This window comes from Dermacentor variabilis, chromosome 9, assembly GCF_050947875.1.
Source record: "Dermacentor variabilis isolate Ectoservices chromosome 9, ASM5094787v1, whole genome shotgun sequence".
Taxonomy (NCBI): Eukaryota; Metazoa; Arthropoda; class Arachnida; order Ixodida; family Ixodidae; genus Dermacentor; species Dermacentor variabilis.
In genome coordinates, this window is record NC_134576.1 from 73,237,595 (window position 1) to 73,309,683 (window position 72,089).

General features: G+C 45.1%; 1 pseudogene; it reads left to right on the forward strand.

Annotated features, from left to right (window-relative positions):
- The first annotated feature begins 5,847 nt into the window (after positions 1-5,847).
- Positions 5,848-27,624, forward strand: LOC142558405 (protein GVQW3-like; annotated as a pseudogene).
- The last annotated feature ends 44,465 nt before the right edge of the window (positions 27,625-72,089 follow it).

The following is a 72,089-nucleotide window of genomic DNA, read 5'->3' on the forward strand; positions in this document are numbered from 1 at the left end:
GTTTCGTCATAAAAAATATGGCTGCCACGGCGGGAACTACTATTGCAACTCTTCCAACTCAACGTAAGCCTAACAGTTAACCAACTAGTAGCAAAATGAGCAGGGTAGCTGAACATCAGCGAGTTGTCAGTTTAATAGCATATTTTAGGACGATAATAGAGAGAAGAAAGTACTTAGGAGAAAAAAATTGAGATTGCAAATTACCGCGCACATTTAAATGATTAAGCCTGTTGTGCGAGACATACGCCTCCCACCTCTTTTGTATTACTGCCATGAAGGAAAACAGCAAATTACGGAAACAATTAGCATCGGGCCTCAGAAGAGCAGTATAGGAAGCAAAGCGAATAGGTATCCACGGACGCTTACAGAATGCTATCATGAACGTTTACTGCATGTACCAGTACCGCTTGTCACTGCAGCAGAGGCTTTACTTATCTTTGCATTTGCTGCTCTCGTAAAGTGGCGGTATTTTATGTGAAGTCCGAGTAACAGTCAGACCCAGAATGGTATTGCCAATATAGTTGGCATCGCCATTGATGTATGAAATTGAATGCGTAGATGAGTGCGCCCGCACGGAGATGTAAATAAAATGAGAAGCTCACGGAAAACTGCGACAATAGAATGCAACTCTATCTGCGAAAACATTCTGCGAAATAAATATGGACTAGCACTGGACAATTTACAAAGAACTGAGTGAGTGTTCTTCGCTTTCCAAGTGGTGCGCTTTCATTTTTTGTCTCTGTCTCCAGTTTAGTGCACTCAACTTCCTTCACGCACACTCTGGCCGGGCCTTGTGGATCTTGAAACACACATCGAGTCTCGTATCACCAGTTCATCACGCACTACCGTCCACATGACTACTTGGTCAAGATCAAGTTACATCGGCCTCGTGATTTCTGGCTCAGCCGGAGTGCTCTGGCCGATGACGCAGACACAAGAAGTGGTCACCTGTATCGGCCGCGTGAGTAGACTCGGGGCCGTCCCGTTGATGTAGAAAACTCGTAGGCTCTCCCTCACTTCGATGCATCGGAAGTCACCCCCGTCTCGGCACAAACTATTCGGGCAATTGCACGTGACAGTCGGTATTACAGCGGGTATTCTCATCGGGTCGTAGTCGAGACGTCTTTCGAACGGGCAACTTGCTCTTGCTCCCAGATGCTCCGCTGTCGGCTCAGGCTCGCACGACTTCTCGAAGCGTTCTATGGCGGCCGCACGGGACCTGGGCACGGTGATAAGGACCAAGCAAATCACGACACTGACGTCCGCGAGGCTTCGAGGCAAAGGCAAAACCATGTTACTCTCAATGGAACTCTTCACCGTCTTCGCAAGATCCCACGTTTCTCTCGATGTTCAGCAGTTGCCCTTGCTGACCAGCGATGCCCTTGTGTCGGTTGCCGAACTTTGCACCAAGGTATGGGCAGATAGAGGCCTTACAATGGCTCTTCAATTATGTGCAATAATTTGTACGCACTCAGGGTGTGGATAATCGCTCCGAGGTTGGGGATACAAATAATCCCACGGGCAAGAAGCATTCCGCTTCTACTTCTGAATGAAAGTAAGGCTGCAGGTGTCCGGAACGCCGTGAAGTGCCTGCTTATATATGCAAGAAATCGATCTAGTCACAGAAGAGTTTAAGCAAATAGTTGCTTGAGAGGCGTACGCAACGTGACCTTTTCACGGTTCTTGTGGGGAACGCGCGGTATAGACGGTATTTCCCTGCTAATTGACTCACCCGTGAGCACCGCGCCCATGAAGCGATACCGATGTTGAATCGCTTCCAAGGGAAGAGATAGCGACAGGAACTTAAGATGGCCCTTTTTGAGTCGGTGGAGGCCGACTGATGTTAGACACGGAAATATATACAGGAAGGAGTGCTATTGTGAAATCCCACGACTGTGAATACCTAGAGTATCACAAGTCTCGGGTTTTCCACTTTCTTTTGTAGGGACAGCGCACTTTTCAGGGAGACCAGTGGCACTGTTTGGCTAATTTGTGCCGCTAATCACTTGATTTTTATTGTTTTGCATATTTTGGACGTTTTTGTCAGACCAATAATATGAATTTAAGTAAATATATTGCATGCGCATCCAACGCCTGACATTGCGACTTGTACTACGGAATTTATATACGGACTGCGTTAAATTTTTCTTGAATATTATTTATTTGAAAAGCGAATTTACAGTTATGATTACTCATGGTTTTTGACACTGGTATTTTTTCTATTCCTAAAAACGCAACTTTTGAAACCTTGAAACCTATCATGCGTCCGTACACGAATTGAAATCTGTAAAAAAGCAGAAAGCCGTATGCAAACTTCTACGGTTAAATTTGTTTGCAGAATTGCCACGTGTACTTTATCTTTCTCCGATGACCGTTTTTCACCGGCTAACAGGCTAAATGTTATCGCTCAGCGCAGGATGCGCCCGTATGTATCGGAATTTTCGCGAATGTTATCGGTGGTTCTATCCGTTGTCTGCGGGAGGGGGGGGAGGGATGTTGTCACCGATCTTTGTGTAGTCTGATTGCATGAGCGACGCTAATTGAGTAGCATTTTCTGGAAGACATGTGGGGTGGGCACCAGCGATTACTCTGGAACCTTGGTATAGAAGCCGACGCGCTTCACCCGCTGATCAGATTTTCGACGAGCGCCGTCTGTGTTCACCGGTATCGTTGTGCTTTGAGTGTAGCCCATTTTTATGGGCTACACTCATAGGTTCGCCCAATGAAGAGTTAGTTCAGCCCCCATTAGCAGTACCGCTACTGTGTTCGTGACCATCGCTACTACTTGACGACACAAAAAATTTATTAACGCTCTTAAATCCGCGGTGACGAGAAGTTCAGTACCAACGGGTACGAAGAAATATGAAAAGCGAGTTTGTCCCCGGATGGAAAGTAGAACTGTAGCAGTTTTTAAAGAAAAAAGCCTAATGGTGTCATAAATGACACAATAATAAAAGTAATGGTTATTATCAAAGTCAGTGTAAGCGAATGAGGTACATGTCAGTTGAACTAATGAAACAGAGAAGAAGATAATATTTTTCCTCACTTTTTTATACTAGCTGAAGGCAACGCAAAAAGAATCTGCGGCTTTGTGCACAACGCAGTCAAGCTCCGCTCTAAAGTGCAGATTTTCGACGAGCGCTGTCTGTGTTCACCGCTATCGCTGTGCCTTGAGTGTAGCCCGTTTCTATGGGCACCGATTCGTCAAATAAAGAGTTAGTTTCGCCATTTTCAGTTTTGCTAAAGTGTTCATGACGGTCACTACCACGTGACATCTGGTGTAGGTGCTTTGCGTTCATGCACCGGACGCCCCCAACAAGCCGTGGCCCGAGCCCTAACTCGGAAGACAACGCCAATGCCTCGAAGGACCAGCGAGATAGCCGTAGGCGGCAGGGACTGGCCTCGGAGCGCACACTTTTACCTGAGACAACCAGGAAGACTGTGGCCAAATCTACAGCCACAATGACAGCCACAGCGTTCCCGATCGTGCTTCAAAAACCCAAGCAACCGCCTGCCTTTCGTATGCACTACTCCGAAGATGCCGCAAGGATATGGTTTGAGAACCGGGAGTCCACACTTACATCGTTGGGCCTGTTCCGCAGTAGCTTCCTGAGTACCTTCACGAGCATCGCCCGGAAAGAAAGGGCCCAAGTTCTATTGGTAGTCCCAGTGCAGGTACCTAAGGAGAACGCTGTCATCTTTACAGACGAAAGGAGCCGTGATTCCGCCACGCCCACCTTCCTACCCCCACAGACTATCTCGACCCACCGGGCCACCAACGTTTGGTTGGAACTGAGAGAGCTCACAAGCTGAATCACCCGGACACCGGTTTCAAGACGGTAGGACCATTTTTTGGCAATTTACTGGACTTTGCAGCCTCCACGTGGCTCGGAAGAATTTGGCGAGAAACGCTCGCCGCTAAATTGGCACCCAGGCCCGCTCAGCGACAGCGATGCAGCCTGGAACCGACTCCCACTCCACGAAATATGCTAATTTTGAGCCATCGACGAGTAGAATAGCCCCGAATTTGCCAGAAGCGCAAGAGGTGGACGACGACTACCTCGGTGCCTCCGACACCGAGAATTCGGCGGACGGGAAGATCGAGGACTCCGCCATGGAGGAGCAGCAAGACACCCAAAAAGAAGACGAAGCAAATTGGGAATTGGCATGACCAAGCGCCAAAAGAAGCGACAGAGAAAGAATGGACGAAACGCCGCCAGCGCCGGGAATTCCCCGGTCGCTCAAGGTGACCTAGGAGGAATCCCCGGCCCTTCCGCAGACAGCCTGCGCGCCAGCTGCCGGCGCACTGAAGAAAGAGGGGAAAGGAACGGCGCGGCAGCCTAGGCAGAGGCTCCCCCGGCTCCCCAGGGACGATTTTAAGCTTATTTTGAGGCCGATGGGGACTGGTAGTCAATTCGCTCCAGCAATTTTTAGTGGCACGGGCCGCAGCCGCGGCATGCAGCAACAAGTTCGAGGGAAGAGACCTGATCACCAGGCTCCACACAGGTTCCAACATAATAATCGTGAGCACCCCGAGTGAAGAGGCCGCCCAGCTCGCGAGGTGTATCACTAGCCTCACGATCGAGGGAAGGTCATACGACCTGAACGCTTACGTGGCCGCACCGGAAGACACCCTACGTGGCATGATACGCGGAGTGGACCCCGTAGCGACAGCGGTGGAACTGAAAGCCGACTTGTGGACGCGCACGCAGGGTGCCACTATCCACAGCGCCCGAAGACTAGTCAAGACCAAGACGGCAGTGATCACCTTTGACGGACCCATCACACCAAAACACATCATCTACTGCGGAGCGGACTACAAGTGCTACCCGTACCGGCCCACAACACAAATCTGCTACGTTTGCTGTCAACAAGGTCACCGCTCCGACGTGTGCACCACACCGGACTTCAATGCTTGCAAACAGTGCGGCATGCAGAAACCGCCAAACGATCACCGGTGTACACCGGGATGCCTGATCTGCGGAGGCAACCGCGCTGCCGGATCGAGGGAGTGCCAAGACCGACTAAAGAAAGCCAGGGAGCTGTGAGGCAAGGCCAACGGTGGTAACGACGGCGGTGGACGCGAGAGCAGGCGCCGCATCCGGGACGACCGCGGGAAGAAGCCGTGGTGGTTCAGCTCGGAGGGGGAGACCTTGGGGAGCCGTTCGAGATTCCGGGCGTCGCGGAGCCGGTCACGGTCCTTCCCGCCCCTGCCGCCCCCGGTCATCAAGAGAGCGAGCCAGCAGCATCACCATCAGCAGCAGCAAAAGACGTAGAAAGAGCCTACCCGAAAGAGCGGCGGCGTCAAAGTGAGCTAGGGAGCCGAAAACCCCTCGTTTGCTCCACACTCGGGTGGGGTAGCTAACAAACAGAACAACAACACGAACAGCAACCGCGAACAACCTAGACAGGAGGACGCGGAGAAAATAGCGCTGAGATGCGAATTAGAGTTATCACGCGCTAGGCAGAAAGAGCTAGAACGCCAAATAGCAGAGCTAACGAAGGCAGTGCGAGACCTTAGGTCAAACAGCCCTCCGCAGCCACGAACTGTACAAATCCAAGCCCCATCCCATGCAGGCAACGATGATTTCGCCAAGTTTAAGGCAGACATTCAGCAAATGATGCAGCAGATGATGCAGCAACAGCAGCAACAAATGCAACAAGTACAATTACCAGTCACAGAGCTCCGGAGCAGCATCCGCAAGCAGAAATTTACCGAGAACATTAAAGAGAATGCCTACCACCACCCCGCGTTGGCACCCCTCGCCGACATATCCGCAAACAACTCCGAGGCTTAAACATGGCCAGTACAACTTTAAGCAAGCAAGAAACCTTAGATATATGGCAATGGAACTGCAGAGCCTACCGTAAGAAGCAGGGCCTCCTCCAACAACAGATTCACAGACAACAAACACCGCCCGACATCATAAGCGTTCAAGAGACGGGCACCACACCAACACCGGCAGAATACACGTGTTACGAGACTCAAGAGAAAGGAGGAACGGCAACCCTAGTCAGCAAGGCACTCAGTGCCATAAGCCACGACAGGATAGCCGACACCGACGTAGACCGCGTGATAGTAGAAATTATACCAAAGAAGACAAGAAAGAGGGGCAGTATGCTTATTTTAAATGCATACATACATCCGAAACAGAGGAAGGCAAAATTCTACGAGCTTTTCCACGGCGCATGCAAGCTAGCGAAAGACAACACGCTAATCATCCTAGGAGACTTCAACGCCCTTGGCAAAAGCTGGGGATACCAAACAGAAAACCCAAAAGGCAGAACGCTAGCGGAGGCAGCAGAGAACACCGACTGCAACCTCCTCACATACCCAGGCACTTCCACCATAATCGGAAACAGCGTTTGTACCGACACCTGCCCTGACCTGATGTTCGACCTGACGGAGCGGAACAAGCAGTTTGGGAGAAGCTGTTGGAGAACCTGGTTAGTGACCACTACATACTCAAGACGCAAGTAACCTTGGACAGGCTAAAGAGTCAGCTGGCATCGGCAAAAATTACCGACTGCAGCGCTTTTCGAGACGCATGCGATGGGAATCTCGTCGAGAACGGGATCCAATCGATAGAAGAGTGGGGAAACATGCTCAATGAAAAACAGCGCAAGTGCACCAAAGAAATCGCGCGAATGACGTAGGCGCCCGAGGTAGACGCCAGGCTGCTCAAGCTATGGGAAGCTAGACGCGGGCTCACCAAAAGGTTGAAGAAACAAAAATACAACAGGAAGCCTTAGCTTAAGATAGCAAAAGTCACAGCAAAAGGAGAGGAGTACGTGGCACAATTGGCAAGGCGAAATGGGCAGAAATTCAGCGACTCCCTCAACGGAACTTTGAGCACAGCGAGGACGTGGCATATCCTCAAGGCTCTCATAGATCCGACCAAGACCAAGGCAGAAAACAACAAAGCCATCTACCTGTTCATCCACCAGTTCGAGGGACCAGACTCGGAACTCCTGGAGAAGGTAGGCGTTAAGTGCTTCGGGGACAGAAACCCAGGAGCTTACGCAGAGCGCTGCCGGGGGAGAGAAAACGATAACCTGGGCAGACCCATCACGCGAGAAGGGGTCTATGCAGCTATTCGGAACACAACCAGAAACCGGCCGCGGGTGCAGACAAGATCAATAACGCACTCATCCGCAACCTCAGTGATGAGTTAGTCGCAGAATTAACCCACGTTCTCAACAAGCACTAGAAAGCGGAGACCGCCCCCGAGGAGTGGAAGCATACGGAGGTAGCCATGATTCCTAAACAGGGCAAGAAACTGCAAACTGAGAACCTCAGACCGATCTCGCTCCCATCGCGCCTGGGAAAACTATACAAGCGAGTGGTGACGCTGAGACTACAACAGTACATAGACGACAACGAACTGTATCCCCACAGCATGTTCGCCTTCAGAGAAAAATTATCGCCACAAGACGTACTGCTTCAAATCAAAGAAGAAGTACTCGGGAACGTCCCCAGGAGTGGGGAGTATATAATAATGACATTGGATATCGAGGGGCATTTGACATGTAAGCCATGAGGCTATCTTCACGGGATAGAAAAGCTCCTAGCCTTAGGACTACACAACACCTTCGAGGAATTGAGACAGGCGCAACTAATCTTCCACCTGAGCAGACTACAGCAGACCCCATCGGGCAGAGAGCTCCTGAAGAAACTAGGCTGCGCCGATCAACTTCAAGAGATACAGAGGACCGAAACAATTCCGGACGAGTATCGCAAGCCGCTAAATGTAGCACCGATACCCAGGAACATGGATCCCAACCTACACAAAGCAGGCAGAGAGGCGAGGGCTGAATACCAACAAAACACACTAGCACCCCAAGAAACGACGGTATACGTGCACGCAGTCACATACGCCAGAGCAGAGAGGCAGAGCAGGAGCAACGCAATAGCAACGGTGATTAATTAGAACCTACGCGAGATCACTAGCGCATCACCACAAGACTGTACGATAGTCGAGGCTGAAGAAGCGGCCAGCGCTCATGCGGCAACAGAGGGATATCGGTCTAAACTGTCTCTAACAATCCTTACAGACTTACAAACGGCGTTCCTCAACTACCTACGCGGCAGCATAGGGCACGAAGCGCTCCGCATACTCCGCTCCGGAGACTACATAACACAACGACAACCAAACGAAGAACCAAATAGGCATACGATAGTATGGATGCCTGGACACACGGGAGTGGCAGGGAACCAAGAGGTGGACAGGATAGCTCGAGGGTACGTTTATTACCGAGCATCCAACGCAGGCGACCTCGAGGGGACCGAACCTGTACACCAAGACTATTCCGCGATACTAAAATACTACAAGGGCTGCAGAAAGCGGTATCCACCACCCCACAACTCCCTTAGCAGAGAGGACTCTGTTGCGTGGAGGCAGCTACAAACGGGCTCGTACTCGAACCTAACCGCACTCTGCAAAATGTATCCTACACAATGCAATGACAAATGGCCCTGGTGCCACGAAACACCCTCGCTGTAACATAAAGTGCGCGTGCCAGAAGATAGACGTGGTACCCGTAATACCAAACCCGAGTGAGGAGCAATAGGAGGGAGTGCTCCCCAGTGATCGCCGAGCCGACCAAGAATGTCTGATTCGGCGAGCGCAACTTGAAGCATATCCAGCGGAGCCCTGAACTAAGGGCAACCGACCGTTGTGCAAGAAGATGGTCGAGGCCATCTGAAGACCGCAGAAGACCAGCGAATCTAGAGCTCAGTAAAGTTTTTCCATTACTCACACACTTGCCTACTAACGCGTGGTGTCAGCCAAGAACTCGCTGGTGTGATAAGAAGCCCACCGAAGTCCGTCTAAGAGTTTCTTCCCGAGACCACGAGCATCAAGAAAACACTGAAAATACGGAACCGACAATTCAAGCGCTGTACGATCACAACGAACTACCCAGGAAGTTGAACCACTGGGTGCCGACGACCTGCGCGAAACTATCAGAGTGGTCGTGCGAGAGGAGCTTCACAAGTTGTTCCCTTCATCACACCCTGAAATAGTTTAGATTGTCGACGTCGCATGCGAAGAGATCCAGCAGTCACTCGGAGACCCTCAATCGCCGCAGCCTCAGCCAGAAACGATGACGTACGCTGCTATATCCCGCCGCCCGGTCCCCCTTCGCGCCCTCGCCAGCGCCCGGTAATGCCGTAGTTTCACCGTGCGCCACCGCCACGGCTGGCACCCCAACCCTTCGCCCCGCACAGCATGCCAAGGCAGACTGGTGTTTGGCGCGCCTCCTCCCACCATCTGCTCTGCTACTGCTGCAGAGAAGCGGGCCACATCTACCTCCCATTCCCATACCACGCGATGGCGTTCCGGGTATGACGGCCACGTGACATCGCCGACTACATGACCGCAACTCAGTGGCGACCCCGACGTCCCTCGCGTTCGCCGTCACCAGTACGCTACCTCTCGTCGCAGCGCCGACCATACACTGGCCCAGCCGGGGTCCAGTCCGCAAGCCCCTATCCGGAAAACTAAAAGCAGCAACCGATGGAGGTGCGGTTGCTGCACGACCAAATGATGAAAATCCTCCACCGACAACGATGGCGCTTCAAGATGTATTTCGATAATGTATCAACAACACGCCGCCATCCCGAAAAAGCGAGATAGACAAGAATACGCCGCCGAAAGAGTTCCTGACGACACCACGTGCCAGCCATAAGTCAATGCGACGCATCATTGATCCAAGACCAAGCACTAACTGCAACGGAAGACAAAGAACCACCTACCTCGGCGTCCTTTCAGACAGCCGCGAAGTCACCACGCTTACAGGCATTGGAGCCGACTACGCCGTCATCAGTGGATTATTCGTCGCCAAGTTGGAGAAAGTGAAGTCTGCATGGGACGGCCCTCTAATTCGGACATCTGGAGAACACCTCATTAGGCCGACTGGAACCTCCACGGCAAGAATTAGAGTCCATGAATGGACCGGCCCTGTGATGTTTGTTGGGTGCCAACAGAGCTTGCGAGACGTAATGCTAGGCATGGACTTCGTGAACCAACACGGCGCAACCATAGACCTCAGGTCGAAGTCGATAACGCTGTTCAAAGTCGAAGCGATACTGATGAAAAGGCTTTCCAGTGAGCGTGCCTTGAGTGTACTTGCGGACTAAGTCAGCACCCCGCCTCTCTCCAGCACTGTCATTTCCGTCAGCAGCGAAACCGCCGCAAATGTAGAAGGCGTCATCCAGAGGGACCAACGTCTACTGCTGAACTTTGAAATTTGCGTAGCAAGAGGGATCACTCGAATGCACAAGAGAAAGCGAAAGCGATGCTGACAAAGTTCAGCCAGAAATTGACGTGCACCAACCAGGGCATACCGATCGAATACATAGATGAAATTGCGAAAACCAGCAATGTGTTTGTCCTCTCGGCTTCTTCTGCTGCTACCTCGATGACCATAGTTCCCGAACCAGACTTTTACGTAAATCCAAGCCTCACCATGAGTAAGCAGCAACACCTCAGCAGTCTTTTTCGAAGATACATAGGCTGCTTTTCGATGTCATCGAGGATTCGACAAGCACCAGTTGTAAAGCATCGCATAAGTACCGAAGAGTGCGCTCGACCACTCCGCCGGAGCCCTTACCGAGTTTTGAAGCGAGAACATGAAGCTATTAGGCAACAAGTGGACGAAATGGTGCGTGACGACATAATCCAGCCGTCGAAAAGCCCGTGGGCGTCTCCTGTAGTCTTGGTGAAGAAAAACGACGGTAACCTACGTTTCCGCGCCCATGTAATGAACACTGTTTCTTCGCCTGCCAGCGAAAGCTTTCCGTGCTGAATGCTGGTCGCATCGTCGGACGTTATGCACGCTGTCAAGAGCAGACGCATGCAGGCGGCTAAGTTAAAAAAAGGTAAATCACCGCCCAAGCACTCCGTACAGATGGTTAACGAGCGAAGCTGGAACGTGCGGTCCGGTGTTTATCACTGCGTTAATTCCAACGGTTCATTAAACGACTGCTTGGTATGTTGCCAGATGATCAGTACAAAGTTATTGCGTTCTTTCGGCTGCACGACTCTGTTCTTGTGCCCGGGCTGCAGCATCAGAATGGCAAGGTCGTTCTCGGTTCTGCTCGGGTCATTGCTGATCGAAACTGCCTGCTCCTCAGGAGTACGTATGACGCGTGGAGTACCCATCTCACAGCCGGAGAGAAATTGCTGCGCGCGCGCTCGGAGACGACGGAGAGCAACTACGTCACTACTGGCGCAGCCAATCGCGTACCACTGTTTCTCTCTTTATTTCGTCGCGCATGCCCATGAGGTTGCGCCGTAGGAGTTTGCGGCGTACCGGCGACAGACGGATGGACTGACGAATCGGCTGGCCATATGCAGCTTCGCAGTAAAATTACCTGGCAGTCGTCACTCGCTACTTTTGAACGAACACCTTACCCGCGGTGAAACGCAACTCACAAGCGCAACGCTACCAAAATGCAGACGAAGTTCAGCGAAACAACACAACGTTTGAAGGAGGCGTATAGTAGCAGGGGAACTTTACGAGCTGGCCTTTCTCTATCATACTACAAGAGGTGCATTGCATTGCGACTGATTACGGTGTGAACAACGTTTCTGTTTTGGGCGGGCGCTGAAAATCAGGCATTAGGTCGCAACTTCCGAGTGAAAGATTTCATTCCTCGCCAGATGTACAAAATTTATTAGAAAGTTCGTTTCCTATGAATATATATTCATGTTCCGGGTTGTTTTTATTACAAAATAACTATTTTTCTTTACCAAAGTTTGTTTTCTCCTAATGTATAGTTAATCACGGCCCCCGACTCTCCCCTGGCTTGGTTCTGTGACAATTGGCTCTGAATTGACTTTGGAGCGGCATCGCACGCGCATTGTGACTTCGCATAAGTGACATTAGGACATTATTTCCCTATCTGTCCTTAGAATCTCGCCGATCAATCGCACTTATTTGCCTCTTCCATAAAGTTGTTTGTAGCCATAATCAATTTACCCTTGCTCCTACACAGTAATTACTCGTAATTGAAAAAGTCATTCCAATCATGAAATTGGGTGACACAACTAATGCTGCTAACTATCACCCAATATCACTGACATGCATATCTTGCAAACATCTCGAACATATCATTGCATCTAACACGGTAACACATTTAGAAAGCAACGGCTTCGTTTTCTCAAAACAGCGTAGGTTTAGTAAGGCGTTATCATTTGACACACAACTTGAGTTTACTAACGAACTACTTCTGGGAATAGACGAAAGTCTTCAAATCGACTGTTTATTCCTTGGCTTCGCTAAAGCCTTCTTCCGCGTTCTACGTTGTCGTCTACTAGCAAAACAATCTTCTGTTCGCCTGGATTCCTTCACAATTTCTTTCTGATCCTTTCGTAAACAGCTCACTTCAATTAATAACTATTCGGCTTCCCTTAATGATATATCGTCTGGTGTACCTCCCGGCAGTGTAATAGGCGCATTAATGTTTGCGATCTATAATACCGACCTACCGTTAAATATCACCTCGGTAATGAGATTGTTCGCCGACGATTCCATTATTTGTCGTAAAATCTGCTCTGTTAACGACCATATTCAGGAAGATATCGACCGCATTACTACCTGGTGCTTATCATGGCAAATGTCCCTTAACACTGATAAATGCTGTATAATGATATTTAGCCGGAAACCATGTAATTCTCTCTATACTGATACATTTATTAACAGCCGAATCACCCTCTAGTAATCACATAAGCATTTCGGCCCACCTAGAAAAAAGATGCTGCTAAAGCTAAACGCACATTAGGTTATGTAAAATACAACCTGAGAGGCGTGCTGACTTCGACTCAGCAACCCGCCTTTCCAACGTTTGTTCGCCGTAAACATGAATTCGCAACTTCCATTTGGTCACCATATTAAGAATACCTAATACATTCCCTTGAAGGCGTACCAAATCGTGACGCTCGTTTTATTGCACGAGACTACAGCCGGAATGCCAGCATAACTAACATTAAGACATCATTGTTCCTTCCATCCATAGAATCTCGCAACATAATCGCACTTATTAGCCTCTTCCATAAAGTTGTATGTAGCCATAATCCATTTGAACTTGCTCTTACACAGCCGAATCGAACATTGTACCGATTGCATAATCGCCTCCGTCTCGAACGTCTCGGGAAGAACCGCCGCATTCAACTCATCAGCCTTGCCACGAGCAATCGTCTATGAGTATGGTCTTCAGGACATTATTCACATCCCTTACCCCGCTATCGTCGAAAAAAAGGTATGAAGCATTTAGTTTATAAGTGTTTACTTCTTGTTCCATTTTCAAGATTGTTTATTTATTTAGTATTGTATAACGATGTTCAAATACCCGTGTTCAAAATGCTCCAGTTCGCACCCAAATTGTAAACCCACTCACATAATACTCCAGTTGAAGCGCGTGAGATACCTGAATAGAAAATAAACCTGACCTGACCAGCACGTTTGCGTACTTGATTTTGAAATGGCTCTATACAAACTGCCAATTTTTTTTTTGTCCGAGAACATTGCTTCTGTGCCGCACCTTACAAAACCTTCCTCCAGAAAATAAACGCAGGGAGTTACATGCCAACGTATGTGTCCAGTGAACCAAGGGGTGAAGTTTTCTGTGTCAGCAATTGCTATTGTGCTGCCAAAAAATAAATAAATATGACGATGGCTGCCGCCAAGAAGCATCTCCCTGATTCTCAGTTTCATGCTTACCTAAGTGCGAAGGAGGAGACTACTTTGTCCGCTACTGCCACTGCGTCGCCTACGCTGGAGACACTATATATGTGTCTATACACCGGCTTCGTAATTCATTGGCCAAGAAGCCATTGCCAGGGACGCCACCCCCGTTTTCGGTAATATCAAAATTAAGTCATGACAAAGTGCTCGCGTATAAATTAGTCAGCTCATGGACACCTCGAAGGCCCAAAAACTTGCGGACATAAAATCACGCAATGTTTAAGGTTTTACGGAGGGGTAACCCCAACGGTGGGTCCGGCTGATAGGTGTTGCTCGAAAACGTTGGCCAACGTCCAGGGTTTAGCTTAATGCGCGCATAAAGCAATACTGCCCCCCACTGTTCCTGGGATTCGAACAAATGTGCACGCAAAGTGCCCGCGCGAGCAACCATTGCGATGTGCGGTACGTTCGTGCTTTGTTCCCCTTTGCGGTTTCAGTTGACTTTGACTCTCCCGGTGGTCCTTTCCTTTGGTGATACCGAACTGGGTTTTAGCGATAAGAACGTTCGTGATGCCCTCTGGAATTTTTCGTGCGAGACAAAATAAGAGAATTTAGCGGTAGAATTTTCCGTTTCTTTTTCTTTTCTTTAGTTACTCAGATTTTATATTAGTAAATGTGTACATAGAACCAGTTCATATCTGTAGTACGCAAATTCTATCCTTATGCATGCCGTTACGCGGGTTATATAGCTACTAAAAGATGTGTCCGTACATTGCGTATTGCATATTTGAAAGATACACGGGACGCCCACCAGATTTGCCTCTTAGCCCTTTGTAGAACAAACACTCGCTGGTGAAAGCCAACTAGACTCACTTTAATTTTTATAAAGAATAGAAAATTGCAACCTTAACTTTACTGGAATCCGAAACGTATTTTTTAAGGAAGCAAGCTTATAACGGGGGGGGGGGGGGGGAGCCATGGACAAGAACATTGTACGGAAGACAGCAGTAAGACCACCAAGTGCCGTTTCTCTTAAATACCGCCAACCAGCTGATTGGTTCCAAACCGAAAATACCCGAAGAGTGCGATCAAAGATTTGCTAATTCAAAATAGCATCTGTTACAGCTGTTTTCACGTTCGTTCTATACCTGCACTGGGTGCTGTATCTTGCCTTTGTATTTCGGAATGCATTTGTTATTGCTTGTCAGTTTTACGTGCATCATAACGATCAAGTGCACATATTTTATATATTTCAGTCTAACACATTGCAAACAGTAGTTGATTGTCGCCTTTTTTTTCTAATATAAACACTAAGTACCGGTTATCGTCAGTACGAAGATTATTGTCACTTAGGTTGCTTTACTTGCTTCTGTGTTCACTTATTCGTGCATGTTTCATCTATCTTACACGATGCTTTGTTTTTTGTTCTGAGTATTGATGTTATTGCCGCATTTTTTGTCTGGAATACGGTATATTTCTCGTCTGTCAAACTGCATCCGGAAGAGACACCCCCCTTCGATTTTCTCTATTGACACCTTTGCCTGTTGACTGAAAAGTACAATGAAATGAAATGAAACACTATTCGACAAACAAAGTTGCTCAAAGCAGGTCTGAAGCTCTTGGCTAACTTATTTCTCAGGATATTGAGAACGGCAGCCCACACGCAAATGTCACGAAATATAGCATTTGGGGCGCACGCTCTTTACTGTAACTCTTCTCTGACTGTTCAATAACAAAAGTACAAAAGACTATAAGTGTTGAAACCTGAAAGTGATCTAATTTTTCTGACACGGTTCTTTAAGGTCAGCGTTGTGGCGCCTGTGTGATGTCATTACAGAGCCTACTTGACGTGGTAAAGCTTTTAGAGGTGCTAGAAACGTTGGCTTGCCCGCGTACGCCACGTCCGCGTTAGCTAGACCAGCGCATATAATTATATCACTGTCCTACATGCTCAAGCGCAACAAGTGCTCAATCGGTGGAAAATACGGCCAACAGCTATGGCCTATACACTAAATGTGCAGACCCTGGAGAGACATGCAAATAGATCCTGCAGAGGTAATGCAACGAAAGGTAAACAAGCGGCTTCTAAGAGCCCATGTATATATATATATACATATATATATATATATATATATATATATATATATATATATATATATATATATATATATATTCAGAAAAGTGACAGTTACACGTTTGCAGATATATTATGATGCAGATATTTGAAGGCACTGAGCCTACGCGGGCTTTCCCGCAGTGTGGAGGAAAATACGTGAACCATTGCGGAATGACGTCGCTTCATGCGTTATCTTTCCTATGCGAAGGAGCCGTGGCGTTCTCATTACTTTCTGCCTTGACCTTTCCCTTTCTTATCGGTACAGCAGGTGAACAAATGGTATTACCGCTCGTGCATCGTGAGCGCGATAATACGAAGATGCACTATGTGCACTGTTTGTGCATGTGAAAAAGTAAGGCAATCGACTACGTACCAGAGCTACGGCACATCTATATCACACCGCGTGCGCGTCTTGTATGAAGGCTAACGCGGAAATGCAGCACGCAGAAACCTTGGACAACCATAGACAAACTCGCAATCGAGGAACACATTTTGAATCATTTCCGACGTTTGGAAAAGTCTGTTTTCTTTTCCGCCAAGTAGGTGTCATGCACTGAAAATACTGGATGGAGTTTTTATTTCATTTTCTCCACTCTCGCAGAAAGATTTCATTCACACTATTTACGGAAATCTTAGTGCCTATACGTGGTCTGAGCTATTCCTTTTCTCAGACGAGAAAATTGTGCTCAAGAAGACGAAAATGATGCCTGAAAAGGATGTTAGCAAAGGTTAGGAAAGACACCGCGTTCTCAGTTCTCATTTTTCCCTTTGTGAACATGCAGATACTTTTTTTTGCTACTTACCGTTCGTGATTACTACAATAGAAATTATTTGAATCTAATATTACATAACGAAAAATTGACATTACTTTCGTTCTGTCTGGCATGTCTCTTTTCTTCATCTTTCTCCTCCCTCTCCTTTCTTTTCCTCCGTTAAACCCTTTTCACTGTGTAAGGTAGCAAGCCAGACATGCGTCTGGTTGACCTCCCTACCCTTCCTTCCTTCCTTTTCATCCTCCTCCCTCTTGCCCACTTGCCCACCTTTGCCCACTTGCCCACCTTTCCCTTGCCCACGTTTCCAAAAGTCCTCCTCGAGTTTCTTTACGCTTTAAAAGCCGGGTAAGTCATTTCATAGAGTTTGGGAGTTTCACACTTAATGTCAGTAGTCAGGAGCACCAAAACATACAAGACGGCACGCATGCGTTAGGCAGCAGTATGACTGGGCTGGTTGTTTTCATTCAGGCGAGTTATAGCCCAGCAATCACAGCCACATTAGAATATTTGCTCCTTCGATGCGCCCCCCTTTATTTCTATCAAGGCTTACATTTTGCCCACAGCCTGCCAGATCGTGTGCTCCGCCCTGTTTTATAGGGGAAAGGAAAGGTAACCAAGCCGAGCAAGCTTAATTATGTCGAAGGTAACGAGAACCTCCCTGGTTCAGCAGTTAATAATTCCGTTGTTTATCAAATAGCTTTCACGAATATATTTGAATGCGTGCTTCACCAAACATTTCTGTTCCTAGTATGCTATTCTTACTGGGCCATTTAACATGTCTCTGCCCACAATAATAGTGTTCCTCTGAAAACATTCTTCTTGTACACATTGAAATCTGAATTGCAGAAACAAGACAGGATCGCCCTCATACTTAAAAATATTTTTCAACATTTGACTCCTCAATGCCACGCGACAGATCTCGTTCAAGCATTCCTGGATGCGTGTTACTTAAAGCTACACTGCTTTTAAGAAAGGGAATATTATTTCACTGAATTAAAATCGCGTAGATAAATGCTAGGCAATCGTAAAAATCTTTTCACACAAATACGAAACTTCGTTCACCTATCCAGCTTATACGCTTCTCAACAAAACTTGTCAGACCATTGAGTCCATGTCACACCGCATTTCATTCATGGACATAGTCTGAGTTCACTAAACGTAGCCGCGTTTGGCTCGCTCACCATCTCTATCGGAGACCCACCTGCTTCATTCCATTATGACTTCGAACAATTCCTTCAACGCCAATCACTTCATGTTCCGACGGTGCGCACGTGTGCTTATACCGCCGTGTGTCTGCTTTGCTGGGTGCTTTGCTGGGTGCTTTGCTGGGTGCTTTGCTGGGTGCTCTGCTGGGTGGAGTATATTTATCTTCGAAGGCTATGATGTGGGTGGATTTGTGGTTGTCGCGACATCTGCTCCTACAGGAAACTGGCGACCTAGAACTGCAAAATCTGGAACGTGTCCTAAAGAGCCCGTATTTTATGTATGCGACGGATGCTAATCGCCTTTTCTTGTGGGGCCTTGGCACTCGACATGTTTGCCGCAAGATTAACAGGGATGTCGAATAATGTTCTAGGGTAGTAGTCATTGGAGGACGGACGACAAATTTGCAGTCCGTCGGTGTGCTTCTATCACACGAGGCTGCATGCGCATTTTTGATACCTTTTTTTATGATTTTGTTTATTAAACATGCGTCGCGACCAGTGACTCCATTAAGAAACAGACTACTGCACGTCTGGAAATATTATCGCACATTCTTAACATGCACAGAGAAAGCCTGGAAGACCTGTTCGGCCTGACAACTCCGAATTCTCTTAACCGGAACATGAGAAGCACTGTTTATAAATCACAAATTCTTGAACAGCATTATTACAAATAACATAATTATACAGCCAGTAACATTAGGTTTAGAGAGAAGCTTACACTTGCTCAGAACTTCTGCGCAGCCACCTTAAACTACACCGACAAATAGATCTCTCTCATTTCTTCAAGCAAAGGGAAGCCGTCTACAACCCACCACGCCACAGCCAGCGCTGCAGCAAACATTCTTTGCTCAGAAAGAACAGTCGTAAATTTCAGTATCATTCTTTTAAGAGAAGTATCATGCACGCAACTGGTTTAGCTGCTTCTTAACTTCTCTTTTTAACTTGTTAACCGCCAAGTATCAGCCATGTTATCTGATACAACCTTCGCACAAGCTTCATGCTCAGAAACTGCAGAAATATCGCGGAAGCAGTCAATTAACCTATGCGCATGCGAAAGCAATCCACAAAACAAAGTTTCATTCTATAGCCTCGGGTGTATTTTTGGGATTTCTGAAGTTCGCCCATCCGTAGCACTTGCAAGCGAACGAAAGCGTCTATAGGACTGCACAAAACAACGCCAATGATCATTGCACTAACTAATAAATATCGAGGGGTTTACACGGGCCAAGCGCCGCGGCAGCTCATTTGGTTAGAGCATCGCACGCGTAATGCGTATACGTTGGACTGTTTCCCACCCATGGCAAGTTGTTTTTCTTTCATCCACTTTCATTGCAATTAATTGGTGATTTATTTAATTCAATTAGTAAGTTCAAGTAATTTCTCCCATGTTGTCTTTGGTGTTCTTGCGTGTTTGCTTCTCAGGATATAACTACAGCTTCCCAATATTATACATAGTGCAACGTGAATTGAAAACAAAGGCACTGCGTAGCTCGGCTGGGAAAATTACTGCTGCAGGTGGAGTAGCCAGCCGCGTCGTACTTCAACTCTGCCTTGTAGCAGTTGTCGTTGCCTGCAATATTGACGTAATTACTTTTCCACTGGTGTGCACAAGCTGTAATGGACATTCTAAGGAGTGCCTTTAGAAGTGTTTAAAAATCTGAGCCTACTCGTACACCGCTATGTAAAAAACGTGCACTTTCTTTCCAAGAGGGTAGGTACCCAACACGGTGGTGACCTCAGCCTCGTTCGCGCACTCTGTAATCTCCGTTAATTCTACGGGTACGCAAAAACACTGTAATGTGTTTGTCAAGAAAGTTCCAAGAACAATGCGATGACTTGTGCCAGTTTGGCCTTGATTTGTGAAATGAGCCAACATTAGGCTGACATGTCCACGAAGAACAGCACCGCGATTTTACGAGACAGCGCTTGGTGAAACGCTGGAGCCACTTTGTTCTCCCCGAGGAGTGGTCCCCATTTAGTGTGCGCGCTGTTTGGCAGCAGCTGCGCCAGTGATTCTAATTTTGTGATTCTTGCGCCCTAAGCGTTGACTGAATCACTGGCCAGAATTCATTTGCAGCGCAAGCTCATCTCTTTTCAGCGACTGGAGAGAACCCATTCACGAAAGATTCAAACAATGCGCACGACAAACGACTTCGTCGCCTGAACGATGCAGCGTGGATTTGCTCACGGAGAATTTACTCAAATAACTTCTGCGCGCGCCCATTAAACTTATAGAATGAGCAGCCGAATGAAAGTTTTCCATCTTTTTAGACTCCGAGAGCGTACGCTTTTGGTAGAGGCAGTAGCGGAGAGCGAACGTTGGCTTATGATAAGGTCTTTCTGCATTTCTCTGGTTTATCCTGGCCGGCAGTTTCGAGCAACTTTCCGGAATACTGGAACTGGTGCCGACACTGCTGTGGATGTTCGGACTATTCGGCGTCGAGTAACTCGGATACGACATTGGGCGTTTCTTTTTTTATTTTTTTTGTGCTGCTTCTACGAACAATGTCGTCTGTCTGAGCTTACTGCAATCGCCGGACTTATCGCCAGCACCAAGCGGGTGGATAACACAGCGTGATTTTCCGGTCACTTTTGGCAGCGGCATCAGCGGTGCGCGGACACTGACTAATAAGGCTTTTTGCCTTTCCCCGTTGTGCGGTGAACTTTCAGTTGTTAGCATTGTTTTGCTTACCTAAACACTGCCGCTGCTGCTGCCATAAGTTGCTTCTTTTATTAAGAGCTGATCTTTTCTTTCGCGTGGGTTATAGCCGCCCATAGTTACATAGTGTGTGTGATTTAACTTTTCTCCGGCACAAGATATGCACAGGTATGCCAGGAACAAACTTGGCAGATTATGGGGGGCGTTGTTAAAGCCATTTGCGATAACCGACAGAGAGAGAGACGAAAGGGGAGCAAAGAGAGGGAGGTTAGGCAGTGTAAGTATCGTCTGGTTACCCTTTGCTTGGGAAACGTTCTTGATGTTCTCACCACTCTGGTTCTGAGGCTGAACACGTTGGCTGAGGAAATGAAGAGCGATGCCAAAAGGGTGAAGAGTTCAAATGGAGAAATTGTTTATAAGGTCACAAGCATAAGGGATTCATTGACCTTTATGAACAAGACGCTTGATGAATTCAAGGATGACGAACAAAGCTTGATCAGAGGGTTAGCCGAGGTATGGGCTAACAGGCTAAAACCAAAACCTAAATGGGAACGTTGATAACGCAAAACGAGAAACTGTAGAACTGAAACATTACCGCCGGAACGTGAGCATTGAAATAAAGGGTCTCCCGTTTGAAAATAACGAAGACCTAGGAAAAACAGTGCAGAAGGTAACTACGTGCCCGCGGCAATGCTCCATGAAGGTTACATTGATGTAGCGCGCAGGGTGTCGTCCAATGACAGGACGGAACGAAATGTGGTCCTTAAGCTATCCTCCTGCTCGGCTCGTGACAAGGTGCTTTCTGCTGCCAGAAAAACCATACAGAACGTCATACTTCTGTGGTTTGAGGGTAATAACCCACTATATTTTAACGGGCATATCTGTGTTGAATACCAGGCATTGTTAAGTAAAGTTCGCAAGCTTAAGAGAGATTACAACTGGAAGTTTGTTTGGACTTCTCGGGATAAAAGCTTAGCCCGAAGGGCAGAAAATTGCCCAGTCATTCACGTGATGTGCGAAGAAAGGGTGAGGAAAATTGTGTAAGCGTGTGTAGCATCTTGGCGTAGACTTTCCATGTTCGTTTACTACTCCATTAGTGACATAGACAACGCAAGAAAAAATCTGTTTTCCGTATTCGATTCCAAGATCTGTGGCATGCGAAAAAAACCGAAATGCCTACTAGGTCATCTCTCCTGATATTCATTCCCTTTTGATGTCACTGCGTAAAGTGAAACTTTTCTTAGGGAAAGTGAGTCGGTGTCTAAACCTAGTTATAAGATATCATCACTTCCTAAAAACTCACGCACACGCGCAGGCGGTGCTGACCTCGTTCGGAAACACCGTATTGCCTTCAAGGCGTTGTCCACTGCATCTGATAGTGACGAAGACAATGAAGCCTTATTCATTAGGCTTACCCCCGTATTCAAATACGTACCTCGACTTGATCCTCCACTTAAAGTGATCCTTGAGGGCGTTTTTTTTTCTTAATTTCACAAATTGGCTCTCCACTTGAAACGCACCTAGAGTGAAGGAAAGCTCGAGCGCTTTACTCGAGAATGTCAAGGTAGCCCCGCAGCTACCTTCGATCGCTCCTCGAGTGAAGTTAGTGGGTAAACATGGCTGCTTTGTGAAATTTCGCTCGCATCGTTAGCAGTTTTCGATAGACGCCAGTTGCCTCCGTAGCTTTTCTTTGCTTAACCATGCTGCGCATTTTCAAGGGCTTCGTTTCAGGCAACGGTGCAGTCCTCTGGAGCGCTTCCCCAGCACCGGAATTATTCCACTGCGGCGCCGAGACAGATCGGCCCTCCTTTCAAGAAGACTGCGAGCTAGTGCAGTGACTGTCGTCTTACTCCGTGCATGAGCCAGTTGATGACATGCATAGGGGTATTATTTGTGCCAGGGCTCCAAAGCTATTATCTGTGCCAGTGCATTCACGTGCTTCTCGCGGCTGTTCTTACAAAGCCACATCAGTTCAAGCACGGCGCGATACACAACTGCGACGGACTTCGTACTTATGAAAAGAAAAGAACTACGAATATTTCCGTCACTGCTGCGTGTATCGCCTGTGTGCTCGTGTTGCTTTCGTGAACGCCGGCAGTCGCCCCGTCGGCGCTGTTTGTACTCGGGCAGATCGTCACTGCCTACGCTAATCCAAGGACGGCGAAGCACACCACAGCAAAGCGAGTATCTCTATAAACGAGCAGGTGCGTCCACTTTTACTTTTGCAATATTCTTTAATTCGATGCAGCTGCTTGCGCTAAGGAAAATAAGGGATGTACTGTAATTTTGCGCGGACCGGTGTGCAGTTGGTGAAATTTAAAGTCATAAGCAATAATTACGTAATCCTTGCTTCAAAACAGTCAGTTTAATTAGCTTATGATCCCTATGAAGATTCGAGCTTAACGAGGTAGTCACCAACCATGAAATGGCATGCAGAATTATACCTGCCTGTATGCATCGGTGAATGTAATGTTTTGTTTGAATAAAAAAGACAGAGAAACAGTACAACAGACTGGAGCTTCTCTACATCACATTATTTTTTATTGCGATAAAAGAAGGTGTAACAATGTAGTGACAGCTCCTAATACAGACATTGCCAGCAAACGGTAGCAGATATATCTCGCACATCTTTATTGCGAACCTCCCAGCTCTCTATAGGGCTCATTATGTAAGTGCTAAATCGCTGTATGTCGGTCTGCCTGCGCAAGCAGCAGACCACCTGAAAGATGTTTCTTTGCAAATAAAAATAAACCAAAACTGTATGAGCTCATTAATGGCAAAAAAGATTGTGGTTTACAACGTGAAAGTCTTAAACGAGTCTATTAGAACGAAATGTGAATTATAGAAAACGAATACAGTACCTAATCTAGCTTTCATGGACCTTTTTAACACTCTTGTATGTTTATTACCAACCCCTTCTCTTATGCAGGGACCAGGTTGCCGACACACGTACGAAGAGCAGCTGCCTTTCCAGCTGTGCTGTGTGTGCTGCGCTTGCAGTGGGGTGCAAGTGAAGGAGAGCTCCAGTTGATCTCCTGATGCACTATAATAGCTGTCGGACTATTCTGCTTGAGACATCTATCGCATTTCTGACATCCCACCAGCTCAAACATCACCACTAAAAGCAGCTTGATTGCATGGATTTGCCTTCATAAACATGTTGTAGCTGAATTAAGTTTTTGTATTTTTCATCCAGATGTCCTTTCTTCAGTCATATTTATTAAGACAGTGCGTACCCTTTAATAATTTCTGGTCAATCCAAGTGCCAATTTTTTCTACAACAATGAATTAACATTATTCTCGTCTTCTGGTACTTAGATATATGCAAATACATCGTTCCTATCCTACAAACAGAAGCAACAATTAACGAGAAGCAAGGGAATTAACTGATGGCAGCGATTTTTAATAATCATATCATGTGAAGCCAACAAGTTAAAGAGAGAGAGAAAGGCAAAGGAAAGACCGGGAGGTTAACCAGTGATTATCTCCCGTTGGCTACGCTGTACTGGGGGAGGGGCAAGGGGATACGATAGGTGAAAGAGAAAAGAATTGAAAAAAAGAAAAAAAAAAGAAAAACTACACACACAGGCACGTACACACAAACTGTTTCTGTGGGCCTGTCACGCAGCCCGCAAAGGCGTTCCTTATGTTGTGCAGTGTCACCATACAATCCTGCCTCACACAGTGAAGTCAGAATCTGTCAGAAAGTCCAGTTTCTTTTAAATACCGCAGGAGCGCCTTCATAGCCGATCGCGCTGATGTTCGCGTAGGCCAGTTTCCAAGGATCTTGTTTTCTGTCATTGGGCGCTTGTCCAATTTGTCTAGGGTGGTTGAGAGGACTGCTCTTTGCGGGTTGAAACGAGAGCACTGACAAAGAAGGTGCGCGATTCTTTCATTGCACCCGCAGAAGTCACAAAGTGGACTGTTGGACATTCCGATAAGAAAGGAGTACGCATTTGAAAATGCTACCCCAAGCCATAGATGAACTACAAGGGTGCAGCTGCATTGTGGAAGCTCGGGCGGAATACGGAGTTTTAAATTAGGGTCCAGGGTATGTAGGCGTGCATTTGTGAAATTGGATGAATTCCACTGAGCTAATGTCAGGTCGTGTGCAAGTACGACAAGTTTTTTCGCTGCGTCGGCCCTCGAAAGAGGAATGACAACGCTGTTGGCGCCGTCATGGGCAGATCGGGCAAACTCACCAAAGACAACATAAGGGAAAATACTTGTACTTACTAATTGATTTTAAAAAATTATAAAAATAATGGCAATGAAAGAGGATGAAAAAACAACTTTCATACAATTTTCTTCTGAGAAATTTCAACGTTCACTGCTTTCTTTTTTGCTCTGTCATCTTGTAATTTTTATTCTTTTGTATGCCACGTGCAATGTAATTTTTTTCCCTTTTTTTGCGTGTACGTGCTGTTATGATTTGTGATTTCATGCCCCTCCTGATTGGGCCAAGCTGGCCTGCAGTATTGTGAAACAAATAAATAAAAAGTTGCCCCAGGTGGGGAACGATCTAGTTCTTGTAGTAGTAGTAGTTATTTCTAGTAGTAAAATACAAATACACAAGAAAGTGGATGGGAAAACGGCGCCGCGGCAGCTCATTTGGTTAGAGCATCGCACGCGTAATGCGTATACGTGGGATTGTTTCCCACCCATGGCAAGTAGTTTTGTCATCCACTTTCATTGCAATTAATTGGTCATTTCTTTAATTCGATTAGTAAGTTCAAGTAATGTCTCCTATGTTGTCTATGGTGTTTTTGTTTGTTTGCTTCTCAGGATATAAACAGAAGCAGTAGTACCACTGACAAATATATTCTAGAATAAAACACTATCTCTGTTCAAGACAGTAGCCTGTTGGGTGGAGGAGCCACCCGATGGCATGCAGTGGTAGATTCTTGTAGAATATATGCTGTTTCTACCCTAGTTCTAGCTTCAGCTTAAGATGAATTATGAGGGCCAGAACAATGAGTTTCTTCCATTGAATGGGAATGACAGTTGCCTTCCATGGGGCTTGCAGAACTTCAGCAATTGATTGAGGAACAAAACCGAGGGTTACAGCGTTTCTTGTGGGATACCAAAATAGGCCAAAAGGTGATGCAGACTGTCACAATGACAATGCTGTAAAATACAGTATAGAGTGCGTTACTACCGTTATTATGGAATATTTGAGATCAACCACTATGGCATATTTTTTAATCTACACTTGCTCATGCTATTCCTGTTATGACCCCTGATGCGATCGACAGTATGAATAAATAAAGTAGCTTCAGCATGCCACTAAATACTGAAGTGCTGGCTACAAACGCTACGATAGTGTTGCATCACAAATTATGGGCAGCAAAAAGCTCCCATCGCAATTGCAGCGTGCCATGGGCAACTGATGACATCGCCTACTATATTCATGCTATTTGAAACAAAAGTTATGTGAGATCAACATGAATATTTTTACAAAATTTATAAAAATAAGCGCCGACTAATTGCCTGGTAGGTTAGTCAAATACTTCTTCAGCACCTAGGTTCTTTCAGAGAAGCGAGCTGGTGCAATTCCAACAGGCAGGCACCATATCTATCGATGTTTCAGGTCTGCCAGAAGCCTTACTGTACAAAACAGACGTTCATTTTTTCATCAGCTGGTCCTTCCAAGGCCCACACCCTGCACTATAATGCCAAAAATTATATGTAGACAGGGCGTTCGTGCGCTAAGTAAATTTAGTGCACCTAAGGAACGAAATGAAAAGACGTAGCACAACTAAAGAAAATGTGGCCTTTGCATGAACTTGAAAGCACACTTTATGGAACGTGCATCAGTTTCTTCCGAATAGCACACTGAAAAGGGTAAGAAAAAAGAGATGCCGGCGATGAACTATTGAGAAGTGAATTTTCGAAAGATTAAAACATTGCGTAGCGCACATGTGCAGTGAGAAAGCACTGGAAATGCAGGCAACAGTGCTGGTTCGTGGACCCTATGTGCTACAATTTGAGCAAACCGGCTGACCACCACGACTTCTAAAACAAAGTAAAGGACTCAAAAACGCCTGTTTTTTGCAACCTGGCAGAGCTACGCACTCAACCATATATGCCCCCCCCCCCCCCCGTTCTGCCACTTGTGTAATATAACTGCTTCTCTTGTACTGAAATATTTTATACGCGATACTGTAATGATCGTTGGATGTAGGCGCCGATCCGTGCGTTCTACATTTTTGTTTAAAAAAGCCAAACCAACAACAGATTGTCGTGCCGAATCTGCCACAACTTCCTATTAGCAACAAAAAATTTTCTGCACAAGCTTATGCTGCCTCGAATACGGGGTCTGTTAGAAAAGTATCCAACCTTATTTTTTTGCGAACACCTGATGGATATGGAACAAGCGCGTTTGCACCAGCTGAGCTTGAACCTTCGTGCGCATGCGCGAATTTTTTCTCGCCTGCCGATAGCGTCAGTCGCTGGGATGCAGCGTTTGAGTGAGGTAGTGCGCAGTGCTCTCGTCGGTTTTTTATTGCAAGGAAATTGGCGGAGCGACTGGAGCAGCGCTACTGCATCAAATTTTGCCAGAAACTGTGCGACAGCCAAGTGGAAACCATTCGCAGGATTCAGACGGCTCTCGGTGACGATGCTATGAGCAGTACACAAATTAAGGAGTGGTACAAACGATTTAAAGACGGCCGTACGTCAGTGGAGAGTGAGCCACGCTCCGGTCGGCCATCAACATGCCGAATTGACCAGGTCATTGCCGAAGTAAACGCTGTGGTGGTGCAGGACTGTCGTGTGACTATCCGAGAAATTGCGTAACAGATGGGCATCAGCACTTTTTCGGCACATTTCATTATGACCAAAGATTTTGCCATGAAGAGAGTTGCGGCGAAATTCGTGCCGAAGCTGCTTACTTTGGAGCAAAAGCATCTTCGCGTTGAAGTCTCACAGGACATGCTGGATTCCACAAACACTCCCGACTTCTTGAACACTGTAATCACTGGTGACGAGTCTTGGGTGTACGGATATGATCCGGAAACCAAATCCCAGTCGTCACAGTGGAAGCATTCCATGTCACCAAGACCAAAGAAGACCCGCCAAGTGTGCAGTGACTTCAAAGTGATGCTGACTGCTTTCTTTGACTCCCGTGCTGTGATACACCACGAGTACGCACGACAGGGTCAAACAATCACCAAGAAATAGTACAGGGATGTCCTCCATCACCTACGTGATGCTGTGCGGCGCAAAAGACTGGAGTTGTGGTCAACAGGAAATTGGCGCATCCATCACGACAATGCTCCTGCACATTCCTAGCACTTGATTCAGACTTTTTTGGCGAAAAACCGCACTCCTGTAGTTCAACAGGCTCCTTACTTTCCTGATATGGCCCCCTGCGACTTATGGTTCTTTCCCGAAATCAAGAGGCCATTGAAAGGAGCGCGATTTCAGACAAGAGGGGCCATTATGACTGCAACGAAAGCTGAGCTAAACTCTATTCCGAAAGAGGCCTTCTCGGGATGCTTTCAAGAATGGCAGCACCGCAGGGAGAAGTGTGTGGAGTCCCAAGGAAAGCACTTTGGGGGTGATTAGGTTTCCAACGCTCCAGTTATGCCAGTTTTCTTGTTCGGCCAAAGGTCGGATACTTTTCTTACAGACCTCTTATGTTTCAGGTGCTAACGCCCACAGCATGAGCAACTAGGGTCAATCGTGCTCGGGTACATGGAAACGGTTTATCGACAGCTCCACGGCAAGCTCAGGAACACCGCATTAACATATGGTGCTTCCATGAGAAAATGGCTCATTCACCCATATTTTTTGTCCTGTTGTTGCTTTCAGCAAACTCTCAGCACCACTCCGTCTTGAAGGTAAACAAAGCTGCCCATCGGCCGTTGCATCTGTGGCCTCCAAAGTCAATCAGGCTCAGTCACCATAAGCACAAGGACAAAATCACCCATTATAACCGTGATTAACCACCACAACGTCAGCCATCAATGAAACACTAGGAAACAAAGAGCAGCGGACAAATACCGGCGCAAATTTTCTTGGTTCTCAGCCATGCGCCATGCTCTCAGCTGTGGGGGTGAGATTGTTGCCAGACCTCAAACACCACTCCCGCTCGCTCTATCAGTCGAACGCTCACAGTGGCAGCGTTACCGGCGTTGCCTAGCTAAAGTTGTGCATTGCGTCATGTAGTGGTTTGATTACGAAGATGAATTAACGGCAACACATATTAGTCTTAAATAATTGGGCTTTTGATAAGCACATTTAAGATAAGTCGCGATATCAGACGCTTTTCCCTGTCGGTGCACTTCACTAGAGTCGAGAGCGCATTTTCAAGGCGTTCCTCGGGGGAGGAATGGTGGAGTAGTGTTCATGAAACGCAATGGCGCCTTGAGTGAAGGAAGCTCCGTCGCCTCGACTTGGCTGAGTCGAGGAGAAGCTCCAAGTGAAGGCTTGTTTCAGAATACGGGGCTTAGTTGTGGTTATTTGCGATTTTATTATAGACTTAACAAATCACATAATTCATAACTACAGTTTGCTTCTAGAGTCATTCAACCTTCACAATTGTATAACTGAGACTACTAAAGTTACCGGCAAAAGTAATTCATGAATCGACGATGCTCTAATGAACATAGATACCGGACTACGTGCTCGTGTTTACAGCGACCCTATAGACGACCACACACCGATATTTCCTGTATGCAAAGATCAGAAGTGTGGAAAAGTCAAGCCTCGTTCTTCTACATCGCATACGCGAATAGATTACGCCCTGTTGCGCGAACTATTGTGCCAGGCTGACTTTAATGCTTCCAATGTCTATGACGTCCATATAGAACACTGACACGTGTACGTGTTGAGCTCACTCAGATGACCGCTTTTTCAGCGGCTAACACATGTTAAACGTTATCGCTCAGCGCAGGACGCGCCTGCATGATTGGAACTTACTAGAATGTTATCGATGGTGCAATCCCTTGTCTCTTGTCGCTGAACCCTGTTTAATCTGATTGTCTGTGTGACGCGAATTGCATAGTACTTTATGCAACACAAACGGATACCAGTGATTATTCTGGAACATTCGATGACTCACGTAAAACAGCCCACGCGCTTGCCCCGGCAGACCAGATTTTCGACCATCGCCGGCAGTGTGGGTCGCCATTTTTGTGCTTTGAGTGTAGCCACTTTTTCCGGGCACAGGTTCGTCCAATAAAGAGTTGGTTTTGCCAATCGCAGTTTTGCAACTGTGTTCGTGACAGTCACTACCACGTGACAATACGAAAAATTTATTAACGCTCTTGAATCCGTGGTGTCTAGAAGTTCAGTAGCAATGGGTAAGGATAAATGTGAAAAGCCAGTTTGTCCCCAGATGACAAGTAAAACTTTAGAAGTTCTTAAAGAAAAAGACAAATGGGGCCATAATGACTTCGTAAAGAAGTAATGGCTATTATCAAAGTGTTTTTAAGCGAATGAGGTACATGTCAGTTGGAATACTAAGACAGAGAAGAAGAGAATGTTTTTCCTCACTTGATATACAAGCTGAAGGCAACGCAAAAAGAATCTCGAAACAATCTACCTTCGCTCTAAAGTGCACATATTGCCAGATGTGGCGGATCAGGAAACAGTGAATAATTTCAAGACATATTTCTTAAATATTGGTCCGCTCCTCGCGGTGCACCAGTAACTAAACCCAGGGCCAAACAGTTTTGTAATGGACATCATTGATTCATCTGAAATCCCTTCAGACAAAACAGCAAGCAGCTGGGTCTTTCAGAAAAGCAGCTTGGCATTATAGAATAACTGTGAAATTGATAAAAAACAATATTGCTATATTAGGCAACCACTTACTACACCTGTGTAACCACTCTCAGGATACACAAAGTTATACTAGCCAACTTAAGATTTCCATACTGATTCCTATCTACAAGGATGGGAATCAGTCAAAACCATCCAACTATTGTCCCATATCAGTTTTAAGCGTAATTAATGCCATTTTTGAGAAGAACATAGCGAGTCAAATTAAAAGCTTCCTTTCGAAATACAACATCACCAATTCTCACAATCACTGCTTTCGCCCAAAAAGGTCTACATCTGCAGCGACTCTTAATCTTGCTCAGCTTCTTAATAGAGCCCTCCATAATAACAAGGTCGCGGTTGTAGTTTATCTCAATGTACGTAAAGCTACCGACCCAGGTAATGATCAAAATCAGCTTGATAAACTAAAGAATTATGACTTGAGAGGAAATTTACAACAGCTTTTCAAGAGTTACCTAACCAAACGAACACAACGAGTAATAATCACTGCACATATCTCTGCTACTAAAGAAGTACTAATTGGTTTTCCACAGGGGTCGGTCCTTGGACCGATCTTCGTTTCCTTGTATGTAGACGACGCTCCTGAAATTGCGAATCATTCAGAGCCTTTAATATATGCGGATTATACCGCTCTTATCTTTCTTGGTGATACAATAGAAGAACTGAAACTGAAAATACAGAAAAAACTGTCAAATGCATCCTCATGGTTTACCATGAATCAGCCAACCTCAGCATTATAAAAACAATATAGACCGTATTTCTTTGTAATCGAAAGCAAATAAATTATCGCCACTTAGACATACGTTTAGATGGTGCCAGACTGGAACAGGTGACGTGCTTCAATTATCTGCGCGTAATCTTTGAAACAGATACGAATTGGAAAAAGAAAATTCGTGGGGCCTCACCACTAATATGGAGATGGATTGCCAGCAAAGCTGTTTAGGCTGCATAGATGGGCGCATACATAATGAAACAATACATTCCTTTCATTCGGCACCACATTACGCCGACAAGAGCACAGCTATGGTCATCGCACCTCCAATGCATCTGCCGCAACCGCTGCTGCAGCGGCGCCGGCACCTCCGACGGGCGTGACGTTATAACCACAGAAGCGCAGGGCACGCGTAGGGGCGCCGTCGCCCCACTCTTTCCCCCTCTCATTATTCGTAAAAAAACTAAGTGCACTTTCTTATATCTGCGTATATAGTGGAACTCTTGCAACGACGGATTTAAGTGGTTCTATATGGACCCAATAAAAATACTTATTTTTTTATAAGTTTGCAGAAATCTTTAAGCCAGCTTCAGCTCCGCTGCGGGTAAGCCCGGTACTGAACAATCTCAGGGATCGACTCACGCATTCCTGCCGACGTGACGTGGTCATATATAATCTTGTTAACCATTACTATTTTCTCGGTTTACCCTTGTCCCATAGTTTGTATTTGACCCAACACTAGCCTTCTCACTGTGGATCCAAACAATTCTTGTGTACTTGTTTTGACATTGTAGGCATAATAAAGAAAAAACACCAGAAGTCACAAAAAGGCATAACCACCCGCATGTAATAAATACCGTTAACAAAAGGATTACCGCGTGGATACACACCTTGCTTTCAAAACATGATAGCCTTTCAAAACGTGATAGCCGACCGAGGAGTCCCATTCATTGCTGTACTTTCACATTATCAAAAGGCAATGTGCCGTCAAGTCAAACATTAAAACGAACAAATATTAGTGTGTTTAATTAGAGTGTTCCTTTGTCGCTTAGACTTCGACAATGTATTGAAGGTAGGGTTATAATTCGTTTGTTTGAATCTGTAGTGATGTTATATCTAAAGCGACTGCAAATTACGTTGATTTTGTCTTTCAAAAAGTGCTGTCACGTTCTTATCAATCATATTCTTTTCTTTAAACCCAACCGAAACAAACCTCCCTACAACGTTGAACCTTTTAGAAAAACATATATTCATCCAAGTTGTATTAATCCAGAGTTCGAACTCGCTTACTGTAACAAATGGTACATTCGGCTAATGAATTACCGTGAAGCATTGATCAGACTATCATACAGCGCCGTGTCTCTCTGGAGGGAATCTGATTCCTGTCTCTGAAGCTACAGCGACTACTAAAATTAGGAGCAAAATGGATAGACTATTGACATCGGCCAAACACTAGTCTTTGGCATTCATTTCGCTAATATCGTGATTGATCTTACATAATAAGTGTATAAACACTCTAAAATGCAGAAAACACCATTCGTTTACCACACGTCTCTGGAATTTCTCCTTGCAAGGTCATAGCTCGAGCAGTTTGGTCCTAGATTACCAGGCTATGCTATCATGTGCTATGAAGAACATTCTGCCGTCGACGAGGTTGTGGGTGGTATAGGGCACACTTTACTCTGTGAAGGCTAAATACTTCATTGCAGTGGCACAAACTACTCCTTGAATGTGTCTGACAAATGCGTTGTACATAGGCGTGCGGTATCTATGGCACACATTTTCAATCGCAATGAGATCTCGTTTCCCATTAAAAATGCGAGTACGTGAAAGAAATTTAGCTGGTGAATAATGTGCAAGAGCGTAGAAATTGAGTAACGCAGGTTGAAGAAAAGATCTTCCGTATTCATGATGGACCTTTGGGACGGTGGTATAGCCTTGCGGGTATGGTCACTTTCATCTACTGTTGCTACTTTATAAGTCATTAAAACGCAATAAAACAAAACCATTGCGAGTCAATATTGCAAGTCGCTTTCTGCCCCAGAGTATTTCGGCAGGCGTGGAAGGTTTCAAGATACGGGAGAACAGCCCACTTGCACCCGCTATTATGCGGATGCCACCACGAAGACTGCGGGCATGCCCGCCTTACGACTCGCAGGCTTGTTGGATACAACACCCTGGCGAAGGCGTCTGAGCCATGTACCATGAAATGCCACTGCGGGCCAATGGTGCCTACCATGCCTACCGGTGGGGCCTGCCAGATGCGTGAGATTCGCGCATCCCCACACGGTATTTAGTTTTATTTTTCTTTTTGTCGTGTGTTTCTCATGGTTCTACAACGCACTTGCAGTTTTCACCACTTTGATATTTTCTTATGCTACATTTTGCGTGGAATCCTCTGGCAAGGGCTTACAGCCTGGTAGAAGTTTTGGTAGGTCTATAACTTTGTCGTTGATGTACGGATGTCGGTAACAACTTCTCGTGCCTTTTTTTTTCGTTGGCATTATTTGTTCGCCATTTGCAACTTGTATATTTCGGCGCGCAGAGGGTTGTAAGCAAAACCCTTTTTGCACGTCTGCTGGTTGCTGTTGCGTGCTTTCGGATTTCAAGAATTGCGACCATTTCATGTGATTGTTAAAAATACCGCAGCTTGTGGAGTTCGATGCTCACGCATCGTTACTGCATGTAACACTGAACTTTAGGCAGTTGTGTTGTGTTTTATTCTAAGCAGAAAAGCTTGGCTGAAAGCCCATCACTTATATTTTGTTCTGCAACTGTACAAGTTGGCTTATGCTCAATACTCTTATTATTGTTGATTGTTGCACAAAAGCTTTCTTTACTATTATTTTGCTCAATTAATTATGTGGATGGATTAATGGATAAAACTTTGCTGTACGTTCGGCAAGGTTTAACGTGAACCGGGCTCAGTTCTCCCACGGGGGAGCGTCAAGGCCCTGCCTCAACGCCACCTCACGGGCTTGCTGGACTGCCCACATCTGGATTCTGAGGTCTGAGCTGCGCAGAACGGCGGCCAATCTCGACGACAGAGTCTTCGGAGCAACTGCCATCCTTCCTATAACTACATTGCACTCCCACAGCATGTGTTTGAGTGGTGCTGGTCCTTCCTGGCACAATTTTGACGTGTCGTCCTGATGCTTATCTGGGAAAATATGTTTCCGTCGGAATGGATTAGGGAAGGTGCTCGTCTGGAGCTGTCTCCAGACGATAGCCTGCCTCTTGTTCAATTTGGGACTCGGTGATGAATATATCCTTATGACGTTTTGATATGCACTGGTTACGTCATTGTATCTGGTGAGCCTCTCCCGTCCTGCGCGAGGAGTGTTCGCTATCATGCGAGAGGCGTTGCCCTGATCGGCGCGGCGGGTCATGTCTCGTGCCGTCCTGTGCGTGGTCTCGTTTAGGTTCGGGAGCGCGTCGGCTTCCGTGATGACGTGCGCTGGGAACCATATGATCCTCGAGCTCACGGCTTTGGATCTGCCCGCTTTGGTCAGAATGGACAGGGCTTCCTTTGAAATTCTACTTTTGGCATAATTCTTTACTGCCGTTTGCGAGTCGCTTAATACGACTTCTCATTCCTGTTCTGTGAGGGCCAGCGCGATCGCTACTTCCTCCGCTATTTCTGAGTGTTTGGTGTATACACTGCATGCGATTTTGAGTTTGGAGTTTGTGTCTATGACTACGGTGGTGTATTTTTGGCCGTTCAGATATTTGGCTGCGTCAACAAAGCGCGCGTTTCTCTCCCTGCCGATTGGGCGGAGCAGAGCCTCGGCTCTTGCTTTTCTTCTGCCTCAGTTGTAATCGGGGGGCTCGTTTCTTTCGATGTTTACCACCGTAATTGTGTCTCTGATTTTGTTGGGGATTTGCATTTTCTGGCCCTGCTGGCTGCGGCACGTTATGCCGAGCTTGTTCATAATGTGCCTTCCCATCGTGGGGGTCAACAGGCGTTCGAGCTGCGAGATGCGTTGTTGTTCGGCTACTTCTTCCAGGGTGTTGTGTGTGCCCAGCTTGGCCAGGAACTCGGTGCTCATAGATTCCGGGAGGCCCAGGGCAATGTTGTACGTTTTCCTTATGCGTGTGTTTACCTTGTTTTTTTTTCGCGACGTACAGTTGTGGTAGGTGGCTACGTAGACGATGTGACTGACAACGAAGAAGTGGTTCAGTCGAATGACGTTTTCTTCCTTCATACCCAAGTGCCTGTTGGTTATCCTCTTTATGAGTCTCGTGGCCCTGGTGACCTTGCCTTCGATCTTCCTCAGAGTTTTGCCGTTAGCTCCGTTGGCCTCAATAATCATTCCGAGGATTTTGATCTTGTTTGCTTCGGGGATTGCGTTTCCATTTTGGATGTACAAGCCGATCTCCTCGTACTCGCGGGGTCCCGTGTAGCTCTTTGGGGGCATGCCTATGCACGTGGGCCGGTAAAAGAGTAGTTCGGACTTGCTCGGGGGCATATGAGGCCCATTCCTTGGAGATACTCTTCGACTTTGTGAATGGCCGTTTGTAGTGCTTTCTCAATTTGGCCGTCGCTGCAGCGGTCCGCCGGAATAGTTATATCGTCTGCGTATATAGCGTGGTGGATTCCTTCGATTTCCCGTAGTTTGCTGGGGAGACCCAGCATGACTAAGTTGAAAAGGAGCGAAGATATAACTGAGCCGCGGGGGTTACCTACACTTCCCTGGGTCCGTTCTTCGGACTCGAGGTCACCAACCATCACGGTGGCTTTGCGATCCTTCATAAAGTACATCACGTAGTTGTAGGCCCTTTCCCCAAGGTTCAGATTCGACACTTGTTTCAGGATCGACTCGTGAGCGACGTTGTCGAATGCTTTCTCCAGGTCTAGCCCTAGGATGGCTCTGGTGTTTCTTGCCTTGCCGTCAAGGATCTGGTTCTTCAGTTGTAACATGACGTCCTGTGTGGACAGGTGGGATTATTTATGTGCATTCAATTTACTCTCGTTATTGTTCAATCGCCTCTACGAACGGCGCTCTGACTTCTGCTGTCTTTCACAAATGACAAAAAAAAACGTGTGACAAAATCTTAATGTTCAACAAATAGTGGAACTGTTCCTGTTGTTGCTGCTTAACCGCGTCTTCGCCGTTAGCAATTTTGCATGACCAAAATGCCATTTTCCTTGAGTAGCCTTTCAGACTGTTTACTGGCGGCTTCGAATCAGTCTAGTGGGCGCAGTGTATGTTGTGCAGATGTGCCTTTAATCTAACTATTTCTAACTGCGGTAGTTTCTTACCCAATGGAAACGGAAATGTACCGAAATACTACGAATCAAAAGACTGGCATTCGTCAACAGTTCCAGATTTCAACAGCAGCGCCATCAACCACCGAAATACTTGGAATGTCATGAAAATGGCCTCAAAAGCAAAGCAGAACTTCAGCGGCTCTCCGGCCCGCACTTGAGGCTGCGTAATACCGTGTTTTGAAATGCCGTACGCATACTAATCTTCACTGCTACGAACTTATGCAGCGAATGGGAGTGCAGTAATTTCCAGAGCGTAAAGCGTGTCGCAACTTTCAGCAATACTACAGAAAGGTCTAAGACACGACGGAGGACGCATTGCCACCTGTACACTGATTAGATCTGCGTGACGCACACGCTCTTTGCCAGCTTTTTAACTTGCGGCTGGCGGATGTAGCGTAATTGAGTTCTTGTTCCCTGGAGCTGCCAGTGATTGCCCCACTGAAGCTACCTTGTGGATGAACGACGATGCTGTTTCCGAAAGCAGTCATTCCTTGTGTGAACGACTTCTGTATTTTAATGCTTTCGGACCAAAATCGACAATTCTTCTGCGTTTATTTTCAGTCCTATAGGCGCGAATTAATTACGACAGTCGAATCATCAGCTTTTTAGTAAAATTAAGCACAACTGCTTGAAAAGTGAATTTTGCCGTGTTGGGCTTGGTTCAAGATCGAGACGCAAACTTCGCCGACGAATTCTGAGTGCTCCTTCGCGTGGAAAAGAGCGAGAAATGGACCACTTCAAAGGAAACTTAGTTGGAAAACGTGAAGGACTGTTCCAAACTATTCGTCTTACGAGCAATCTAAATAGCGAACAAGTGACGTGGCTAGGTTCTGGCGCCGCTAGCACATTCCAGACTAACATGATTCAGCGCTTTCTCTTGTGAACCTGCGCGCCTAATGGTCGAGTTTACTTTTATCTTTATTTTCTTCATTATTTATTTTATACTGCAGATCATGTTAAAGATCCAAGCAGATCTAATACAGAAATTGATACCATAGGTTCAAAGGTAGCAGGCGAAAACAACTAAAAAACACACGCAGCATCACAATGCATTGTCAGTTATTGTGTCGATGAATTCAACTCTCTCGACCTCTTCTATACAATTGTTTAAAGATGTTATGTAAACGTCATCTTTTGCTTATGTGTGATTTGATATGTGTACTCTTGCTAGTTACTAATTGACTATTTGCCTGAAACTAATGTATTATAATCCTTTCTTGATTGCGCTGAATTCAAAGCACTTGAACTGTCACGAACTGTGGAGGGACAGGGTCCTTTGTCAGGCTTGATTGCCCTTAGCCCTTGCCCCTGCAGTGAGCTTTGTAAATTGCTCACTGTAAATAAAGTACTTGCTTACTTAATTGTACGCGAAAAAAAGGAAAATTTGAAATTGTTTGACCTCGAATTAGAGCACGCAACTTAACAAAAGCAGTGAAGGGCGGAGTCAAGGGCTTGCGTTGGCGTTTCCCAGGTTTTTCACAGTGGGCGTGGAGTCGTGGTCTTGTGAATTTTTTAAATTTCTCTCCGTTCGCGATGATTACATTCAGACTTGTGAATCGTCTCGGTGCATTTCGACAGTACTGTGCGCGCAAGAAAGAGACGAAGAAGACCTGATATAGACTGTTTGCTGAAGCCGTGAACTGTGTGCCAGGCTTCGCGTGTACCACCAACATTTGACGTGTAAACAGTAGTATTATACGTTTGGGGTCTTGCGCTTCCTATTCGTAACAACACATCACACTCGGAAAGCGCTCGTTTTCGTCGGTCTTGGCCTTCGTCCCGGTTTGCGCTGTATCGTGTGGAAACATTGAGCACCCATTAATCCGGTCTCAAACGATTTGCTGGTGCATTTGTCTATGTATTTTAATATCTTTCAAACACCTAAGGGCATTAGTGTAAGGGACTGGAGAAGCAGTTCTCGTGTCGTCTATATCAGCTTTGTTCAGTTTTTACCTGCCACAATAACTCGCAAAAAAAGAAAATATCATTGGACTCCTTCAGCGATTCATACTCCTATAAGGGTGAAGATGTTAGCTATGGGATAAACCAAGCGGTCTCTATGCACCCACACGGCGGTTAAAATATTTAGGGGGTGGTTTTCCAAGTAAGCCCCGTCCAGCTGCTAACAAACGAAACTATGTCGTTTATACACGTATCGCACAGTTGTACAAGTTCAAGTAACCTCCACAACAAATTATGCATCTGAGTGTTTTTCGTATTCACTCGCTCAACTGAAAATTGAGCGAGTGAATACGAATGAATACAAATGTATTACCCTTCTTTTTCAGATAAAACATCCCAATTCTTGAATGCAAGGTGGATATTAAAGAACACGCGACGAAAAGAACGCATTTCGATAATTCTATATTTCTCACTAGCCAAGAAGCAATGTAGCAGCAGCTTCATATTCGGAAATAACATCAGTGACAATTATTCTCCGCTTGATGATTCTTTAGGCGCAGATGTTCCAAAAGGATATATTGTAGACGTCCCCGGAATTACGTACACAAACACATCCTTAATGTTAATGCATGCAAGGCTAAATTTGTTTACGTGAGCATTGACAACCAAAATGTTTCAGTTAGTTGTCATAAAACATCACCATGCACTTGTGCACATGTTTGCTTATATGACCATGAAGCTCTCTTGAAATAGCTGCACATTTTTTTTTTGCATTAGTGTGTATTTTCCATGCGGGAATCAGTACCCTTAATAGCATGCAACTTGATTATTCTGAACTTCAGATGGATGAGTCTACGGAACTAGAATGCAAGAAATTTATGCCCTCTCAAATAGTTTTGCGAGGCAGTAACAAAATGTCCCGCTTTCGGGATCCCGCAAGGCCCCCAGATTTCAAGGGAGCACATTGCAGCGACTGTGTTTCACTTTATTGAGCTGCTCAGTCGCAGAGCCAAACACCTCCTGCGTAATCCAAAACTAGTAACTCTAAGGAGCATATATAAATATTTCTGTTTTTAATAAACACATTCGCAATGGAAAGCTTATTGTGATTGGTGATAGAATTATTAAAATTGATTACTTTTTGAAATGATCAGCCAATTTTATCATTTGGGAATAAAATATCAGAGATATTAGCACAACTTACATTCTTATTGAACAGTAGCGTCGTCATAAACAAGCATTTGGTCTTTATTTGGTCAAAATATTTTGACCGCTGTTTTATATTGTACAAATAAGAATGCACACACTTTTCTTACCTATTCGATGCAATGAATTCCTGAAGAACAGTCTTCTGCGTTCGTGAATTCTTGGTATTCTTGGTCCGTGTATTCGGAAGAGCGAAGTCGAGGACGGCGGAAATTTATGTAAAGTGATTAAATTGGAACATGCGTACGCGCAAGTTGTAATCAGATAGCAGAAGACAGGTAAGGTAGTTGGAGACAGCTGGGAGAGACCTCTATCAAGCAATGGACATAAAAGTAGTCTGCTGTTGATGCTGTTGATGCTGCTGCTGCTGATGATGATATCAATTGGTATGTGTATTTTGGTTGGTTCATGGCATGTTATCGTTGAACAACCTTTATAGCGTGAATTCTTAGCATTGTTATTATGATTGGTGGAGTGCGTGTTGTTCGTTACCTACGTTTTATGTCCTTATACTAAAGTCTGTGCATATAGTATAATTCTTTCTTGCTTCCAGGTATATGTCCTTGTAGTTTAGTACATTTGTCTGTGCCCGTGCACTTGCTCATGTGTCAGGCTAACATCTCCAGCATATCATTGAAGCTTGTATCCCTCTGTGTCTCTCGCTAACATGTTTTGCCTCCATTCATAACCCGAGTTACTTTTTTTTCTCCAGCTACATTGTACCCCGTAACATAACGTTTGTCAAGCCAATTTTTGGTGTTTTGGCTTTGTCTCCGCCATTATTAGGTGCAGAAATAAAGAACTGATTTCATTTGATATGAAAACATTACTTCACTTTATGGGCATCTTTAGAGGGCCCTCAAAAATTGAACAAAGCTTCCTGCAGGCGGTTATTTCATGGCGCTATAACTAAGGGCCAGGCAGCAAAGTTAACGGCTATTATTAAAGAAAATACAGCAAGCATTAAAAAATAAATCGATTGCTGGCAGACGACTACATGGAACCCAGCCGAAGGACTTGGCTACAGCAAACGTAATGCTCACGCTCCCAAACGTATTGCAAAGCAAAAAGAGAAAGAAAGACACGCCGCCCATTCGTAGAGTATGCGTGCTCAAAAATGAAATTCTGGGGTTTTAAGTGCCAAAGCCGCGTTATGATTATGAGACATGCCATAGCTCGGAAGTCTGGGTTCAGTTTTGCCACCTGGGCTTCTTTAACTTGCGCTGGATGAACAATACGTGGGTGTTTGTTGCCTTTCGCACCTATCGAAACACGGCTGCCGCGGCCGAGATCCGATCCGGCAACTTCAGGCTTAGCAGCGCAACACCAAAACCACCACGCCACTACTGTGGGTTGGATGCTTGGCCATCGAACTCCTTAGATGAGTAAACTGAAGAAGAAACCTTTGCTGGAAGAACACTAACATTACAAAGTGTTATAAATTTGCTGGGTACCTACTTTTACGCTTCTTGATATAGAACGCTTTAGACGTACACCGTGATTAGGAAAGCAGCCCGATAAACTAAGAAAAATCTGAGTGTAGAAGCGCTCAGTAGTATGACAGATGAAACGATAACTGTGGCAAGCCTGAATTCGTACCAGCAGAGAATGAAATGCGAACCCATCTTCATTTAGGACTCTGTGGCTATTGTGGCCGGCTAGAAAGCTTTGCCTTTGGAGGGGGCAGTTTTTGATCAATACAAGAAATGTCTTTTTAAATTTGTAACTGGTCTTAGTGTTTCTTTATTTACCAGCACATCACTGTTGAACTACGTGTGCTCGTTTTTTGCGCCAATAAGCGCGGTGTACGTGTGGCGTTATACGAATTACGTCATCGCCACACGTCAATTCAAGGCCGACAGCTTCGACCAAGTCAGTGTACATATGTTTTCTGCGATTAGATTGCGTGGTCGGTTGGAAACTTGACGAAGGAAAAATACCGAGGGCACTATGCTTCCCATAACAGTTGTACCAGTTGGGCAAAAAAGCGTCTTTCGGCGGTAGTATATAGCGCGACTGTAGGTCGGTGTAACCTATTATTCCCTGGCGACAGCTCAATACCGATGTGATCACTTTACTCAGTGGTCTTAAGTTGCCCGAGCTCACTCACTATGCAGTATTTATTGTCAGTAAAGACAAGTTACATGCTAAAATCTCAAAATCAGTAGTACTTAGTTTCCTGAAGAAACCTTCAAAACGCAACGAGCTCGGTGGATTGCTTCAGTCGGCAACAGCAGCTTGCGAAAGTAAAAGCTCACCGTAAATTCTGAGCTGTTACAGCACCGATTAGTGTGCTGCTAAGCATTTCTTGTAATTTTCCTTTTTTTTCGCGCGTGCTTCCTTCTCTCCTATGCCCGACAGTGCCTTTTGCGTACGACTTTGAATTGTCAAGTGTACATCGCGTGTGTGTCAAAGAGTGACCTGACAAAGATTGTCATAACTAACGGCAAAGGAAAGTGCTAAACTGTTTGCGGATCTCAAGAAACAAATGATGCGTGAGCTTCGCAATTTCCTAAATCTCCTCGGAAGAGCCTTGAGAAAGGAGATCGGAGAGACCATGACTAGCCTTGCATTGATCAGTGAAAGTTACGAATCGATTAAGATGTTAGATATGCGAATTGAAAAAGAAAATCAAGGGCTCAAAGTGACAGTTCAGGACCTGCAGGATGAGCCTTGGGTGCCCAAGTTAGGGACGAGGAGGCCAGACTCAAACAAAATTAATAGTATTCTAGATGCACCAACATTGAGTTAAAGGGCGCGTCACGAACCCCTAATGAGAATATGTTCAACTTAATAAAATAGCTATGGCAAGCAGTAGGCATGCCTCTTGAAGGCTGTGGCATTGAAACTTGTTACCGAGCCATACAGCTAGTAATGCTATGGCTCCCAGTATTGTTCTTAAATCTGCACGCAGAGCAGAACGCGACTATTTCCTTGGGCATGTTTGAAAACAACAGCTGTCATTGGGCAATCTCGGTTTACGGACAAAAGTGCATGATTTTGTTAATGAACACTTGTGCCCGACCGCGAAGAGATCTGTAATTGTAAAAGGGAACATGTAATTGGAAGAATGCTTGGAACAGAAAAGGAAGAATATGCGTTTCGAAGTCAAAAGGGTCGGTCGTTGTTCCAACAAATGGTGTTGATGGCTTGGCTAGCATTCTCTGAGTGCAACTCCACTCATGCTCTGATATGGCATGCTCTCGTTATCGGCCATTTGCCACATGAAATCAACGACCGTGTGAAAACTAAAGCACCCTTACTGTCGTTCTTCCACTTGAATGTATCTTCTTTAAAAGAACATAAAACAAACAATTTGGAAAGGTTCCCAGAAAGCTTCGGCATGCCGTTTACGACCACAATGCTTAGAGACACCGGCCATAACGCATCACAAATGTTTCCTCCACTGGATTATCAGTGTTCCTACGAAAATCACCTTGATAAGCGCAGAGGTGGTGCTGCAGTTTTTGTAAGCGACGAAGTCAGTTGCCAGGCAATGAAATAATTTGCTGCAATCACTCTATATTACAAAAATATAAGCGCAGTTGTCACCTACACTACTATTACACATCACCTTGCCATTTTTGAGAACCAGTAAATGCGCGATCGGATGGAGTTTGACGCAGTTTGAACTATTACTTGGCGCGTCCGAGGAGAACTCATGTCAGTCCTGATAATTTTCAGTCTGACTGTAAGCGATTCCCTGAATCGACAATAGCAGATACTTTCTATAATTTCTTCACACAACAACAGACACCTTTAAAGATTGCCACATAAATTGTAATTAGCCACTTATGTGAAATGCAAGTGTTCTTCACTTATTTTCAGCTCGAATGACTGCGGAGTACTTTATTCTGGTGTCAGTTTGATAAGAATATTACTCTCAAGATGCAGCTGGAAGGTAGACGAGACAGGCAAAGCATGTCATTGGCCTGATATTTCGGGTACTTTCCCGTATTTACATTCTTGCTTTATCGACAGGTCAATTTCAAGTCAATGCAGGTACCTAGAATGGAAGCCAGTCGTTAAATGCTGGTTAAAAATTAACTTGGGAATTTTCACACTACTTCAATTTCTGACACAGTTTTGATCGTGATAATTTGTTAGATGACTTTCAAGATGGATTCCGAAAGAATTGGCCAACGGAAACAGCTCTCTGAGACCATGACTAAATTATAATAAAAAGATATAAGGACACACCAGTTTCTGCGGCCTATAAGCACCTTGCGCTGAAGCTTTTCAGAGTATACGGCAGCGCCAGAACGCAGAGCCTAACGAGTGGCGGAAGCGAAACGGAAGAGACGCTGTATGCATTCGCCGCGACGCTTTCGATTGCTTATCGAGAGACAAGACTGTCCGAGTTGTGAAAATGTCGAAATGCCCATGGCACTCATATGAATGCACATGTTTGCGATCGATGTAAGAAGTCTAAACAGTCGTGAGCTTTATCTCGTCGATGGGCACTGCGTAACAGTCAGACGAGCGACGAAAAGTGGCCGCTATCATATGGAATGGCGTATCATTTTCATCACCTCTCTAGCGGGCGCCGTCGGCGACGCTAAAAAATACAAATGAAACCGCCCGTGTCTCATGCATTGCGCGCACGCTAAAGATCCTCTGGTAGTCAAAATTAATCTGACGTCCTCCACTACGGCGTGTCTCGTACTCAAATCGTTGTTTTCACACTTAAAACCCCAGTAGTAAACTCAGCAATAAATTCCCTTGCGCAGCGCAAGGGCAGCGCCTGCTTCGTTATTTGCATTCTCCAGCATGAAATACGTCGTTTCGGCATACGCTATACCGCTCTGCGCACTATGCGCTTTTAGGGCATCCAACACTCTAAGAACAGTTTACACCCTTTTGGCTTGCCCCTTCTGCCACACAAAGATAATCGTCATCTGCCTTGATGTGTTTCCTTTCTTTATCGCTGCAAGCCCGGAACTTTCCAGTGACGAACTGCACGCGCATTATCAAAAGGGGCACTCCAAAGGGTGTAAACTGTTCTATGCTGATAACGCGCGTGCCATTCGTTATTGGAAAGTTCTGGGCTCGCAGCGATAAAGAAAGGAAACGCATCAAGGCAGATGTCGATTATTTTTGTGTGGCAGAAGGGGCAAGTCAAAGGGTGTAAACTGTTCTTAGAGTGCACCGTCTTGGTACTCAAACGGGTGGCCTATGACGTGCTACGTCTTTAGATCAGTGCAGAGAGGTTCACAATTCAGAATGTTGCCCCGCGTACTCCATTTATTGCTTTCCGGTCACTGCGTTTCCCCGGCTAGCAAAGGTTAAAAGTTGTCACTCGGCGCGGGCGCGCCTGTATTTAACAGAACATTGTCAATTCTTGTCGTCTGTTCCATCTGCGTGTTGTCGCCTAGCCTTGTGTAATCAGCTTACATGCGCAATGCCAGTGGTGGCGTAAATTCTAGAACTTGCATGAGCACCAGTGATTGCGCTGAAAGGCTCATTGAGCCATGTATAGATAACCGACGAGTCTGTTCTGCGCATCAAATTTTCCAAGATAGACGCATATGTTCGCCACTATCGTATTGCCCGAGTGTAACTTGTCTTGTGGGCACAGGTACGCCGTATAATTGTTAGTTTTGTGACTCGCAGCCGTTCCACGGTGTAGTTCTGCACCGTCACAACCACGTGCATCTGTTGGAGGTGATTTAACGCTCATTTACGGGACGCCCCCATCAAGCCATGACCCAAGCACCGAGCACGAAGAACAATTCCAACGTCGCCCTGGACCACCGAGCACTGAGTAGGCTTCGGCTACGAAACTTGGCCTCGGAGTACGGTCCCCTGCCGGAGAACCTGAAAAGACAACGGGTGTCAATTCAGCAGCTACGTTGACAGATCCAGCTTTGCCTGCAGCCATCGTACTGAAACAGCCCAGCGAGCCGCCGACTTTCCATGGATAATTATTTGACGACCCCGAAAGCTGACTGGAGACACACGATCAGAGGTATTTTTGTCTGCCACTTAACATCGGTACATGTTCTCCCGGTAGAACACAATCAATCAGTGATGATGTTATGGCGTTCTGAAAAAAAAAAAACATAACCTCGATGCAAAAACATTGTCAGCCTTTCAAGTTCAAGCGTCAACCAAACGATGAAGTAACGCGGTCTTCCGGTCGCGTCGTCTGCCCGCGCTTATTATGAGCGCCTCGTCAGTCATAGTAGCCTCCCCGAATCCTCGTATCATGCTGCGTAAATATTCGTCTACAATAACATAACATCTTAAGAGGCAACAGCGCACGAAGACGGGAACTGAGTGAAAACGATTAGCGCTGTGGCCTCTTGTTCCTCCCTCAGTCCCCGTCTGTGTGCCCTGTTAGCCCTCTAAGATGCTTTACCAGCTATTCCACCAAGCGATCCTTTAGAAAATTGTCATTGTACAATAACCCCTCTTTCATATATCACGCCAATGCTGATAGTGCGGCTGATACAACTGCTCAAACTAGAACTAGAGCGGAAACAAGCACTTATCAACTAGTACTAATACGCTAAGAAAACTATAGCTAGTAGAACTCTCGAGATTTCTTTTTTTTTTTTGCAGTCGCCAGTTACACTATAAAACATTTTGAGCGCATGTGCGTGCTAGCCCACATGGGTAATTTTTGAACACGCGTTCATATGCGTTTGTTTTGTGGGACCTTCGTATTGTTACATTGTGCATCACTTGATCGTGGACCAGTGGTCATCCTGCCCTTACTTAAAAACTTCGCGATATATCCCAGTGGCGGGGAGTGGCGTTTGCGAACGCTTACTCCTGTTGTATGGGAATGGCCTAGAGCCCGATGCCCGACTCCTGTAGGTGCAAGTAAACCATCGAACATCTGTGTATCTGTCCTCGCAGCGGCGTACAACGACTCTCTCCCCGGGCAGCATTAAACTGGCTGGACTCGAGACCTTTCTCTGAGTCAAAGAAACTCGGACTGTTTCCACATTCGCCACTGCCACAAAAAGCGATTCGTGCACTAGTACAGTACAGCCACATTCTCAGGGGCACACCGGGATACATTACGCGACAAGGCGAGCAGTTTTGGTCTAGGCCTCATAGTTTTCAAGGCGGACTTAGGTCCGATTCCTAGCACCTACCGGACACATCTTCGAAGGTGAAGCCCTTCATCGACGTCGTCAATGCGGCTAGACCTCTGGCTGTCTTTTGTCACACTGTCTTGAAGATGCCTTAGCTGCAGTTATCAAAGGCCTTCGGTGGCGTGGTCTTCCATGCAAATGGGCTTCCGCAGTTGAAGTCTAGCTGTACAAGCTTGGAAGGCGATGCGCAATGGCACATAGAGGTTTACTTAAACACGCTCCTGGGCGCAGTCTCTTAGCATGAAGAATCTCCACGTTCCTTGTTGCAAGTGGGAGTGACGACAGACAGCCGCCGCAAAGGGCATCAACATTTTCGGGCAGGAACTTTACTTGAATGTATAAGCGAAGCGTCCGCGCTGCGCACTCAGCTGTGGCGATGAGTGTGTCGACTGTCTGACACGTTGTTCAAGAATTTGCGTTAAGCGCGTAGCTTCATACCTAGCAGACCAGTCGGTCGCACACTGTATGTGATTTGTTCTTTCTCCGCGTCATCGTGCTCTCTGAGCAGCCTATTTATGCGATTGGCAAGCGGAACTGGGCCATAAGGAAAATCCGATGGACGAACTCTTTATGGAACTCCTAGATGTGCACCCATAATTCCTCCCAGATTTTAATCTCGCCACCTAGCCAGGACAGAAGAGAGCTCTTTGACTAAGTCGACCGCAAGTCAGGCTAGTTTGTGAGAGTCCAGTGAGCCAAACCTTTGCGCACTGCGACATGTGCTGAGCACGCACATCAAAAGACAAGCTAAACTTCTACGCAAATATGACGTTTTCTTAATACTTACATTGTTGTTGCAAACTATCCTGCACCCCTTCTATATCCCCTCAATACTTGAGTGGACGATTCGATACTCTTTGTCCTTTAAACTGAGTGGGCTGGTTCTGGCGAACAATCGTTTTCATACATAAGGACATGTTTCAACCACATGCGTAGCATCTTTACGCAGTGTATGGTTATTTTATTGCAATGTCACGCACCAGGCAATAATTCGACTGCATTACTGTATAGACCACTGTTGGAACACTAAATCGCTAGATATCATACCAACGTATTTTTCATATTTATTTTGTGCTAAACTTGCTTTCGCGTAAGGTGTCTTGCAATTTGTATTCAATGGTGCTGGGCCAAGCTTAACTTGAGCTCTTTGGCTAGTAGCAGTGTATGATATATAACAAAGCTTCACAACCATTCTCTCCTTTGTAAAATCGGCGCATTTCAATCCCTTGCTCGTGAAGGATTTGTATGGATTGGACGCATGAAATTTATTTTTTATTTCTGTATGCGTTTATCAGCCATTTGCCAAGTGTGTCAGTTTACTATAAAGCAGGGTGTGTGTTTATTGTTTTAATTTTGATGTGGCGATGACATTTCGTAGATAAGTTATCTTTATGATTGACTTATGCCCTCGACCTTTTTATCTCGTTGTTGAAGTGTAGCAGTACTCTTAAGAAATCGAACCTCTTTATGACGAACTCAGTAAAAAATACCTTCGTTATAAGCGATATTTGTTTCAAGCATACGCGTTAATATCCATGAAAAAATTTGAACTTTAATTTTCCTTTGCGGTATCAGATAATTCGAGTAGCCTGTCTTCATTATACCATGCATTAGGCGTGTTGTCCTATTTCACCCAGGAGTGTTACCGGCATCTTCACCCTTATATGGAGAGGTAAACAGTTCTGTGTGTGGAGCTTTTCAGAGAGCTCCTCTCTTTTCTTCGTCTGCGCTGCTTCCTTCGAAACTAGACGTTATAAGTAGGTTTCAAATAGGAAAAAAAAATATTCGGAAATTGCTAAAAAGTGTCCCACGTGCGGCGCAAGACCAAATTTAGGGCTGTGGAACTGCTTGCTATATGCGTTTCTTTTTTAGCTCCACAATATCTTCAAAAATTGCCCGTGAGCTCAATTACTCCACGAGTAAGCCAATACATCTACCAGAAATCAGTATGTTTATATGAGCAAATAAGAGACATACAGTAATTACCTTCTTAACAAATTTTTATAGCGAAAATTTGAATCTAGAAATTTCAGATAGTTTTGAAGGAACATCAAATCAGAAATTTTGAGGATGGCACCGATTTCAAGATCATCATCATCATCATCACCATCAGCCTGGTTACGCCCACTGCAGGGCAAAGGCCTCTCCCATACTTCTCTAACTACCCCGATCATGTACTAATTGTGGCCATGTTGTCCCTGCAAACTTCTTAATCTCATCCGCCCACACAACTTTCTGCCACCCTCTGCTACGCTTCCCTTCCCTTGGAATACAGTCCGTAACCCTTAATCACCATCGGTTATCTTCCCTCCTCAATACATGTCCTGCCCATGCCCCCCTTTCTTTTTCTTGATTTCAACTAAGATATCATTAACTCGTATTTGTTCCCTCACCCAATCTGCTCTTTTCTTATTCCTTAACGTTACACCTATCATTCTTCTTTCCATAGCTCGTTGCGTCGTCCTCAATTTAAGTAGAACCCTTTTCGTAAGCCTCCAGGTTTCTGCCCCGTACGTGAGTACTGGTAAGACACAGCTGTTATATACTTTTCTCTGGAGGCATAATGGCAACCTGCTGCTCATGATCTGAGAATGCCTGCCAAGCGCACCCCAGGCCATTCTTATTCTTCTGATTATTTCAGACTCATAATCTGGATCCGCAGTCACTACCTGTCCTAAGTAGATGTATTCCCTTACCACTTCCAGTGCCTCACTACCAATCGTAAACTGCTGTTCTCCTCTGAGACTGCTAAACATTTCTGCAGGTTGATTTTAGACCCATCCTTCTGCTTTGTCTCTCCAGGTCAGTGAGCATGTATTGAAGTTGGACCCCTGAGTTAATAAGCAAGGCGATAACATCTGCGAATCGCATGTTACTAAGGTATTCTCCATTAACTCTTATCCCCAAGTCTTCCCAATCCAGGTGTCTGAATACCTCCTGTAAACACCCTATGAATAGCATTGGAGAGATCATATCTGCCTGTCTGGCGCCTTTCTTTATTGGGATTTTGTTGCCATCTTTATGGAGGACTACGGTGGCTGTGGAGCCGCTATAGATAACTTTTAGTATTTTTTACATATGGCTCGTCTACACCCTGACTCCGCAATGCCTGCATGACTGCTGAGGTTTAGACTGAATCAAACGCTTTCTCGTAATCAATGAAAGCTATATATAAGGGTTGATTATATTCCGCACATTTCTCTATCACCTAATTGATAGTGTGAATATGGTCTATTGTTGAGTAGCCTTTACGGAATCCTGCCTGGTCCTTTGGTTGACGGAAGTCTAAGGTGTTCGTTATTCTATTTGCAATTATATTAGTAAATACTTTGTAGGCAATGGACAGTAAGCTGATCGGTCTATAATGTTTCAAGTCTTTGGAGTCCCCTTTCTTATGGATTAGGATTATGTTAGCGTTTTTCCAAGATTCCAGTATGCTCGAAGTCAAGAGGCATTGCGTATGCAGGGTGGCCAGTTTTTCTAAAACAATCTGCCCATCATCCTTCAACAAATCTGCTGTTCCCTGATCGTCCCCAGCTGCCTTCCCCCTTTGCACAGCTCCCAAGGCTTTCTTTACTTCTTCCGGCGTTACTTGTCGGATTTCAAATTCCTCTAGACTCTTCTCTCTTCCATTATCGTCGGGGGTGCCTCTGGTACTGTATAAATCTTTATAGAACTCCTCAGTCACTTGAACGATCTCATCCATATTAGTAATGATATTGCTGGCTTTGGCTCTTAACGCATACATCTGATTCTTGCCTATTCCTACTTTATTCTTCACTGCATTTAGGCTTCCTCCGTTCCTGAGAGCATTTTCAATTCTATCCATATTATACTTCCTTATGTCAGCTGTCTTACGCTTGTTGATTAACTGGGAAAGTTCTCCCAGTTCTATTCTAGCTGTAGGGTTAGAGGCTTTCATACAGTGGCGTTTCTTGATCAGTTCTTTCTTCTCCTGCGATAGCTTACTGGTATCCTGTCTAACGAAGCTGCCAGCGACTTCTGTTGCAGACTCCTTAATGATGCTCATAAGATTGTCGTTCATTGTTTCAACAGTAAGGTCCTCTTCCTGTGTTAAAGCCGAATACCTCTTCTGTAGCTTGATCCGGAATTCCTCTATTTTCCCTCTTACCGCTAACTCATTGATCGGCTTCTTATGTACTATTTTGTTCCGTTCCCTCCTTAAGTCTAGGCTAATTCGAGTTCTTACCAACCTATGGTCACTGCAGCGCACCTTGCCGAGCGCGTCCACATCTTGTATCATGCCAGGGTTAGCGCGGAGTATAAGGTCTATTTCATTTCTAGTCTCGTCATTCGAGCTCCTCCACGTCCACGTTCGGCTATCCCGCTTGCGGAAGAAAGTATTCATTATCCGCATCTTATTCTGTTCTGCAAAGTCTACGAACAACTCTCCCCTGCTTTTCCTAATGCCTATGCCATATTCCCCCACTGCCTTGTCTCCAGCTTGTTTCTTGCCTACCTTGGCATTGAGGTCGCCCATCAGTACAGTGTATTTTGTTTTGACCTTACCCATCGCCGATTCCATGTCTTCATAGAAGCTTTCGACTTCCTGGTTAGTACATACAGGTTAGCACAGATGCGAATTCATTTCCCTCTGGTAAGTGTACATTTATCCTGCCTTGCAGTAGATTACTTGTGGTTTTGGGATCATGGGCTGCTTTCTAGGCACCTGCGAAGTTCATTTACATTACTTTAGCACCAGTTGCAGCTACAGCGCCAGCAAGGAGAGCCACTGATTGAGGCGCTCCCTTTAACATTGGGCTTCCTTCTACATAACTATAGCGAACAGGAACGTCGAAACAGCTCTCTTTTAACTCAGACGGTTTAGCAGCACTAGCTAGCTTCACACGAAGGCTATTGGCCCTGCCCACATCGATGGCTAAATTTTAATCCTGATAATTTTCATGCCCTTCTTTGAATGAAGAGGTGAAATGTTATGGAAAGCTTTACCCTCTTTCGCAGTTCATTTTGCAGTTTTTCACCGAGATAGCACTCCCTTCCATGCGTTCATGGATTTATGCACCACTGGCTTTGTATGGTAATTGGAAAGTCAAATTCTATCTTACTCTTACGCTTCTCGCCAGTATTAAACATGTATTATAACAAGCGTCCATTGCTGCGTGAAGGAAATGTCATTCTTTCTATACAGCGCAAATTGGCCCATACAGTTTCCATTATGCCTTTATTTCCAAAAAAAAAAAACGCAGCGGCCTGTGAAATTCACTAGATACACCTTTTGTTCATCTCGCAAAGTACCTGCGAGCCACCCTTGCTCTTGAAAGTGCGCGACTTCAATGTACCTAAATTTAACTAAAAGCCTTCACCTAATCTGGTTATGGCTTTTTCATTAAGCGCTTTCCAGGAAGCGCTTCTGGGTTGTGCCGCATGACAGCAATGCTTTGGTGGTTTCATATGGTCTTAATACTTTGCGTAAGTCTAGTATTATTATTTTTTGATTAATATGGGGATTATTATGAGTTAGGTATGGTCTTTGGTAAGTCTGAGTGATTTATATTCATTCGTGAATTCTCTCGCTTCCGCAAAAATGGATTACTAACCAAAGGGTAGCAGAAACGCGCTGCTTGAAACAGCAATTTTTCTTGGCAGAAGGCTGGAGAAAATTGTCTTGCACCAAATATCGCAGAAAGTGGAGCTAGACACCGTTTCCTCTAGGTGGTAACTCTTCTGCATCTGAGTGGTTGACGTTTACTGTACATCTCCTCATTATTCTTGTGCCGGACTTCGTCATTCATACTTTCTTTTGGCTGTAATATCTGCTACATTTTCACATATGTCGCATTGTTTCCCGTCCGAGACTTTGATTCCTGACTAGTTCTTCTTGTAGTTGATGTATAAAAGCTGCATCTTCCTGTCTTCTATGTTTCTGTTGGCAGGAGCAGTTGTTAGATGAATGGTACCGGCGACCGAAATGCACTGAAGAGCACTGAGGTTGAATTTTCTTGCCTCTAGTTCCCCCTACTGAATTTCGACTACTGAATTCACTACTGACTACTGAATTGTTTAGGCATTTTAGGATTTAGTATTCTTGTATATATATTGTGCTTTGTATACTTATACTACCTGTTGCGAGTAAAGAACAACAATTAGCGGTGTGTCCTGTTAGTTTCCACTCAAGCCCTGTGCGTGCGTTGTTGCCCCTTTAAGAAGCGTTACCAACTAGCCCACCAAGCCATCCTTGAGAACATAACAATCTACACAACTAACCCCACTTTATCTACTACGCCAATGCCGAGAGTGGGGCTGGTACAACTGCTACAACCAGTACTAAACGAGAAACCAGTGCTTAGCAACTAGTACTAGTACGCTAACAAAACTATAGCTACTGGCGCCCATATCTGTTTGATTTACGGCCTTTGTTTCAGCGTTAGCTCCTTCCCTTCGCCCTCCCTCGATTGGCCCCATATAAATTTTCCCTCAACCATTCATCTCCTTAGGCTTAAACAGAGCAGCAACTAAGGTGTTTTTAAGAACCTGTCACGTTAAATTACTGGCCATCGAAAACATCTTCATTTCTTTCTTTTAACTTGTTTTTCGTTTTAATTTCTTCGGGATCTGGATGTAGGTTGTATTATAACAGCCCATACGAACAAATACTGATGCGCTACACATGTAGGAAAAAAAATGTAGGAAATACGGCAAATGCATCACACACTATTTGTCTGCTTCTTTTTTCGTTTACGTACCCCGTTTTCATTGGTAAAAAATGATGTAAGAGAATAAATCGGCAAGTAAAGTCCATTTATACGATGATAAACAAAACATCCAGAATGCCAACTCAGTGCTGAATTTTAGCGGTGATCTTCTAGCACTTTTGCAAGAAGGCATAGTCTTGTATACCTGGCTTTCATTTTGTTGCAACACTTAGAGTATAACGAGCCACCATGCCCATCTCCATCGTAAACTCTGTCACTTTGGGAATAATATTCTTGCAAGTTACATTATTGCGACATCGGTGAAGATGGTGCGCTGAAGGCATCGTTACTTCTCGCTGCGAGTGTTGTGTAACTATCTACGGCGCGTACGTTACACAAATAAGGCATATGCGTACACTGATAAGTAGCGAATCCTGAAGTACGAGTTCCAAAAGCGCAAAAGCGAGAAAAAAGAAAACCAAAGCTACTGAGAGTTCCTGTGCACTGTGTACGGTGTCGACATGGCTGCACACGTAGAGATGACAGGCTGGAGTGTTACATGAAGACGCTTTCCTGCGGGCGTCACTTCGCTGTGCTTGCGCTAGCATGAGTCGCAACAACGGGGGAAATTTCGCGGACATAGCCAAGTGACATCGCTAGTAAGCTTTTCGCGAAGCATAGGAGGCATGACGGTAAAATGGCTGGCGACGGTAAAAGCCAGGCTTTCGCTGGTGGATTTCTTGTGTTTAATCGAATGCTGTAAGTTCAATAGATCTTCTAGCCTAATAATACCTTCAAATTCTGTGGCTTCAATGTATGGCGTTTGCTGAAGCCAGAAAGAAAGTAACTTGACATCTTTACTGAGTGGAAGTGTTGCGATAAATCTCTCTTTGCTTATATAATATCCCAGGTGATGCAGCGTCTGCAAAACTCACTGCACCGAAATGTTTCGACAAAAGGCCCCGCGATGTTCGTTTTGCAAAGTAGTCACGAAAGAAGCAGCCTTTGACATAAAAGAGTCAAGACATTTCAGCTATCACATCGCGAGAGTGGCTTTTAAAGGATCATTTGTGGTTTTAGAGACCCATGTTAATCCGAAATCCTTCAGCCCATCGTGCGGCTGAGCGAACAATAGCATGTCATGGAAAACTGGTGGAGGTAAGAAAAAGCAAGGTAAATTTGATATCTGTTTTGAAAAGGAAAACAGACCTTATCACTGATACTGCCCAAAAGAGATTTTTATTCCGCTGAAGGCTGCCACTAAGAACCAGTAAAATGATTCTTTTCCTTTTCAGGTTCGTGAAAAACTTGGTACTTCAGGGTGCTAAAGTGGTTAGCCGAAACCGCAATAACAGTCACCTATACCTTTTAGCTGTAACAGCGTTCTGGCGGCATTACTCCAGAAGTAGGGGCATCATGAATAAGGTGTAAGTGTTAGGTGGAACTGGAAGGGAAAAAAGGCAAGCAAAAACATCAGAAATTGCATCAGAAATTGCATAACAGCATTAGAAAAAAGAAAGAACAGGTGACAGCTGTTCTCGCTGGTTCGTGCGTCGCTCTCTTTCATATAGTTCATTTTGTTAATCAAATGGGACAAAGGATATTTAATTCATTTTCCCGATGCATCGTGCTCATCTAGAAAACTGCGCAGCTTTTATATTTAATGCTTAATATGGAGCAGCAACATTATAATCCCTTAGCCATAAAAAATAATTATGTGCAAGTAACTGTAAAAATAACAAACTCAAACAAAAGCAAGACACGTTAAAAAAGTTGGGTGTTTGACTGGTTCCATGAAAAAGTAACTATTATTTATCCGATGGTATGGAGCTTCTGAACCGTGATTTTTCACTTAAAGTGGTGTAGCACATTCACAATGCGCTTTAAGGCGCCCCGAATTGTTTAGTTTCTGACCTAATGAGGTAGCATGCCCGCGATGGTTGTCGGACTTAAATATAATGCCCAAATTATTACTGTGACCAACATGTCAATGGGGAAGTTATTCACCTGCTGTATGTACAGACGCGGCCACTGTTATAGGCAGCACGGAGCGGGTGGCCACGCTCCGCGCAGCGCCACGACGGGCGCCGTGCGAAGTATTGCGGCGCAAGCGCAATCAGTGCCAGAGGCGCAGTTAGCTGCGCGCCATCTGCTACGGTTCCTCCCACTTCGCCGCGAGGAGCGAAACCTAGATTGCGCGCGCGCTTTGGAGTACACCAACCCTGTAGCAACGGTGCGTCAACGGGTAGTAGTCTAAATAAGTTATCAAAGCACGCAGGCAGGCTGTACACCTCAAATTTTAACTGCGCCTTCTCCTTCTAAAAGGGCGCTTTTGGCACAGAGGGTCGATTTCAGAATTCGCTTGCTAAGGAAGTAAAAAAAAAGTCGCACGATAAACAAGGCGTATTTATTAATCTATGTTTCAGATTCATTATGTGGTAAATACGAAGAAGCCCATACCACGGCTGCAAATGAAGCTTAGATGAAGGTCTCCTTCATCTAAGCTTCATTATGTATAAGCTTCATATAGATATATATATATATATATATATATATATATATATATATATATATATATATATATATATTGTTTGTACCTAATTCAACGGAGAGCATTTTGGCGCTACTCAGGTTATAGAAACAATGCAACGGTGCAGCTTTTTCTCAGTTGCAAGGGGAGCTCTCAGGAGAATTGCGTGCTTTTAGGCAACCAGCTGAGCTTGAAGGTTGGGCGTCTGGAAACATTGGGCTTAGCAGCGTGTGCCTGAGCGGTGGCAATACGAGGCCGAGCGGATGAATTTGCACCGCGCAGCAGGCAGCGGGCTATTGGTACAGATCTCTCTTGAATACGGTCGTTATGTTCTCTTGTAAGTAAGGACATTAGGCTCTCATTGCGACTAACGATAATTCCAATTAGCGCCACAGTGCGAATGATCTGTTAGTGTATAGAACGGTCATTTTCCAGTGAATAACTGTTGTGTTTTGAATAGCCTGGCAAAGGAACGAGGCTTCACGATCGCCAGTCAACCGTTACAATCTGTGTAAAAGAGTACGCTTATCTAGGTCAGTTACTCATAGGGGACCGTGATCATGAGAAAGAAATGCACAGAAGAACAAAAATGGGTGGTAGTGCATACGGTAAGCATTGCGAGACCCTGACTTGGAGCTTACTACTAACACTGAAAAGAAATGTGAATAATCACAGCAATCACCCGCCGTGGTTGCTCAGTGGCTATGGTGTTAGGCTGCTGAGCACAAGGTCGCGGGATCGAATCCGCGCCACGGCAGCCGCATTTCGATGGGGGCGAAATGCGAAAACACCCGGTTACTTAGATTTAGGTGCACGTTAAAGAACCCCAGGTGGTCGAAATTTCCGGAGTCCTCCACTACGGCGTGCCTCATAATCAGAAAGTGGTTTTGGCACGTAATACCCCATAATCTAATTTTTTTTACTGGTGATAAAACACGTGGCAGAAACTTGGAGGTTAACAAAAAAGTTTGCGAACAAGTTAAGCACCGAGCAAATAGCGATAGAACGGAAAATGCTAGGCATAACATTAGGAGATGGGAAGAGAGCGGTGGGGCTCAGAGAGGAAACAGGGATAGCCGATATTCTATTTGACGTTAAGAGAAAAATTCAGAGCTGGGCAGGCCATGTAACGCGTAGGATGCATAATCGGTAGACCATTCGAGTTACAGAATGGTTCCCAAGAGAAGCGAAGTGTAGTCGACGACAGAGGAGGCGGGCGCAAGTCGGTATCATTTAGCGCAGCACAGGAGTATTTGGAGATTGCCTTCGTCCTGTAGTGAAAATAAAATAGGCCGATGACGGAGGTCGCCATGGGGCGAGGGGTGCTGTGGGGCTTCAGCCCCTCCTAGAAATTTTTTCGTGCGGTTAAGCACCGCCGACCGAAACAACCGCCGTCACTGGAAATCATTCCGGATTTTGTCTAGAATGGTCTTTTTCCCGCTCGAAAAGACATTTCGGCGCGATCATTGCGAAATCTGGCTGGATTTTGTGGCAGCGCCCATGCACCGGGAGTCACATAAAGCAAGCGGCCCCATTAAAGCACAAAGCTTCCAGGGCGTTTCGCTCGCGAGCGGGCTCGCGGCGGCATCTCGCGGAGGCCGCAGAATCTACAGAGCGCATGGATGTAAATTCCGAAACTTTATGAGCATAAATACTCAAACTTTTGATGCGAAACGTACATTGACATTTGGTAAGTCATGCTTTAAATTTTCAATTGCTGAACTTTGTGGGCTTAATCTTGTTATAAACGTTTGACGCCAAATGTGCAATGACGCTTCTAAATTCGTCCATTGGATCATACAATGAGACAAGCCAAATGAACACACTATCAGGCTAGAGTTGACTAGAGTGTAGTACTCTAAAGTTCACAAAGCACGCAGCGCGGTCTGATGAGGCGAAGTGTTGTGGTGGTTCATTTGTACCGTGAGGTCCCAGAAAGCAATATCAATACTTTTTTCACCTGTGCCAAATCATCAATGTGAAGACGCTAAAGCCAGCAAAAATAATTATGTTCTTGCTTATTTTTCTACTTTGACTTATATTCACGAGGACAAATTGAGGCTCTTCAATTTTCTTGTTCTCGCTACACGTGAGTTGCCTCAGTCAGCGAAAGCACATGCGTTGCTCTCGTGTTGCCCCGATCTCCGCGCTGGGCACTAGTGGTCGCTAACCGCCAATACTGTGAGGATTCAACGGATTGCAACGCGTTCTCTTGAGCGCAACCTCTCCAGAAAGTATTGTTTCGCCGGTGTAGGATACCGAACAGTATGCGTATGGTTCTATGTGGACCAAATTCCTCACGTTTTCTTCGATATGCCTTCGGTAGGTGCCCAAAGTAGGCATTCAGCTGTAGTAAAGATGCCTTCCTTGGCGTTTCTTTTTAAATTTTATCTCAGAGCCCGCGCCCCCCTAAAGAAAAAGAAAAACGTTGTTGCGGCGCAGTCAATGGTCCCAGGTGAAAGTTCGATTAGGTTACTTCTCTTGCGGAAAGTAATGGGGCACGCGACGCTCCAGTTTCCGGATACTCTTATTATATTACTGCGATAGCAATCACGTGGACACTGCAGGTGCATTCCTGCAATCGCCGTCGCCCTCATGTTCCGTACATATCCGAAGGGCGATAACATCGTGACCGCGCACCGCATGCTGCATGTGCGAGTGAAAGCATAGGGCGTTGGATGGCACGGCTGAGCTGGCGATGAAGGCACAGTCTTGTGTGCACAAGGGAGAAAAGCGGGGAGGAAGCGCACCGCCTTCTGTCGCGCGCAATGCATCAGGTGGAGTGGAGAGGCGGAAGGGGTGCCTTAGGGTTCTGTGATCTGTGAGTCCGTGATTTCGCAGCATGTTTCCTTGCCTTAATTGACGCATTATATATAGTGACTTTTTCTTAGATACCTACATTTATTGGAGGTTTATACGTATATTCGGTTCTCTTGTTGCGAGGTTTTGTGTATACGTGCAGTGAACTTTATTTCCAGTGACTCTTTTGCCCTTTATCAAGCTGTATCTTCGCAATTGTATATTCCATTGAATCTTCTCATTTCTAATGTACGAGGGCGAGTCAAATGAAAGTGAGCCAACCCAGCCCGCTCAATAATCGTTCGGTTCTTTGTCAGCGAGGCGTGCGCGTAGCACACAGGCACACTCATTTACAAAAGTGACACGCAGGTGTGAGTATAAATGTTCTTTAATACTCCCATACACTGGCCTGAACATAGTTACGTGACATAATGGACCCTCAAAAAAGTTGAACAGCCTGGTGTCACGAGTTTCTTTTACAGCTGAAGGTGTTTTCCAAAAATAAATTAGCAGCCGTATGAACCTTTTACGTAGAACATTGCATTTCTTTGACCACTGTGAAGCGTTGCAGCAAACGGTTAAAAAGGACGTGAAAGTTGCAAAGTCGATCCAGGACCGGGCCAAAGCTGCCGTGAAATCACCGACAACACAATTTCAAAGGTTGATGAGCTGATAAGAGAAGAACGGAGGGTAAGCATCGATGAACTGGCATAGCGTGTGAACATCTGTGACGGGTCGATTCACACCACAATTCATACACATCTCGGTTATCGGTTCTTCCGCACGCTATCGATGCCCAACATATTGAACCACCGCCAGAAGACGGACAGGTTCGGTGCTGCCTTGATTCATCCGATCCGGTATCACAATGAGGGCGACGACTTCTTGTCTGCAATTGTGACTGGGAACGAATCACGGTACCGCTACTACGTGCCTGAAACACGATGGGGAAGCTTACAGTGGAAACATTCGAATTCACCACGTTAAAGAAAGCAACCGTATGCGAAGAACTCGCTAATCTTGCAGTTCATTCTGCATGTACCACTGCCACTTCACCGCTCTCTAATCCTACTTCTCCTCCTACTGGTCTGCGGTATCCTGCACGCTACCGAAATACAGCCGAGTAGCCACCCACACACGAGCGGCCAATTTGTTTTACTGCCGGCGAATCGCTCACCTTGCTCACCAGTGTAATAACCTTATTGTATCCTCCATTCTGGGACCACCAGTCGCCGATTAGGGCAAGTGTCGTAACCACCTTCCATTTGAAGCGCAAGAGCCTAACGATAACACTCGCGCCGCTTGGAACGGTCCCTCGCCGTTATTCCGTCGCCACCAGTCCCGTTTGCAACCACCTCGTCGCCTTTCGTCCCTCTCCCCACAGGGTCATCAACCACCGCCCCCGATGCACCCTCGACGCCTGAATCTTGTAAACCATGCGATGTAGCTCCTGGAGGGGACACTGCGCTAACGACTCGGCGGCAAAGCCCCCTGATCACTTTGCCGACCGAAAAGAACCTAAACTTTCTAGCCGATGACGTCAGTGTCGAAACATTCATTGGCACTGGCGCGCAGATATCCGCGATGAGTAGCAAATTGCACCGACCTAGGAACAAAATAATCTCACCCGCTGCATCACGCACCCTCCGCGTCACCGACGAAGGAATACCTATCATGTTTAGCATGTGCATTGTTCGCACTTGCTTCGCGGAGCACTTAACCACTGTTTTATTTACCGTTTTGAAACAATGCCCGTACGACGTAATACTCAGCTTTGACTTTTTACCGCCCCGTTGAGCCCTTTTTCAACGTGCGTCCAGGGCCATCCAGCTTGCCCTATCCTGTGACCGGTCCACCAGTCGCACAACCACGGTTATGCTCTCCCGAATACTTCTGTTCGTCGCCTCAAGCAACTACGTATACGTCGTTCCAATGTACAGTATTCGTATTAAAATACTACACTTCATCTTCGAATTGTGCAGCCCATGTTCGACCTAAATATTCTTTGGACAACCTTCCGATTCCGCTTGATGGAATTATCAATGTACTCACGCTTATCGACAGAGGTACATGGCATAGAAAACCTTGCAGCGCAATCATTTCCCTGCGTATTAGAGCAAATAGAATTTAAATGAGGCATCGTTAAAAAAAATGTTGCAACGGCTAAATATGATCTCAAGGCAGGCTTAGAAGCTGAAAAAGAGAAATTTCGTTAAGTTTCATATTGAAAATCAATATCCACAACATTTTCTACGGTCAACTTTAGTAGTTTGAGTCCGCAAGGAGCCACGACTTCTAAAATTGTGCTGTCAATACACATTCAGGAACTTGGATATGTAGTAAAAAAAAACACATCAGACCGATTTCTTTAGCATCAAGTCTGGTTAAATTGGTTGAACGTGCTGCCTGTGGCCGTCTAGTAAAATTTATCTCTGCATATAATTTTGTTATTCCAAGGCAGATAAGTTTGCGGCAGAGGTGCGCTATTTATCGGCCCACGTAGACTTGGAAAGTGGCCATGTAGTAGCTATACAATCGGCGCAATGTGAGCCTTAGTAAAGTTGGATAATAAAAGGCGTACTACAGTGTCCGTGATACATTACTGCTTGTTATGACAGTGAATTCTGTTCTTCCTGAGTGTGTAGTTGCTTGGACAGGGGCATTCCTTACAAGGGAATTCTCTTGTTATTACGGCGACGTCTCATTTGGGATATAGACGCAGCCGACATGTGTGTTACAGTTTACATGTGTGCGTTTTCTCAGCACTGCTGTTCATTTTTCTTACTGTCTTTGACCTCTGTCTTCAGTGACATTGCAGTGCACGTGAGCGCTGATGATATCGCTTTCTTCTGCCCAGCACCTGATCTGCACAAGTTACATAGTGCTCTACAATTTTATCAGGGTGAATTGCAAAACGGGCAGGATGATAATTCGTATACACTTATTGTCGGCAAATGGCCCATTCTTGTTTTCCTCTTTCGCATCCGGTGTCTATTTTCCATTTGTGTCATGAGGACCCCACCCATCAAGTAGCATCATTGAAGGACATAGAAATCGTTTAATATGCGTTCTTGAAATTTTGGCCACCTATAGATGATATTAGCCGTAAAGGTGAATGCGGTCTGGTTTGTTGCGTAGTGCAAGTAGCAGGAATTATGTATGCGAACAAACGCACTATTGATGATTGACATGCATAATATTTGAGTATTCTTGAATTTTGATGTGTACTTTCTTGAAGGAAGCTTAGGAAAATGCCATTTGTTCAAGATGGAAAGACAATATCTTCGCATGTGAATCGCTCTTCCGATATATGCAACCAATTCGGTGGTATGCCTTAAACTCATAATTATTACGTTATAGTGAAGATTCAGGTTGCTTACGGTTGGGACTTGTCTTAGATTATGCGACTCGACATTATCTAATTCCTAAAGAGTTTTATTTCCAATCCGACTTCATTCTTCTGCGTTGACTGGTCCCATCATGGAGCCAATGAACGCAGGAGTTATTACCGCATATGTTGCTTTTTATTTGAATAAAGACAAATCCGTTGATCATTTCCTTTTTTCCTGTCACCGGTTCACTTCGCTGCACAAAATTTTCATTGAACTCCGTCTGCGTCATGTTGCAATCTCAATTAATTCTACAAACTTATTATTATTTCTAGCTATGCAGTTTGACCGCAGTCGCTGAGCAACTTGTAATTGACTCCATAAGTTTCATCAAGCATTAAGCTGGTCATGTTGCTTGCGGTGCTATCTCTCTGCTGAGATTTAATCACATCTTCTCTTAATTCTCAATCCCTGCTTTTTGAAACACGCACTATAATTTATCATTTAGTAATTTTTTCTTCCTTTTTGGAAACCTTTGTTGTCTTTCAATACTAGTCTATATTGTTATTTGTGAAGCAGGTCCTCTCGTAGACATGCATACCATGTATAAAAGACGATACTATTTATTTATTTATTTATTTATTTATTTGTACATGCTGCAGCCCAATCGGGCTATTGCAGGAGTGGGTGCGAAAGACATTGCAATGCAAATAATAAATAATACAGGTAATACAAACAATACAAACCAATACAAAACTATTAGATGGCCGCCAACAATAAGTTTAAAGGAAGAGAACGAGTAGGACAAGGCAAAGAATTCGAGTATTCGATTAAACCGGGAAATGAACTGTATTGAAAAGTGTCCCTACGGGCAAAATAAGGTGCGATGTTTAGGTGATGGTGACTTGTAGTATTAGATGGTTTTGCAGGAGTTAGGTAGTCATGTGAATATATAGGGCAAGAAGAGTTAATAATGGAATGCAAAAACTTGCAGTGATTCCATGCGTCGGCGATCTGAGAGCGGTTGTAAGCCTAGGCATGAAAGCGCTGTATACGGTGAAAAATCCCTATCGTACTTACGGCATATGAAGCGGATCCCTTTCTTTGGGATTGCCCCAATGTGATTAATGTCGCACTGTTTGTGCGGATTCGAGATGGGAGAAGCATATTGTAGCATAGACTGGATTAGTGATTTATACATCAGTAGTTTAGTATCCCTTGGGGTTGTGGTCAATGCGCGGCGCAGATAGCATAACTTTTTCAGTGCTTTTAAGGTTATTAAATCTGTGTGCTTCGACTAAGACATACTAGGTGTGAATACAATACCAAGGTATTTATATTCACTAATGCTCTGAATTGGAGTATTTTTAACTTTGTAAGTAAAACCGGAAGGCATTAGTGAAAGTCATAACGACGGTTTTACGGATGTTAATTGTCATTTGCCAGGTAGCGTACCAAGAGCTAAAATTAGAAAATGATTTTTGAAGCTGTAAATGGTCATGAAAGGAGGATATCTTATGATATAATGCACGGTCATCAGCATACAAACGTATACTTGAGGTCATGTGACGAGCCAAATCATTTATAAAGATCAAGAAAAGCAACGCACCCAGCACGGAACCTTGTGGCACTCCTGAGGGCATCTCTGTCACCTTGTAATTAGCTCTGTTGAAGGACACAAATTGAGATCAGTCGGAAAGAAACTAGAAATCCAGCTGAGAAGGCGGAGAATATTAAGGATGGCTCAAGTTTATACATCAATTTTGAATGAATCACTGTATATTTGAAAAGTCAATGAAAAGCCTTTGAAAAGTCAATGAAGATTGTGGCAATTTGGCTGCGCGTGTCGAGGTTAATACAAATGTCATGCGTAAATTCACTTAGCTGTGTTAATGTGCTGAACCCGCGTCTGAAGCCGTGCTGGACATTAGTAATTTATGTGACTCAATGTATTTCATAATGTGTTTGTAAAGAATATGCTCTAACTTTTACACGAACGATAGGTTTAGAAATTGGTCTATAATTAGATAAAACGTGTTTGTCACCGGTCTTGAATAAAGGAAGAACTTGAGCCATTTTCCAGGATGAGGGTGTACTGAAGAGGATGCCAGGGACTTGCGAAATATGACAGTGAGGTAACGACAGGTCCATAATGAGTACCGTACCAAAGACAACTTCGGAATGCCATCTGGCCCAGCAGACTTCTTAATATCGAGTTTCAATATTAGGTTGAACGCACCTTCTTTGGCAATGTTAATGTCATTGATGGGTACGTCACTACGAGCAATGGTGTCTGGTTGTGTGACGTTGTTGTCACTAGCGAAACCGGACTGGAAATACTCATTAAATGGGTTTTACGTATGAAATGTATCATTGGTAGAATCATTGTTAATCAAAATAGAAGTAGCCATTGTATCACTTGGCAAAACAGACGACCTAAATTTACGTCGGTTCGTTTTTAGTACGCTCTGCAGCGGCACACCGAAGAAGAAATCCTTAGCGCAGTTAATTTTCAGTCTAAGCACCTCTTATGCTTGAATGAAACTCATCATGGCTGCCTGATTGTTTGAGCGCCTCTTACACCTTAGTCTATAAACACGACGTGTGAAATGTGATATATCCCACGTCATCCAGGGAATTTTCACATTTTCCTTTTTTGTTTTGAAAGGAATAAAACACTGAATATGTTTTTTAACCAAGCATCCGAAATACGATAATAATGCGTTAACATCACAAGTAGAATTTAGTGCAGCAAAATCTTCAAAACCATCAGACAGCGCGTCTAATACTGAAACATCATCAGCGCGAATAAAATCAGGAAATGTAGAGAAAAAATTCTGCTTAGTGACCGAGAAATTTAGGGAAACAAGAAGGGTCTTTTGATCAGAAATTCCCTCAATGGCATCACTTCTGTAACCCTTTGAAACAATGTTAGAACTAACGAAAACCAAATCTAGCAGAGCACCGCATCCTGTAGGTTTATTGGTAATCTGGACAGAGTCGAATAAAAGATAAAAGGCAACTAGCTCTCTTTTTATGGAAGTCTCTTTCACAAGTATTAGAGTAGGCCAATGAATGCCGGGGGCATTAAAATCACCCATGCAAATGAGGTTACCCGTATTTAGCTGCTGCTCGTTGGCATAGCAATTAAGTTTAGAAAGTGGTCTACAGAGGAACTTGGCGGACGCTAAACGAGGCCTATTACAACATGTGACTTGTCAAGATGAAGTTTACACCAGACTAATTCTATGTCACCTGGTGATGACAATCGTGAAATCTTGAGATCCGTCCTTTAGAGTGACGCCGATCTGCGCGGACCGCAACGTAGCCAGGAGGAGTGAACTCAGAGTCTAGCATATCATAATGCAGCCAAGTCTCTGTAATACCAACCACATCAGGCGAGTGTGCAGAAGTCAAAGACAAGAAGTCTCCGAACTTGTTAGTTATGCCCCTAGTACTGAGGTTTAAAATTGAAAGGTTATGATTGGAATTACGAGGCAGTCAGTCAGAAGAAGTGGAACGTAGTGACTCAGAAGGTTTGGCTGCAGCCGACAAATCGGCCGGTGTTGACCGAGACTTCCTGTTAATGAAGGATTTCATTCATTTAGGGCATTGGACACGCCATCCCAACTGTAGCGCACTTTGTCGATAAAAACATAACCATAGCGTAGCTTGACAGCAGAGCCCTGTCTTCGAAAAGATTCCCAGGCATCGCAAATGTTTTTCCGGACTGCACGAATGGTGGCTGAAAAATCCTGAGTGATGTAACGTTGCGATCCTTTAAGCTTCCAGACGTTTTTCATCAACGCAAGCCTTTCCCGAAAATGCAGCAGCTTAAGAATAACTGGGCGTGGATGGACGCTCTCTGCGCTTTCCGCCAATCCCGTGGCAACGCTCAATGCGTGGGGGCGTAATTTGTAGTATACCAGAAAATATCTGTGCAACGCCATCTAGCAACCCGTTCTCAATTTCATCCGGTTTGTCGTCCAAGCCGTGTATAATAATGTTGTTGCGATGGGATCGGTTATCAAGGTCGTCATTCTTGGCAACCAACTGAGCCACAGTTCCAGTTAATGTTTTAATCTCGAAGCGGCGGAGATCGGAAACATTGGCATCAACCTTCTGGCCTGTTGTAGGCGATTCAAATACAGCTACACGGTTTTCTAGCGCATCAAAAGGCGAGTTTACAGAAGCTTGGAATGGCTTAATTTTGGCAAGGTCCTCAGCCATCAGTTCTTGTCGTTGAAGAACCTCAGTACATAGTGACAATGCCGGCATTTTCAGTCGAACATGCTGCAGTAGCCGAATGTTGAGTGGTCATTGTGGAGCGCGCGTAGAGCGTTCAGAAGAAAAAACTCTTACTAGAATCATTACTTTTCCATCAATTGCCGAGCTTTTTTAAGAGATCAGCTTAGGGAGGGGACCAGAATTCAACTCCACGTCTCCACTCAACAAAAGGCAATTGATACAGTACAATACATTCAGGCATAATTCAGCCGAGACTTGTGTGCAAAGAAACACCAGCAATGATCGATTGTCGGATTTAAAGCATCGAGAATTTTTGAAAAACATACCTGCCTCAATAAAAAAAACAGCGTTTTAACATCCTGTCGCCACCGCTGTTACTTAGCCCACTGACGAGCGAAGCTTTGAGCGCCGCTTTTAAACTCTTGAATGGTGACGCCGGGGTATCGCTCGAGATATCGATGGTGTGCGCACAAGTACCATAGTTCCATGGAACACGCAGGCAGGTCGTTGATTTCGCGAGCATGCCAGAACTATCACGCACAGGGACGATAGGGCAGTCGGGCGATGTAGTGATGGAGGTCTTCTCGTGTAGCTCGTAGAACGATTAATTAACCGGGAAACATGCGAAGATGATGTCTCATGGCGTACACTCCGGTAAAACAGGCTCGATGACGCATCCGAGGGTCTGCTCAATGAATAAGCAACGTTTTAACATCATGTCGCCGTCACTTTGCCCACTTCAACAACGAAAAGGCCATCTTGGCAGATGGAGAGACAGGTGTCCGCACTCAACGAGGCATCGGGACGCAGCCCTCCTGACGGAGGCGGCCATGGTGAGCCACGCTGGGTCCAGCCTCAATGTTGCGGTAAGCAGAGACGTCTCGCCCTAGGACAGGACTCGGTGGGTGCTCCGACATTCCGCTCTAGAACCAGCGCTAGTCTCGCAAGCGCTGAGGTGTCCGCTGCCAGTGGGTGGCGGTCCAACTGCTCTTTCGGGAGCATCAGATCAGCGCTTCGCCTCGCCTGACGCTATAGGACGTTGGGACGTCTGCGGATACCGCGGTGCTGGGTTCGTACCCATGGTGGCGCGCTAAGGCCACCGTTTCTTCTAGAAACGCCGAGCCCCTGCCGCCTCGATCGTGAAGGCACACGCCAGACTACCAAGGTTATTTCTCTTCCAAGCTCTTTTTTTGGAGTGCTACCTGGTCCTTCAAATATCTTTTCCTAGTTGTTATTGTTGCTTTTCTTGCACCGCTCGTTGTATCTCGTTCTTCTGATTGTTTCTTCAAATCTTACTTTCGACTACTGACATGGCGCCGCCTAACTAAACGAGACACGTGATAGAAAAGCGTCATTTCCCACTTTTTCATAATAAGTGCTTAACCTGAGCTCAACACCTTCATTATCACATTTATTATTACATGCCGCACCGCAAACTGCTGATATTAGCGAGGAGATTTCTGAATTCTGGCGCATAATACAAAAATAAATTCAACAGCCTGTAGTGCTACAGCATCTTGTTTTCTTCTGCCTTTGATTGTTTGCCTTCGTGCAGAAATCGAAGTGTAACATATTATACATTTGTTCCGACTTTTCTTTTTTAGTTTAGTTGTCTTGTGCTTCATATGTCTTTTATGCGCCCCCTGCGAGGGCCCTGATGTTTACCTGCACAATATTTAGGTAAATGCACGAACGAAGGACAAAAAAAAATCTGAATTTCAGAGGTATATAACATGAATTGAAATGCAGGATGCTAACGCCAGCCGGAAAAGTTGTTTTTGCTAGCTTTCCGTGTAATATTAGATTTCTATTGTCACGTGCACTCAAACGCTTAACGTATATTCAAAGTGTTTACAGTATTTTACGGTTGCTTCGAGTTTTAAAACACACTTGCTCCACAGCAGCAAGCTGACCTTCTACAAGCGGCCGTGGGTGGCACATTTGCATTTGTTTACATCACGACAACGTGCATTTCACTTACAAGTCAATAAAGCTGGGCGTTTCACTATGCTGTCAGCCTGTCTTGAAAGGGCAGCTCCGAATGACATTCTGGCTTTCGTTTAAACTTCTTTGTTCCCTCTGACGGCATATCTTGTTTGCAACGCAAACACATGAAAAAAAAAAGAACGCGTCTGTGAACTCTTGCAAAACTTTTTTAGCGCTGCAGAGGAGCTATCTCGTGTCTTGTCGAAAGTACAATGTTAGTATGCAAATGTAGATACTGCGGATTTTCTTTTTCTTCTATTTTTTTAAACCTTGACACCTTTCAATTTAACCCGTCACCTCGGTCGGTGCATTCAAGTTGAGACACAAAAGAATATTCCCAATGACTGCGCACTGTGATTTCAGCACCATAGACTAGAAGCAATGTAAGCGAATATTGAATTCGCGCTCCACAATACTTCTACCCATGCGCTTCTATACAGAGTCAATATTTGTCTTTCCATACTATAGCCGCTTCCACTGGAAAAAGAATAATTGGTGAGTCATATTAATGATACACTGTTATTCTTGTTTCGTAGCCCTAACTCTATTTTTCTTTTCCGGTGATGCACGTACTGAACATTGACGGCAGCCTCCAAATGTTCGCGGCATACTCTTTCTCCCTCAGTTCACTGGGTACTTTTGTAAGCATTTGTCCAAGAACTATGCGACCAGTATACGACCACGCGAAGCCAACGCAAGCCTTCTAACATAGTGGCACACAAAACAATGCTCTTTTCGCTCACGTCGTCGCATTTTGCCGGCAAAGTCAAAACCTTTGCGGGCATAATCAAAACATTACTCTTTGCTCTACCTGCTCTTGCGCACGTCTAGAGCTTCTCAGAAAAATGGAAACCAACACGACAGTTGACTGTACTCGGTTTGCCTATCGGTGTTCCCGTTTGCTTCCTTACGTGCTGTGACGAAGACAGCAGATCCCGGGGCTGGTAACCTCATCGAAAAGCAACGACAGAATTAGAATGAAAGAACCGGCTATTGTGCGAATGCTCTAGTGCGAATGTCTTAAGCGACACAAGACCTCTGCATAAATTGCGGGTAATATGTTTTTATCATGGTTTTCCTTCGCTGCCAGTGTGATCATTATTTGGATCCCTGAAGCCAGCTGGAGCAGACTCCTCTGCTTCCTTTCCGCTTCTTTTGTCTGACACTATCTCTGTGTTTCCTAGAAATTGAAAATGGTGGGTCGGCGTCTTATCATACGTCTCAGTGCGGTCGTCCTCATTGCTATCATGCCCATTGTTGTGCCAGAGGTGTACAGCTCCAAAGCCGCTTTTATTCTTGTGGTACGGTGGTTTCCGTCGTGTTTTATTGCTTTGCGTTATTGAAAAAAAGAAATATTACTGCAGAGTTGTGTGACCTTCCCGCACATCCGCATGTAATTTCTACAAGATGTTCTATTTAACTCACACACTTTGAACTTTGCTTACGCATTACCCATTCCCTGCCCCTTAATTTCCACAAAAATAAATAAAAATGTCTGGCACAATTCATCGAGTACTTTGCAGAAAATAAGTAAAGTTACTGTGTCACACTTGTGTGTGCCGTAGAAATTACAAGCGAATAAATGGTAAAAATGATTCTGTTCACGTGCGAAATATTACTTTTCGCGACATGGCATACTGAACATTGCTCATGTTCTTTATTGAACTCTAGACGGGTGTCTACGTGATGTATTAACCACCAAGAAAAGGATCGCGCATAATGGTAGTGTGACACTCTGGAATGCTTGAATAAGTAATTTTTAACAAACTATGTACATAGCGAACACAGAATAAACACTGATTTTGTCTCTCAAACTTGGTTCCAACTTGCAGAAAATATAAGCGCCGTGACTGGCATAGTACACCGAGGAGACCAAACAAAAGCAACTACATGCGGTGCGTAACACATAAAAGTTGGGTAAAGATGAGTATACAGGAAATATTCTCAAAGCACACATTTAACTTACACTCAACTATAGGTACATGTCACTTGTAGAGCGGCCCCCAGTTTCTAAGATTATGCAATTTCTGCGCTTGTTGCCCTCTCATGTAAGCGCGGAAACTTAAGAAGCGTTTCCAATAACACCTCCAAACTGGCCGAGAACGAAGGCTTAGCGATTGTTATTCAACCCGTAATTTGCACAAGCACTTCAAAACTTTCCTGCGTGTTGGTCCTGTTAATACACACATTTCCGCAATATGTCAACTTTGTGAGTATTTAATGTTCTTAGAAACCCACAAAAAACAGCATATATTATTTTCGACCAACTCTAATCGCATTATCAGCTTCGTTGCAAAAGTAAGGGGAACAACAGGGCATTTCTACCGCATGTTTAACAGCTCTCTTCTCAGAAGTGAGGCTACTTTCACAATTCGTTCCAAGTAGATGTGGCTTCTTAAATCTCTGTGCTAAATTTGAATGTTGAAGTATGTTCGTTAATTACATTAGTTAAAAGTTTATTAGTCAATGTTTCTGTGCATTGGTTAATTTTACACGTTGATTTTCGGTGTAATTTCCGCCTCTTTGAGCAAGCCAATGATTATATTTGTGCTTCATGCAACAGGCGATTATCAAAACTTTTCTTTCGCGCTGAAAAAAGAACAGCACATAGTAACGTGTACAATAGCCGCCGGCCTTATTGGGTGCATATATTCCTTAAATAATACCGCAAAATTAAAACTTATTGTAAATGGGTATGATTGCTTTCCTCTAGTGGATTGTAACTTACCTACACATTAATGAAAAGGGAGTAATAGGGATTTTATTACTGGGCCTCTTTTTACTCAGAAGTTTTCAGGTGTTGCGAGTAGCCCAACCGTTATCTATTGTGTTTAAGATTACAATGAACTTGCGGTGTCTCAAGCCAATTCAACGGCTTGGTTGCCAGTTGCATGGTTGTCAATTCCTTCAACGATTTCTGTTACGCCACCAGCAGATACCACCAAAAGGAATTAACGGGCTCCCGTTTCCATTTTGGAACTATAGCTGTGGAGTAAAAAGAAAACGAAAAGGAATGAGTACCAAAATATAGAGGTCGACGAGATTTGCGAAATACGCGGGATTTACTGAACACTTCACTCATGCGGGATTGGGAATAGCACCACTGCAAATCGAAAATGCACGCCATTCGAGATAGAGGTTGCTCGAATGCAAAAATGTACAGCCGCACTCAGCCTTCTTCCCGCTCTACAGGTGTGTATTACGATGGGGTCTTCGCCTCTGAAAGACTATATACTGTTTAATGCGACAGGGAAGCAGTGGCGCTGAATAGCACAACGTGATGGATTGCGGTACGTTGTGTGTTCGGTCGTATCTACACATATGATTCACTTGCAGTAAACTTATCGGGGATTGCAATGCAAAAAAAAAAAACTAAGTGCTTGCGAAAGCCACCTGCCGTGAGAGCCCTAATTTGGCAATCTTGGTGGTGCGTCGCAAGCAGAACAGGAAGATTTTTAAACATAGGGAACGACAACATCGACGAAATGGAGGGGAGGGAAAGCCTAAGCGCACAAATGCAACTAGGGTTTTATTTTTTTTCTTCTTTAAGCTGGCTTGGCTACGTCAACACTCGCGGCCAAGGCGTGTGAGCGGTCGCGCTGTAGCTCAATCGGTAAGAGCATCGCACATGTAATGCGAAGACGTGGATACGTATCGTACCTACCGCCACGTGTTTTTCAATCCACTTTCGTTTTCGTTTACCTGATCGCAGCTTGCTATTCAGTAAACAACTACGGATAATATCCGCTTTCCTGTCCTTGATGTCATTCATTGTTGGCTTCTTATGATATGAATATATATATATATATATATATATATATATATATGTGTAGTAGGTAAAGAGGAAGTCCTTCAAGCTACCTTCCAAATGTAAAGAACTTGAGCGGTGCTACAAAGCAAACAGAGCAAGTATTAATTTCAACAGTTTCGACCGGTGGACTGATCTTCGTCAGGGTTTATGAGAAATTCTTATAAACCCTGATGAAGATCGGTCCACCGGTCGAAACTGTTGAAATTAAATACTTGTTCTGTTTACCTTGTAGCACCGCTCAAGTTCGTCACACTTGAAGGTAGCCTAAAGGACTTCCTCTTTA